A 72,089-nucleotide genomic window follows, 5' to 3' on the forward strand; every position below is an offset into this window, starting at 1 on the left:
GGCTGATATATAACAGTAACGTTTGGCTCGGTGTGGAAAGCAACGGGAAACTACTTCACTCCTCATTTCCCTAGTACGCCTCCTCACTTATGCCCAGGCCATCTATGACAGCTAGTGGTGTATCCGTTGAGGATCCAACGAGCCTTCACGCTGACGACTGAACACACATACATACAAATTCATATAATCTAAGCTGATATACACACAAAGCTTCAACCTACGCATTCACTCCTTTTACAACCTTTACCTCTTTAACACGAAACCACGCTTGCAATTGTTCTTACCGAGATTTACCATCAATAATTAACCTAGTATCTTCTTTCTTGTTGCTTACAGAACATTTAAAACGTATGCATAGTCTACAAGTTTTAGCACCTGTGCAAAGAAGCTGGCCTGAAAACTAAACGATATCTCACTCTTCACTAAGACAGTCTGATGGATGTTTTACTGTTAAAACTGCTATAGCATTACCTAACGCGTTAAGACTCTTACGTTATTAAATTTCTTAACAGGGAAGAGTATCCCTTTATAACTTTTCTATTTATAATATGACAAACGGAGAGAGAACTGGAGGAAGCCGTTCATAATGCAGAACTATATTAGGTGGAAGCCATGGAATTATGTAATTCAACTAGCGGTTACCCACGGCTTCGATCGCGTGGATTTCGTAATTTGAAAAAAGTAATCCTTCCTCGGTATTGTACTAACACATTATCTGAAAATCACTGAAGTATAAAATATAACCAGAAATTGAGTTTCATTTTCCCCAGAAACTCGTTGTAAACAACGTTTGTGGTATTGCCTTTTGGGGCTAAGGTGACCAGGCAACATAGAACTGCAGATGTGAGAAAAAGTCTTGGCACAAGTCGGAAAAAGCAAAAAAAAAAAGTTTCTTTATTTTTAAAGGAGATTCCAAATACCTATTTCGACGTCTGTACCATCATCAGTCCATGAGATACAAGTATCTCTATAAAATGAATTCAACCCATTTATCAGTCATTCACTCACCGCCAACCCCACTTAAGTGTGTTTTCCGAAAACAAAAAAATACATGTTTCTTTATTTTTAACAGAGATTAAAAATACCAATTTTCACTGTGTAACATATTAAGTTCTTGAGATACTGTAGATATGCTAATTTTAAAATTTCACGCTGTTTAGTTCTTCTCAACTGGATTTGTCGAAAAAAATGCTCTATGCTTCTTTACATTCACAGGAGATTCCCAATATCAGTTTTTACATCTGTAACATGTTACGATTCTGAGATATTCTGTAGATACAGTCTTTCTAAAAATTCATTCAATTTGTCACTCCAGTTTACCCCCCCCCCCATCAAGTGGATTTTCCCAAAACAAAAAAGTATGTGTTTCTTTATTTTGAAAAGAGATTCAAAATAAATTCTTTCGTGACTGTTACATATTTATTTCTTGAAATATATGTATCCTCATAAACGTCATTCAACCGCCTTTACATTCCTTTTAAACCCTCCTAATGGGATTTTTCAAAGGCAAGAAAATACGTGTTTCTTTATTTTAAAAGGAGATTCCAATACAAATTTTTACATCTGTAAACTTTCAAGTTTTTGAGATATAGTTACACTCATTTTAAAAATTCACACCTATTTTCGCACCCTTATCGAAGGATTATCCAAAAATTCTGCCTTAGTGAGCACCTACATAGCAAGATCAATGTATCTCCAAAATTTTATTCCTTTCTGTCCAGTAGTTTTGGCTTGGCGATGATGAGTCAGTCAGTCAGTCAGTCAGTCAGTCAGGACATGTTGTTTTATATACCGTATACCGTACATATACATATACACTAGCATGGATTTCGTAACTTGATAAAATTAATCGTTCCTCGGTACTGTACTAGGACATTATCCGAAAATCCATAAAGTATAAAAACTCACCGAAAAATTGAGTTTCATTTAACCCAGAAACTCTTTGTAAAAAACGTTTGAGGTATTCCCTTTTGCGGCTAATATTACCATGCCAGCAGTACAAGTGAGAAACAGTCTTCTCACAAGTCGAAAAATAAAAAGAACGCATGTTTCAATATTTTTGAAGGAGATTCCTAATACCTATTTCTTGTTTGTAACATCTTCACTTTTAAAGATATAGCTATCCCCATAAGATCAATTCTACCACCTTATCAGTCTTCCCACAACCCCACTTCCACCTAACTCGATTTTACGAAAGCAAAAAATGCATGGTTGTGTTTCTTTACTTTGAATGAAATTCCAAATAAAAAATGTTCATGCTTGTAACATCTTCAGTTTTTGAGATATAAGTATCCTCGTAAAATAATTCATTTCCTTTTTCACCTCACACCCGTTGACTACCCCTGCCCCCAAATGCGTGATCATTTATAAAGGAGATTTCTAATACCAGTTTTCACGTCTGTAACTTTTAGTTCTTGCGATATAGGTAACCGCATAATAAGAATTCAATTTTTTCACTTCTATTCTCCCTCCCTCCCTCCCTCCTTTGTGTGAATTTCTTGAAAACAAAAAAATACGTGTATAGTTATTTATAAAGGAGATTCCAGATATCAGTTATCACGACCACAACATCTTAAAATTTTTTAGATATATGTGTCCTCATAAAAGGAATTCAACTCCTTTTCAACCCCGCTCTCCAAGTTGATTCCCCACCTCCAAAATGCGTGTTTCTTTATTATTAGAGATTTCAAATACAACTGTTCAAGTCTGTAACAAATTCAGTTCTTAATAGATGTAAGCATCCTCATACAAATAATTCTAATAATTTTTCAATTCTTTCACCTCACTTAGTTGGATTTGCTGTATTGTAAGTAATTTATGGTACTTCACTTTTAAAGGAGATTCCAAATATCAATTTTCACGGCTGCAACATCTTTAGTTTTTGAGATATATGTATCCTCATACAAATAATTCAACTAATTTTTCAATTCTTTCAAACGCCCTTAAGCGGATTTCCCGAAAACAAAAATATACGTATATTTGTAAAGGAGGTTCCAAATACCAATTTTCACGTATCTTCAGTTTTTGAGATATAAGTTTCCTAATAGAGTAATTCAACCCTCCTTTCAGTCATTTTTACCTCCCCAGTTGATTTCCCGAAAATGAAACATTACAGGTTTCTTTTACTTTTAAAAGAAGTTAAAAACCAGTTTTCACTTCGGTATCATGTTAAACTTTGAAATATACTGTAGATATGCTCATTCAAAAAATTCACGCTCCTTTTAGTTCCCCTTAATTGGATTTTCCGAAAACAAATTATCTATGTTTCTCTACTTTTACAGGAGATCCCTAATACCAATTTGTAAGTCTGTAACTTGTTATATTTCTGAAATATACTGCAGATATAGTTTTCCTAAAAATTCACCCCATTTCTCACTCCTGTTTACACCCATTAACTGATTTTTCAAAAACTCAAAAATAAGTTTCTTTATTTTTACCGGAGATTCTAACTACCAATTTTCATGTCTGTAACATCTACAATACTTGTGAGATACTGTACGTATCCTCATAAAAGTTATTCTACACGGTTAACAACTTTTTTCCCACCTCTTAACGGGATTTTCCGAAAACAAAATAATAACTGTTTCTTTATTTTTAAAGGAGATCCCAAATACCTATTCTTACGTCCGTAAACTTTTAAGTTTTTGAGATATAAATACACTCATTCAAACAATTAACCCCCCCAGTTTTCACCCCTTTAGTGATGGAATAACGGAAAATCCCCCTTTTTGAGCACCTAAACTCTAATAATACTCTATAACCGAAATTCCATTTCTTTATGTCTAGTAGTTTTGGCTCGGCGATGATGAATCTGTCTGTCTGTGAGAGTCCTTCAGAGTGGCCCGGCCCATGAGCTGCTTTGGCTAAAGGCTGCAATGGGTTGTGAAAAGCTCGAATATACGAATCCCGTGACGTCATCGCACGGGCCGGTTTGGGCAGCGCTATGTCATTCGTATGCGGTGAGCCAAGGACAACGCTGTGGTAGTTCCATGGGCTGACTGCTTCAGTGTGTAAAGTGTACTGCGTGTCAGCAGACTGCGTTGCATTACGGTCGAGTGGAGACGATCAAGTTTGCTGTGGTGTTCAGTTTGACTTCTCCGTCTATCCTGTTATCGGAAACAAATGTGGAAACCGTGGCAAAAAGTGAAGTAAGAAAAGAAGAAACAAACGAACTAAAAACCGCACAACACAAGACTTCTGAACCGGATCCTAAACTTAAAAGTTGTATTTGGTTGTTATTCAAGCCTGCAGTTGACTGTGATGTGCAGTACGATCTGCGGTAACTTGATTTATTCACTAGCAGATACCCCGGGCTTCTCGCGTGGATTTCGCAATTTGATCAAAATAATCGTTCCTCGGTACTGTAATTAGACATTTTCTGAAAATCCCTAAAGTATAAAACCTCACTGGAAACTTGAGATTCATTTACACCAGACACTCTTTGTAAACTACGTTTTTTACATTGCCTTTTGAGGCTAAGATAATAATATTGGCGTATGGCCTCCGGGGAGGCCTGGTGCAGGTCTTTTTCTAGTAGATGGCCTATTAGGCGACCTGCATGTCTGTGAAAATGAGGGCTCTACATAGGATGTTTTCTAATGCTGAATACGCCACACACATACCAGGCCCCCGAGCCATTGGAATTAACCAATTAAGGTTAAAGTCCCCGACCCTGCCGGGAATCGAACCCGGGACCCTCTTAATCGAAGGCCAGTACGCTGACCATTCAGCCAACGTGTCGGACTGGGGCTAAGATGATCGTGCGACATAGAACTGTACACATAAGAACGTCTTCTCTCAAATAAGGAAAGAAAAAATTATTTTTTAAAGGAGATTCCACATAAATATTTCCACATCTGTAACATCTTCATGTTTTGAAATATAAGTATCCGCATAAAAAGAATTCAACCCCTTTATCAGCCCTTCCTCCATCCCCACGTAAGTAGATTTTCCGAAAAAAGACAAGTTTCTTTATTTTTAAAGGACATTCCAAGTACCAAGTTCCACATCGGTAACACGTAAAGTGGTTGACATACACAGTAGATAGATGTTCCGGTACTCATTTTAAAAATTCGCCTGCTTCTTTAATTCTTTTTAGTCCCTTACGTGATTTTCCGAAAATAAAAATATCGTGTTTATTGATAAAGAAGCTGCCAAATACCAATTATCACGACTGTAACATCTTCAGTTTTTGAGATAATTTTATCCTCATGCAATGAATTCAACACCTATTTCAACATTCCCCTCCAGAATTGATTTTACTCCCCCAAAATGAGTGTTCTTTATTTTTAAAGGTGATTTCAAGTACCCATTTTCACGCCTGCAACATCTTTAGGTTTATAGATATAAGTATCGTCATTCAAATAATTCAACTAATATTTCAGTCTTTTCATCCCCCCTTAAGTGGATTTTCCGAAACCAAAAGAATTTATGTTTAAAGGAAACTCTAAATGCCAATTTTTACGTCTGTAACAACTTCAGTTTTTGAGATACCAGTACCCTAATAAAAGTAATTCAAATCCCTTTTTAGTCACTTTTACCCCCCCTCCCCCCACGTTAAGTGGATTTTAGAAAAGCAACATAATGCCTGTTTTTATTATTAAAATATTAAAATTATCAATTTCCACGTATGTGACATATTAAGTGTTTTGGAGATATACTGTAGATATGCTCATGTTAAAAATTCACGCCAACCCACATTTCAGTCCTTCCCCCCCCCCAAGTGACTTTTCCGAAAACAAAATAATACATGTCTCTTTGTTTTTAAAATAGATTTTAAATACCACTTCACGTCTGTAACATGTTAAGTTTTTGAGATATATTGGAGATATGCTCAGGGATTATATGTTGAATTTTGGTTGGCAGCTATGCCCAAACGTACACGCATAATCTCGTTGCTGTTGAATCCTGGAGCTGACGTTTCCATGGTTACGGCAGTTATTTTCTTTATCCGATTCCGAGTGCAGGGGTGTTATGGTGCCAGTATCTCCATAACGGTTGGTTGTAGGGCCTTAAAACATGGTTTTTGGGCACATAGGGCTTACCAAATTTTGTTCTTTGCATCAAGGGGCTTAAAATGAGCTTTGCCTCGTCCTTGCATGACAAAATTCGCTATTTTTCCTATATTAGCCTATTATTTTTATATCATGCGTATCGCCCTCACCTCGAATTGTTTTGGAAATAAAATACAGCCCATGTCCCTCAGGTATAATGTATATTTACATTAGTAAACGGATCATTATAATCGGTCCAGTAGTTTCTGAGATACTAACAAAATGCGCACTCGTATTATGTACGCAAGCATCAAGTTCATCTTCAGAGATAAATTTCAATTCATCGGGCTTCATTCTGAACGCACAGTGGTCTCTTCTACATCCAGACAATATTTATGGTATTCATTTCATTCACAGTAATTCCATTCCACCACCATTATCAATGATTAATAAACTACGCACACTAAGTAAAAGCTATGTTCAGGTTTGTTTTTGTTGTTGGCATATTGCACGTCATTTCAGCTGTATTTTATTTTCAGGTAAACGCGAATGAAGTCCTATGAATATGCTTCGTGTTATTTAGATTCATTTTCAGTTAACTTGATGTCAATTGCAGACGAATGTTAGTGTATAATAAGGTTTCTGTTTGTTTTCATTTATATTATTATTATTATTATTATTATTATTATTATTATTATTACTAATAATACTATTAGAGCGCAGGAGAAATATCTACCGTTTAATTTCAAAATGCGATTAGCCTACTTTGAAATATATTATTAGCGTACGGGAATTCGTAGAGTGAGTGATCCGAATAGTAGTGTGACGTGAACATTTTGTTGTGTACGGCGCACATGTTATTGCGGTGAAGTATTCAAGGTTATTCTACTGAGCCCGCCCAGTGCGGTGGACTGCGGTGGGCTGTATGAGACCAGTGCTGTGGGCCAATACGCGGCCGCGGCCCGTGGGTTTAAAGTGCTGCGCGGTGGGCCTGGCTGCAGGACTCTGCTGTCTGTCAGACAGTCAGTCCGTCAGTCAGTCAGGACAAGTTATTTTATACATATAAATTGGCAGCTACTACCACAAGTATTTTTATGGCTGCCACAGTTATTGGATAAAATTGATGAATGTCCCCTGAATCTTGTTAATTGTAAGATGTCAACCAACATTACATATTATAAAGCCAGTATTCGAGTCTCCAAACCTGATGTTGCAAATTATTGGGTTCAAAGCCTTGGAATGTGTACATTGAAGTCTGATGGGTTCTTGTTGTTTTACTTCATGCCGTTTTTTCCAGTTTATTGGATTTAGGTCTTCATGTGGATGTCACCCAGTTTTACGATCGGATGACCTTACTGACTAATACACTATGTGAATGGGTGTTTTCACTATTGGGTGAGGGTTTATGTGGTGGATGGTACGTGAAGAGAAATTTGCTAAGATGAACACAAACCCAAACCCCAGCGCCCAGTACCAGAGCCAGACGAATTACCCGTGTAAGTTAAAATCCTCGCCCGTGTCGAAGTGCAGTCTGTTCGCTTGTGATCCAAAGGGCAGTAGGCTGTCAATTCAGCTAAAGAGCTGGATTGATAATCTCTTGTTGTTTAGGTTAGGAATATAATTTTGATACCCTGATGACCTGCAGATACCGAAATATCATGTGATGACCTCCTCAGCCATAGCTTTCTGCTCCCTTTGCCAGGACCGCTACGTCTCATATTAGAAAGCTCCGCAGTTGACATGTGATTGAATTTATAGCTGTTAGGTTCTTCAGTCTGCATATAATATTTTTGAATAAATAAATCTGAAAACTGAATGGTAACTGAATTAAATCTAAAAAATAAAATACTTCATTATAATAGGATGATATATTTTGTTCTTGAAAGAACATCATCAGATTCTAGCAAATCACACTCAACATATTTCGAAATAAAATATTTTTGTTTACTTCTCTTTAAATCCTTAAAAAAAATTAAAATTGGAATTCATCTTAATGAAGTCCTCTCCACACTCTCATGGAATACGAGTTGTTCCAAAACCGTTGCTCCGTCATTGGCGTGGAGTCCACCTGTATTGTCAGTCCGCTGAATTTCCACCATGCTACGCCCCCCGCTCTGCCTGGGTCAGTGACACGCAGTACTTTTATTTTAGGTCTTTTACTTACTTATGTGCTGCCTTTATTATTATTATTATTATTATTATTATTATTATTATTATTATTATTATTATTATTATTGTCCTCGTGTTAAAATTGTTTGCAAACCATGCAGGGGTTCTTAATGAGCATCTAATGGGCTACCTACTGTATACCAGGCGTACTCCATTATCCCATTTTCGCTTACATGAAATCTTTTAGAACTCTACCGGTACTTGTTTAGTTATTATTATGTTTGCAAAATATTTTGGTGTTTTAATCTTGTGTAGAAATTTTGTTTTGCTTGGCCTATATAGGTGTCTCTGGAATTTGTTACTTGACATTTGAGTTCATTCAAATTAAGTTATCATTTTATTATTATTATTATTATTATTATTATTATTATTATACTATTATTATCGTAATTTAGTTTGTTCTTTTCAAACTACTTTTAGGAGCCTTTCCCGAGGACAGTCGAGATTTTCTTCTGATGACGCAGAGCATAGTTCTCTGCGAAACGTGAAGAATTTCACCTTATTTTCTTGGCACGGCATAATCCCAATGGCCCATATCATGTCTATAAGTACGGGTGGTGAGAGCATCACGGACTATATTTATGGGATGTCTAATGAACATTTAATGGGCTGGATAGTTTTCCGTTTTCGATTTCTTACCTTCGTTTATTCGAAAACCTTTCTGCGGAACTATATTCTAGTTTAATTATCGTTGTTATAATTTCATTATTATTATTGTTGTTATGTACAGTATTTGGGCTTAATAAATTTTCATGATTTGTTTGAGGGAAGTATGAACTGAATTAAATTTGATGTTGTAATACATATGTCTAATTGCGTTTTATTAATCAATTATATACTTATAAAACGTCTGGAATGGCTAACACGCTGGGAAAATTCAGAGAATTTAGTACAGACAAGAATATCCTAACACACATTCGAGGCCTTTAATTCAGAATAACGTACTTTGTGATTCCTTAAGCGCTTATGCAAAAAATCTCCTATGTTTTTCAGAAAATAAATCGTGTGAATAGGGGTGCTATTTTTAAATGTATGTGGTCATTGGGGTTTGCTGTGTTAATTTCTTTTGCGTTGTAAATTTTGATACATCCCTTAACATTCCATGATTTTCTTTTCGACGTCAAAAACTTTTAGATCTGCATTGATATCTGAGAAGTGATGTGCTTTGTCATTAATGTATTTGCCGAATGCTGAGTGTGTGTTATATCTAATTGCGTTTCTGTGATTCGTCTGACCGATGCAAGTGGCATTACAGTTTGGTCCTTGGCATTTGAGTTCATATATAAGCCACATGTAGCCACACATATAGGTCAAGCAAAACAAAATGTCAATACCATATTAACAAAAGAAAATGAATATTTATAATAGTAAAACTGCACGTACAGATCCTAAAGGTTTGGCGTAAGCGAAAATGACATCACAGAAAATGATCGGTATAATAGTCAACCCATTAGACGTTCGCTAACAACCCCTACATGGTTTACAAGACAATTTTAATCCGAGGATAGTAATAGGAAGGAGAAGAATAAAGGTCTATTCACAGATATCCGTGACGTGTAAGTGCCGTGACGTATCAGTTCCGTGATATACGTGACGTCTCAGTGATGGCTATCCACAACTATCAGTATTGTTTCAGTTTTAGTTCAGTGATTGCCGAGATGTCAAAGTTTACGGATGTGGAATTGGCGGCTATTGCTATACTTCTAGATGAAAACGAAGAGGAGCTGCGTCAGTTTAAAAAACAGAAGTGGGTACATGAGGCATGGCAGAATACCCTGTACAAGGAACTAATTGACGATGAAATTACATTTTTGAATATTTCAGAATGTCTGAAAATTAACATATTGCTGAGTAAACTGGAAGTTTATTTAAAACGACAAGACACCCGCTGGAGAAAGGGGATAACGCCGAGAGACCCGTTAGCAGTGTGTCTGAGGTAAGGGAATAATACAGTACAAATACAATGAAACAATTATTTACTTAACCACACATATGGAAATTACGTACAATGATTTTTAGTACATAAGTTTATGGAAAATCTTGAAATAATTAGTCAATGAGGAATTGTCTGTGCTGTTTGAAATTGCCATACATGGAGATGAGTTTTGTGATGATCTTGAAATGATAATGCATTTTCGTGGCGTAGAAGTTCACGAGGAGGACGAATCTTTCGAATGAGATGTATTTTCATAGGAATGTTGCTCCATAAGCATCTTCATCTCATACTTCTGTATCGAAGTAAATACACTGACTGACAGAGCAAATGCAACACCAAGGAGGAGTGGTTCGAAAGGGATGAAAGTTGGGGAAAAAACAGAGTCGGCACGGATGAATAATTGATGTTTATTTCAAACCGATATGCAGGTTACACAATGCGCACGGCATCGACTCAGTAGGATGTAGGACCACCGCGTGCGGCGATGCACGCAGAAACACGTCGAGGTACAGAGTCAATAAGAGTGCGGATGGTGTCCTGAGGGATGGTTCTCCATTCTCTGTCAACCATTTGCCACAGTTGGTCGTCCGTACGAGGCAGGGGCAGAGTTTTCAAACGGCGTCCAATGAGATCCCACACGTGTTCGATTGGTGAGAGATCCGGAGAGTACGCTGGCCACGGAAGCATCTGTACACCTCGTAGAGCCTGTTGGGAGATGCGAGTAGTGTGTGGGCGGGCATTATCCTGCTGAAACAGAGCATTGGGCAGCCCCTGAAGGTACGGGAGTGCCACCGGCCGCAGCACATGCTGCACGTAGCGGTGGGCATTGAACGTGCCTTTAATACGCACTAGAGGTGACGTGGAATCATACGCAATAGCGCCCCAAACCATGATGCCGCGTTGTCTAGCGGTAGGGCGCTCCACAGTTACTGCCGGATTTGACCTTTCTCCACGCCGACGCCACACTCGTCTGCGGTGACTATCACTGACAGAACAGAAGCGTGACTCATCGGAGAACACGACGTTCCGCCATTCCTTCATCCAAGTCGCTCTAGCCCGGCACCATGCCAGGCGTGCACGTCTATGCTGTGGAGTCAATGGTAGTCTTCTGAGCGGACGCCGGGAGTGCAGGCCTCCTTCAACCAATCGACGGGAAATTGTTCTGGTCGATATTGGAACAGCCAGGGTGTCTTGCACATGCTGAAGAATGGCGGTTGACGTGGCGTGCTGGGCTGCCACCGCTTAGCGGCGGATGCGCCGATCCTCGCGTGCTGACGTCACTCGGGCTGCGCCTGGACCCCTCGCACGTGTCACATGTCCCTGCGCCAACCATCTTCGCCACAGGCGCTGCACCGTGGACACATCCCTATGGGTATCGGCTGCGATTTGACGAAGCGACCAACCTGCCCTTCTCAGCCCGATCACCATACCCCTCGTAAAGTCGTCTGTCTGCTGGAAATGCCTCCGTTGACGGCGGCCTGGCATTCTTAGCTATACACGTGTCCTGTGGCACACGACAACACGTTCTACAATGACTGTCGGCTGAGAAATCACGGTACGAAGTGGGCCATTCGCCAACGCCGTGTCCCATTTATCGTTCGCTACGTGCGCAGCACAGCGGCGCATTTCACATCATGAGCATACCTCAGTGACGTCAGTCTACCCTGCAATTGGCATAAAGTTCTGACCACTCCTTCTTGGTGTTGCATTTGCTCTGTCAGTCAGTGTATTTCAGATTACGCTAAATTTAAGTAATACGGGCTTAGAGTTTTGAAAGTTGGAGTGACACTAGCTAAAATGCGTCAACAGGATGTGGTGTTGATGAGGTAGTGGCTGTGTTTTGTTCTTTACTATTTAAGTATTCCAGTAATTTTGCAGAACCACATTTTTGGAGAGCCACTTTCTTTCCTGACGATTTTCGCGGAACTTCAGAATTACTTTTACGCTTTGTGGAAAGTGGCGGGGTTTGCAAGTCCTGATTCAAAACCGAATCGGTGGGTTCCTCTTTGTCGTCCTATCTGGTCTCCTGTATGCCTTCGTGTTGTTGTGTATCGGCATCGCCTTCTTCTTCCTCTTCTTCGCCGTGTTAACTGTTAAGGTTTCCTTTAGTTACCCTCTCCTCGAAATATCTCTCCAAGAAGCTCAACTCTTCAGAATACTTATAAAGTTTTATGTTTTGCTCTTTGTCCAGTTTTCGTTAGAGTTCTTTTCGTAGATTTCCTCTAATTGTCTCTTATGTTATTCCACGTGACTTTGCAAAATATACCTAAAATAGATTATGTATGTTATATAACATATATATATCAATAAACTGTAACGAAGTGTTCCTTTTTTAAGTACCTAGCTACTGGAGATTCCCTACAAAAAAATTCGTTCTGTTACCGCTTGGGGCATAGCACAGCGCACACTATTTTCACGGATACTTGCCACATCATTTTTTGCTAATGACTTTCCTTCACTCTGGAATTTCCCGAATTGTTTGGGAGCCTTGTATGGCAAGCATATTACCATCCAAGCTCCTTGAAATAGTGGATCTCCGTACTTTAACTACAAGAAGACATATTCAATTGTTCTGTTGGTACTTGTTGACGCGCAGTACAATTTCATTGCTTTCGATGTCGGCCCAATGGAAAAAGAGTGATGGTGGAATTTTTGGAAATAGTAATCTAGGGAAAGCACTTCAACAAGGCACATAAAAGTATATATACAAGGAAATGCTGCATTGCCAGGCATATCTATTGAGACTACGCATGTCATAGTGGGTGACGAAGAATTTCCTATAAAAACATATTTTATGCGACAATACCCGCAGCAAGACTTGATTCATTCTATACGTTTCATCAATTACCGCCTATGTCGTGTCAGAAGGATCGTTGAGTATACATTCGGAATTTTGGCCCAAAAATTTGGAATTTATAGCAGGCGATTTGAGACCAAACCAGAAAACGTAGATTACATAGTACTTTGAAACTTTTCAACCTGTATTCTACGTAATATCATCAACAAATATAATCCAAATACGTTCACAAGCGAACGAACAACTGCAAATATATGTACAGAAGACACAAGACTTAAAAATTTGCCTATGCAGGGTGGAAATGTCACAAAAGACGCATTTCATGTACGTGAGTTGTTCAAGGATGAGTTCACTTCAGAGACTGGATCTGTTCCATGGCAAGAAAAGGGAATCAGTACATGATGGAAATTTACCTAAGGCGGTGATATAGGCTTACTGGGAGCCATACGTGTAAAAATATTGTGTGTACGCTATTTTTAAGAATTGATTGGTCAAGAAAATGAACAGAAATGTGGGAAACTCCAGGTAATGAATATTGATCAAATTGGATTTTGATATAGATTGTACTTTCTATGCATGACCTACTCAATATATTATTTAATTGCTTCACTCAGTATGTCAAATTGAAAATATGAATAACTTATGCGTATAACAATACTTAAATACAATAGGTACTTACCATCTTGCGCTCATTTCCTTTGCTATTTTATTCCAACTATCATATTTGAAACCGCCGTGCATATTTCGGTTAAGAACAGGATGATTGCGAACCAATTCACTAAGTTGTTTGTCGTCCATTTTATATTCACAAGCGCGTACAAACTTCACAGGAGTACACGTCCATAAAACAGAAAAAGTATCGTTGGCGACAATACTCAATACCACGGAGCGGATACTGCACTGATACTGACGTAGAAAATGCGGCACTGCGCGGGACAAGTGTGGACACGACAGTCAGATTCAAAGAAACGATATGAATCATCACTGTCACTGATGCAATTTCACGGAACTGACAAGTCTCGGTACTGACACGTCACGGATATGTGTGAATAGACCTTAAGTGCAGCGCTGGAAAGAACTAAAATTAAAATACAGAGTGTCATTAACCTAACCGGGGCGGGGGCCATGGCATGGCGGAAGGTTAACGGACCGACAAACCAGATGGACTCGAGCCAATGAGAGAGCAACGAGTTTGGAACAACTCGCATTCTATGCTAGTGTGGAGAGTGGAGAGAACGTCATTGAGATAAGTTACACATTTGTACATTTTAAGCATTTAAACGAAAATAAGCATGAACGTTTAGATAACTCTAAATATTTTGAGTGCGATTTTATAGAATATGATGATTTTCTTTAAGAATGAAGCATGTCATTGTATTTTTAAGTTTCTCCTTTTGAGATGAAATTTTTACCACATGTTTTTCTCAGGTAATTTTTTAATGTATGCATACACAAATAGTTTTGGAAGGCTGAAGAAGCTAACAGTTATATACAGACTAAGTCGAGACCAAAAAGAGATAGCTTCAGATATTAAAATTTATGTGAATGAGTCAACGTCTCTTTGGTCCTGAGAAATCCTTGGATGAACCAGAGCCTTCGGGTAACGGAAATACTGTACATGGTTAAATGTAAGAATGTGTCCAGAGCTCTAACTTCGCCACCAATCAAGATGCTATCTAATCTAAAATGTCTATTTATAAACCAAGAAAATGACCTTGTTCATATTTAAGGAGTCATAAACTATAACTCTGACAGGAAATGATCTCTCATACCTAGGTATGGATAGTAAGGATTTAACCAACTCCAGCAGATGGCAAACCGTATTATTCAGTCTTGCTATGAACAGTACCAAGATAAAGAAAAAAGGTAACTTTTTAATTCTAAATGACTGTAGAAATCGTAATCACAGCCACGGAATCTCTGGTGTTATGTGGTAACAGAAATGTAGGAATATGGTGTTTCATTTCAGTAATTCTAGACGCATTGTCTGAAATTCGCACTCGTCCATTTTGGTGGTAAGGCAATCTCGATACCACAGGGTTTTCACGCCCCCAACAATATGATACACATACGTTACATACGTCACATACTAGTGTAATTCCTTTCTTTTTATACCAGCGCTTTAACGTTAGTTTCGAACCCGCTATCTCTTGAATGCGAACTTACAGCTAGGTGCCCATAAAGCACAGCAGTTTGGTTTGTTTCATTCGAATACCAGTTACATTGCTGCGCACACTACACAAGAAAGTACATGGGGATGAGGGTGAAAATATCTCTAGATTCTCAATAAAACGCATTTCTATGACAGCAGGAAAGGTTGAAGGTACAATTGTTCCGGTGTAATGTTCAACATTGTAAGTTTATGACAGATTTTCTGCATGATTATGACTGCACTCATCCCGTTAGCATTTCATTATACGCCCGAGTGCCACCGTGACGAGGGACACATCGCTTGCAGTGTTGTGTTCATGAATGCGAGTCTCCTATAAATTCCTTTACGTAGGAGCAACAACACAAAGATTACCTCGATGGACGCCAAGTGATGCCCCCTTAGTCAATTTTACACATCCGAATTGTACATTCAATGTTGACTCTTCATTCAACGTTTTCGTAACAAAATAATAAATTAATCAGGGTAGGTGATGAAATTAAACGCACAAGCACTAGTTTAAATAGAGATGAAAATAATAATTTAATTAATTTATGTATTCAAGACAGGATGTAACCTAAATATTTGAACATGAATATATATTAAAATTAACTAGATAATAAAATACATGGAACAGAACGACAGTGGTACATACAACAAGAATGTGCAATTAACTATGTCGCGAAGGCCACAATTCAGCAGTCCGGAGAGCCTTGTAAGTTCCTATAAATAGGTAATCCATTGTAAAGGTTTCTTCTAGCTCTCCGCAAATTGTGTTCTGGATACTGCATGCCTTCGGAAACACGAAGCTCATGTCTTGTTACAAACCCCCACCTTCTAATGTTGGTTTTACAAAAGTCCTGAATCTGTTCAGCGCCTTCCACGTTGTATATGTTGGGCTATAACCAGGAACAGGTTCCATGTACGCCCTCGTTTACGGAACTGCGCCACAGTTTACTCAATGAACTCTAAGTGACGATGGAATTAGCTGCGTCATCCGCAGGAACCACTTACCTGAAGACAATCTCGAGACTTCAGGTTCATATCCGAACATGGGGTGACGAAGATCGTTTTTCTGCCTCATCGCCTCAAGTTCTGGTGCCGTTCATCGTCCAGCATTGGGAGGGGCTATGCCCAGCAGATAGTAATATTTATTTACAGGGGTTAGTCTCTTTGCAGACTGTTATAATGTGTTTCATTTCGAGCAATACCGACTTTTCTTGCGTGAACGGGATTTTGCTAAACTGGTGTACAATGTTCAGCAGCCGAAAAGCACTAAGCAAGAGCAGATGTGGAGAGAACACTTGGCTGTGCCCTGCAGTAAGTTTCCCTATGATTTTCTTCCAGGCACATACTCTTTGTTTGTGTAACTTATCTCAATGACGTTCTCTCCACTCTCCACACTAGCATAGAATGCGAGTTGTTCCAAACTCGTTGCTCTCTCATTGGCTCGAGTCCATCTGGTTTGTCGGTCCGTTAACCTTCCGCCATGCCATGGCCCCCGCCCCGGTTAGGTTAATGACACTCTGTATTTTAATTTTAGTTCTTTCCAGCGCTGCACTTAAGGTCTATTCACACATATCCGTGACGTGTCAGTACCGAGACTTGTCAGTTCCGTGAAATTGCATCAGTGACAGTGATGATTCATATCGTTTCTTTGAATCTGACTGTCGTGTCCACACTTGTCCGGCGCAGTGCCGCATTTTCTACGTCAGTATCAGTGCAGTATCCGCTCCGTGGTATTGAGTATTGTCGCCAACGATACTTTTTCTGTTTTATGGACGTGTACTCCTGTGAAGTTTGTACGCGCTTGTGAATATAAAATGGACGACAAACAACTTAGTGAATTGGTTCGCAATCATCCTGTTCTTAACCGAAATATGCACGGCGGTTTCAAATATGATAGTTGGAATAAAATAGCAAAGGAAATGAGCGCAAGATGGTAAGTACCTATTGTATTTAAGTATTGTTATACGCATAAGTTATTCATATTTTCAATTTGACATACTGAGTGAAGCAATTAAATAATATATTGAGTAGGTCATGCATAGAAAGTACAATCTATATCAAAATCCAATTTGATCAATATTCATTACCTGGAGTTTCCCACATTTCTGTTCATTTTCTTAACCAATCAATTCTTAAAAATAGCGTACACACAATATTTTTACACGTATGGCTCCCAGTAAGCCTATATCACCGCCTTAGGTAACTTTCCATCATGTACTGATTCTCTTTTCTTGCCATGGAACAGATCCAGTCTCTGAAGTGAACTCATCCTTGAGCAACTCACGTACATGAAATGCGTCTTTTGTGACATTTCCACCCTGCATAGGCAAATTTTTAAGTCTTGTGTCTTCTGTACATATATTTGCAGTTGTTCGTTCGCTTGTGTCTTTCCATTGGGCATTGAATGAGAGGGTGCGGTCTAAGTTTACATCCAGTTATTTCGGAGTATTGCACTGGGACTGATGTTGGGCTCTCCCGGTTATACTCAGCCTTCTTCATGCTCCTCTGTGTCTTAGATGAAGCGTATAGAGTTGTGTTTCCCCATGGTTAGACTTCAGATAGTTTGTATCACAATACATAACTAGTTATTCAAGCTGTACTGAAATTTCACTTCTTCCACCTCAGCTATTTGGGCTTGGACATCAGTGGCTGTATCGTTAGCGTAAATAAACTCGTTTGTACCGGAGCTCATGGGCTGGTCGTTTGTATAGATGTTATACAACAATGAAACTCACTGCTTTAAAGGATAGTTCGATCGAATTCAAGCTGGGACCTCTGGATGTCCACCCTCTTCATTTCACGTGGTGCTCCTGTAGGAATCCCAGAAACATGTTGGCATTATGCACTCTAACATTACCGTGCATGATAACTCCATTTCCTCCAATTTACCTCAGGTGAGGAATCACACGAGGCGCTAATATCTCGTCAATGTACCATACTGCACTGAAGCATTCACTGCAAATGTTCCGGAGTTCGGTTTTCATATCATGTTTTCTTATCATACGCCGTTTGGCTAAGTGGTAATTAATAGGCTTCATAAGACCATAACAAATCCACCTTCACAAGCAACGGTAGATTGTTCAGCTGTCGGTTGAAATCATTCCTTCCATATTCTTCAGACTCACTGACGACCACTTGAATGGTGTAACGCTGAACGGGATATCCCCTAGAAGAGCACGGGACGCCAGTGTACATGTTCTCTAGCAAAGTGCAATCTGATGACACGACATCGTATGTATGGTGCAGGTACTTCAGCGGTTCGTCGGGATCTTAACGTCGCCTTTCGAATCCTGTTTCTTACTGTTTGGTCACTAACTCGTACTTCAGAAACCTGTTTTAGGTACGCCTGTAGTGCTAGTGCTGTAACTTGGCAGTTTTCAAGAGCTTGTGGACATACAAAACGATCCTTCCCTGGGTTTCATCATTTGGCGGCCCATGATAGGTCGCATGGCATCAATTCTAGACTCCTGGAAATTTTAATCAGATACTACATGGTATTATGAGCGACCAAGTAGCATTCTGGCAACGTATCTGAGCGGATAGCCTTCTTGAAGCAGTGTAAGTGCACGAGTGCCTTTATTCGATGAAAACTGCTTGACCCGTTGTCTACCTCAGTCCATACGCTCAGCTGTGACTTGTAGTCACTACATTGCGCGCATATCAAACTTCGCACACACTTTGAAGTGAGGCATTATTTGCTTTCAACGGGCATATTTCCAAAATGCGGTTGAAACCTGAGCCCTCTGTTATGTAAACATGACATGCGAAGTCCAATGTACATCATATTATATATTCATAAAATGTAGTTATGAACCTCTATAAACGTTACCGGATTTCTTCTCTTAGTAATCCAGTTGTGGGTAGTAATTTAACAAGAAATTTAACATTTAATATTAAAATAATCTTCCATTGCAATGAATATGATGGCTTAAGAAGCGAAGCATACCTTTCCCTCTTAATTATGTTTATAGTGTGAATTCTATAGTGTACAATGGATCCTTCCTTTCAAGGTGCTTACGATTTTGTGTCATTTATTTTATCCCTTATACTCTTTAGTAATCACTCTGTTAGATCTCTTTTCATTTACTTTAAAATCACATTCATTAATTTTAATTTTTGGCCAGATCACAGCTGTATAATTTATTGACATTAATGCAGACTATCACACTGTTAAACATACGAAGTTGATTAGAATGTTATACACCATCCCGAAATATTTCCGCTTAATGCGCTCATCCAATGTTCACTGCAGAATAATCGGTTATTTGTCATCTTGGGTTAACACAATTTTTCGAGGATTGTGTTTGCCAGTCCACTCGTTATCTTTAATGTCAGGCACTTAAAAGATCTAACTTTTAAATGAACTGTAAGAAATGGCAATTCTTGTACATTTAGCTGCTAAAATGCGTATTCAGGCTGCTGAGATAACGGGTAAACAAGAGGTGCAATCAATCCCTTGTGAAATCATTAGAACTGCGTAATCATGATTGTTTCGTCCTACCAAAGGGAGATAGATGAAAGACGGGAAGTCGTTCACGTGTTGCGAATTGTAACGTAAATTATATCAGTCTGCTATATTATTCGTCTCCGCAGTTCACTTAACATACATTCCGTTTACATAACTTGAGAATGTAAGCAAGTAAGTAAAGGAGGAATTTTAAGACGATCTTTCCGTGCTTTTTCTAAGCATACATTTATAAATTTGTTCATTAATAGTATTCTGTTAATTTATAATTAGTTCAGTATGAAGGAACCTCTGCATAAAGTTGAAAAGTCATCCATTTAAATATAGTTTAAAGGATAATTCTATACTCAGTACCACTTGATGCCATTTCATGGTGGATATCTTAAGCCTTCGTTTGTTCTCACGCCATTTTCAGACATCCTATTTAAAAATTCATGAACAATAATCGTTTTAGAAATTGTGTAAAACGTGTAAAATCATATCGAGCAGTTGACATTAAGCCGTAAGGTGCTTCATGTGAAATGACAGGTCGGTGCTCTCTCTACTAGATATATTCGAAGGTGAATATAATGGAAATATTTCTGGGAGTTTTTGTGAGAATAATGACGTTCAAATACTGAAGTTTAAAGACATAGACACCTCCAGTCAATCAAGCCCATTCGTCACCATTGTATCTACTTGTACATACAGTGTACTTCATATTAATATCTGGCTCAATAGCGAAATCTTTAGCGTTCTTGTCTTTGGTCCAAGGGTTCCCGGGCTCGACTCCCGGCAAGATCGGGGATTTTAACCTTAATTAGTTAACTCCCATGTCTCGTGGTCCGGGTATGTACCGTCTTCAAATCAGAATTCAACATAGGTAGAGCCCCAGCCTCACAGAAACGGAGGTCATCCAAATTGTCTGTTAGAGGAAGGATATCATATCTATACATATTCGTCCATGTTAGTGTGCTGAATTGAAACACCCAGTTTGGCGGTATTCTATTAGCTACGCAGTTTTGTTTCCCATTTGATGGCATACTCAGGGGCAAGGCCGCATGCGTGCCTCTAATTCTAACACATGAGCATTAGGAACATAAAAACTATTGTAGAGATAATTTGTGTATGTAATGCAGTAAGATTTCCTAACAGGGGTAAGTAAACGAAATCCACTACTAGACTAAAATTGTAAGAACATTCGAAAAACGATTCCATGGTATGTTACGGTCACATTGACTATGGTCTCCGCTACAGGTGATGCGTCTTTGATGTTCTGAGCAAACACATTCGGATTGATGAGCAATATGAGCAATATATCCGTACTCCTGGCTATTTGTGCTGTGCTTGTGATGAGAAGTGGAAATAGATACTGTAAACAGCGAGACAACTTCCCACTAATTGCGAAACTTCACTGTCATCCCAATCGAAACCGCTCCTATTTGTAGTCGCACTCATCTCAGCCTTCCTGTAGGATAAGTGAGCGAATATTAAGAGATTTCTGCGAGTAATATAAAGCAAGGGAAGAATATTTTGGCATCATTATATACTGTAATGTGAGACAAGATCACAGTATAACACCTCTCAACATAATATTATTACTCTATTACTAATGAATACTGCAGTTTATGCGAGCCTCTGCGTATCAGGCGGCAGCACGTCGGCCTCTCACCGCTTGATTCCATGGTTCAAATCCCGGTCGCTCAATGTGAGATTTGAGCTGGACAAATCGGAGGCGAACCAGATTTCTCCCCGGGTACTCCGGTTTTCCCTGTCATATTTCATTCCAGCAACACTCTCCAATATCGTTTCTTTCCATCTGTCATTCGTTAATCACTGGCCCAGACGAGTGCGACGGGTTTCGGCAGCCGGCACAGTTTCTATGCTCGCCGCTAGATAGGGCTTCGTTAATTGCATTCCTGACCCGGTCGAATGACCGGAAGGAGGCTGTAGATTTTCATTTTCATACTGTAGTTTATACACAGTGCTTATTTTATGGGAATGGATGAGTACACCATCAAACACGCTACTATCCATCAAAAACTATTCGCATCAACCTCGCGTGTCCTCTTACAGTAGTTCATTTCCGTACTGTTAATTTCTAGTGACACGAGGGTGGCATACTTTAGAAATTCCAAATACTACTTCACTGACGTGGGATCGAATCAACGTACACGAGGATAATAGTTTGGAGAGAGCGAGAAAGAATTCAGGAGATACAGATTTTTTCAATTTCAAGTTCCTCAAACACATTTGATTTCGGGATTGTTGGAGGATAATTTCTTTGCGTCATGATAGGTCGTATTGTAATTACATCACGATTTGAGACTACACTTCCAAGACGGGTGACTGATGGGGGCCTTGTGGCACCTAGGCATCTCCAAGAACCGTGTAAATACCAGTATTATTATTATTATTATTATTATTATTATTATTATTATTATTATTATTATTATTATTATTATTATTATTATTATTATTATTATTATTATTATTATTATTATTATTATTATTATTATTATTATTATTATTATTATTATTATTATTATTATACCAGGATGTACACCTCAACGCCGAACATTCAAAATTAGCTCCTAAAGAAACTCCTCCATGGAACTGAATTGGAAACTTCTACAACAGGAACTTAGAACTTTAATCAGGAAGATGTCACCACTGAAATATTATGTAATTTCGTTATGGTGCAGTTTCCTATTCATCAAGAAGTTTGGACATTTTTCTACAGATGACACCGCTAAAAAAGTTATGATCATGCCCTCAGGTGCAAAGTGAATGAACTTGTAATTTAATAGGTTTTTGTAACTGATTGATGTTCATTTATTTTGAACCATGTGACCTTGCCGCGGTGGGGAGGCTTGCGTGTCCCAATGATGCAGATAGCCGAGCCGCAGGTGCAACCATATCGGATGGGTATCTGTTGAGAGACCAGACTAACGAATGGTTCATCGAAAGGGGGGTAGCAGCCTTTCGGTTGTTGCAAGGGCGGCAGTCTAGATGATTGACTGATACGGCCTTGTAATAATACTCAACATGGCTTAGCTGTGTTGATACTGCTACACGGCTGAAAGCAACGGGAAACTACAGCCGTAACCACCTCCCGAGGACATGCAGCTCTCTCTGTATGAAAGATGTACTGATGATGGCTTCCTCCCGGGTAAAATATTCCGGAGGTAAACTAGTCCCCCATTCGGATCTCCGGGTGGGGACTACACGAGAGGGGGCGATCATCAGGAAGATGGATACTGACATTCTGCGAGTCGGAGCGTGGAATGTTAGGAGTTTGAATCGTTCTGGTAGGTTAGAGAATCTGAAAAGGGAGATGGATAGGCTAAAGTTAGATGTAGTTGGTATAAGTGAAGTACGTTGGCAGGAAGAACAGGATTTTTGGGCAGGCGACTACCGAATTATCAACACGAAATCAAACAGGGGTAATGCAGGAGTTGGTTTAATAATGAATAAGAAAATAGGGCAGCGGATAAGCTACTACGACCAGCATAGTGAAAGAATTATTGTCGCCAAGATAGACACCAAACCAATGCCCACCACAATAGTGCAGGTCTATATGCCTACTAGTTCAGCGGATGATGAAGAAATTGAAAGAATATATGAGGAGATAGAAGATTTAATACAATATGTCAAAGGTGACGAGAATCTAATTGTGATGGGAGACTGGAACGCAGTGGTAGGCCAAGGAAGAGAAGGTAGCACAGTAGGAGAATTTGGATTGGGACAAAGGAACGAAAGAGGAAGTCGGCTGGTTGAATTCTGCACTGACCATAATTTAGTCCTCGCCAATACTTGGTTCAAACACCACAAACGACGGCTGTATACGTGGACGAGACCTGGAGACACTGGAAGGTATCAAATAGACTTCATTATGATTAGGCAGAGATTCAGAAACCAGGTGTTGGATTGCAAAACTTTCCCAGGAGCAGACGTGGACTCTGACCACAACTTGTTGGTCATGAAATGCCATCTGAAGTTGAAGAAATTGAAGAAAGGAAAGAATGCAAAAAGATGGGATCTAGACAAGTTGAAAGAAAAGAGCGTGATGGATCGTTTCAAGGAACATGTTGCACAAGGACTAAATGAAAAGGCTGAAAGAAACACAGTAGAGGAAGAGTGGAGAGTCATGAAAAATGAAGTCAGTAGGGCTGCTGAAGAAATGTTAGGAAGGAAGAAAAGATCAACTAAGAATCAGTGGATAACTCAGGAGATACTAGACCTGATTGATGAACGACGAAAATACAAGAATGCTAGAAATGAAGAGGGCAGAAAAGAATACAGGCGATTAAAGAATCAAGTGGATAGAAAGTGCAAGGTAGCTAAGGAAGAATGGCTGAAGGAGAAGTGCAAGGATGTCGAAGGCTGTATGGTCCTGGGAAAGGTAGATGCTGCATACAGGAAAATCAAGGAAACCTTTGGAGAAAGGAAATCTAGGTGCATGAATATTAAGAGCTCAGATGGAAAGCCACTTCTAGGGAAAGAAGACAAAGCAGAAAGATGGCAGGAGCATATCCAACAGTTGTATCAAGGTAACGATGTAGATAATTTCGTTCTGGAACATGAAGAGGCTGTTGATGCTGATGAAATGGGAGACCCAATTTTGAGGTCAGAGTTTGACAGAGCTGTGAGTGACCTAAATAGGAACAAGGCACCTGGAATTGATGATATTCCCTCTGAATTACTGACTGCCTTAGGAGAAACCAGCATGGTAAGTTTATTTCATTTAGTGTGCAAGATGTATGAGACAGGAGAAGTCCATCCGATTTTCGGCAGAATGTTGTTATACCTATTCCCAAGAAAGCCGGTGCTGACAGGTGTGAAAACTACCGCACTATTAGTTTAGTATCTCATGCCTGCAAAATTTTAACACGTATTATTTACAGAAGAATGGAAAAACAAGTTGAAGCTGAGTTGGGGGAAGATCAATTTGGCTTCAGAAGAAATGTAGGAACACGTGAAGCAATCCTGACTTTACGTCTGATCTTAGAGGATCGAATCAAGAAGGACAAGCCCACGTACATGGCATTCGTAGATCTAGAAAAGGCATTCGATAATGTTGATTGGACCAGGCTATTTATGATTCTGAAGATGATAGGGATCAGATACCGAGAACGAAGAATTATCTACAACCTGTATAAAAATCAGTCTGCAGTGATAAGAATCGAGGGCTTTGAAAAAGAAGCAGCAATCCAGAAAGGAGTGAGGCAAGGCTGCAGTTTGTCCCCTCTCCTTTTCAATGTTTACATAGAACAGGCAGTAAAGGAAATCAAAGAGAAATTTGGAAATGGAATCACAGTCAAAGGAGAGGAAATCAAAACCTTGAGATTTGCCGATGATATTGTTATTTTATCTGAGACTGCAGAAGATCTCGAGAAGTTGCTGAATGGTATGGATGAAGTCTTAGGTAAGGAGTACAAGATGAAAATAAATAAGTCCAAAACAAAAGTAATGGAGTGCAGTCGAACGAAGGCAGGTGATATAGGAAATATTAGATTAGGAAACGAAGTCTTAAAGGAAGTAGATGAATATTGTTACTTGGGTCGTAAAATAACCAACGATGGCAGAAGTAAGGAGGACATAAAATGCAGACTAGCACAAGCAAGGAAGAGCTTTCTTAAGAAAAGAAATTTGCTCACTTCAAACATTGATATCGGAATTAGAAAGATGTTTTTGAAGACTTTTGTGTGGAGCGTGGCATTGTATGGAAGTGAAACATGGACGATAACTAGCTCAGAAAGAAAGAGAATAGAAGCTTTTGAAATGTGGTGTTATAGAAGAATGCTGAAGGTGAGATGGATAGATCGAATCACGAATGAAGAGATACTGAATCGAATTGGTGAGAGGAGATCGATTTGGCTAAATTTGACGAGAAGAAGAGATAGAATGATAGGACACATCTTAAGACACCCAGGACTTGTTCAGTTGGTTTTTGAAGGAAGTGTAGGTGGCAAGAACGGTAGGGGTAGACCAAGGTATGAATATGACAAACAGATTAGAGCAGATGTAGGATGCAATAGTTACGTAGAAATGAAAAGGTTAGCACAGGATAGGGTGGCATGGAGGGCTGCATCAAACAAGTCTATGGACTGATGACTCAAACAACAACAAGTATTACATTTTTTCTTTCCGCCAGTTTTGAATCTGGCTAATGAAAAATGTATGTAATTAGTTTTCAACCTATCACAGGCTTCTTGTTCGATTCTGTGCGTAACTTTGAGATTAACCAATTAAATTGAGAGGGTGTGGCTGGTTTAGTATTGAATGATCTCGAACCTTCCCTGAGGGTTTATAAACTGTGGCTTTTCACGTTTCTTGGCCAATTGATAGTTGTCTATCTGAGTGTGTGTGTTAAGCAGGAGGCGGGCGGCCAATTTCGTCCGCAGCAGAACATCTATAACATAATGGCCACATAAATCCTATTTTTCTTGTTGTAGCTACCTCCGCAGCTTAATCCGAGCGGAAATATCTGAATCTTTAGTTACGTAACCTACTTATCTAAAATGTAACTTCTTCCGGTTAATGTAAAAATTTCATAAAGCTGTAACTGTAAACCGGGGTTAGAGAGTGAATTACCCTCTCGAGCTCCCCTCAACTTGGTTCGAGGTGACTACGCTTTGTAACTGTTTTTCCTTCTGTAATGTGTTAAAGTAATTTCTATACGAGTCACCTAAGTAGTTTGTGAAAAGCCCCTGTTTCATCGGCCTAGAGCCCTGTAAGTTTTTAAGTTTTCATTATCTTGGAGCGCAGTGTACGCCTCAAATCATTTTGTGTTTGGGCCAGTTATTTAACCCGTTCCTTTTTCATGAAGGCCCCGTAGGTTGGGTATTAAATAGCCCTGTATAAATAATTTTCAATTTGTAAGTTGTGCCTTGAGAGGCCAGTGATTGGAAGTTGGTGTTGCCTTGAGTACGCTTCGAGACCTGAGAGCCTGTTAGCTCTTTATCAAGTTTTGTAACTGTAATGTGCGCCTCTGGGAGGCTTGATATTGTGATTTAATGAGCAAGTGCTCTTTAATTAGGGGATTTCTGCCCCTCATTAAATAATAACTCTTCCTTTTGTAAAATTGTAAAACTAGGGGCTTGAAGCCCAGAATTTGCAAAAAACACTAATCTTGGACTTTCCTTGTCCTGTTTCTTTTTTTCTACTTGCTTTACGTCGCACCGACACAGATAGGTCTTTTGGCGACGATGGGACAGGGAAGGGCTAGGAGTCGGATGGAAGCGGCCGTGGCCTTAATTAAGGTACAGCCCCAGCATTTGCCTGGTGTAAAAATGGGAAACTACGGAAAACCATCTTCAGGGCTTGGATTCTGGCTGCACTTAAGCGAATGCAACTATCGAACTCGGTGTTGGGCGTGTGCTCTGATCGTGCCATTTTCAAGTGTGGATTTTAATGACACATAAGTGTGTATTACGTAAAGAAGATTTATTGTACTGCGCTATTGTGGTTTTCTTTAAATTCTTAATATAGTTCATCTTCATGTTTTGATTATTTCCTGTCATTAAATTTTGGTGATATATATTGGTGGTTCAATACTGATTGCGGACGAACTTCCAGCTTCACAGCATCTCGGGTTAAAACTGACAATTGAGGACTTTTTTTTCAAAACTTGCTGTGTGAAAAAATTAAATTCTTCAGGAGGAAAAAAGTATTTTCCAAGAAGGGCTTTACAATTACAGACTGGGTTTTTATATGATTAATTTTACGATTAGGGATTATTAAAAGGTTTATTAGCTTTATCAAAACTTGCTTTCTACATAAAATATTAGTGAAAAAATTGTTAGTAAAACAGGAGTTCTCTTGGTTTTTCCATCAATTAAACATATTTATTTACAATGTAATATTATAGTACACCATTACTGCTACAATTTATGAATATGAATTAATACAGAAAATGAAAAATAGTTACACATGCTCTATGAAATGTATTTCCACAAACACTCTATTCACCCTCCACTCAAACTACTTCTACATCAGAGTCTTCAAAATAACGTAAACATTTTCTTTGACATGTACACGCATTACGAATGTAAAAGTCAGAAAAAGAAAAGAGAGGATAATAAGATTATTTACCTTTCATCTACACCAACACTTTGCCCATTTTGCATTCTACCTCTCCAGTATCAGAGACTTCAAGAAAATCTGAAACATTCTTTATGTCACTTACTTCAGTGCTCTTCATCACATCCTCATAGAAGGATTTGGCATCTTCCGAAACCTCAACAAATCGCATCTGTTTTACAATGTCTTCCTTTTCTCTTCATTCACTTTATTTGATTTCTTCTGAACAGTGGCACCGTCCATTAGTTTAAAGTTTTTCTTACCTGTCTTCGTTATATCTACCTCCGTTTCTAGTTCTGAGAATGTACTTTCACTGTAACTGACACTGGTCCTCTCCCATACATTTTGTTATATTTTATGATTCGAAACTTTGAAATTTGGAATGGTAACTTACTTTTCAAAACTTTGCTTGATTTTTCTTTCAGATTTTAGACTTTCCAGTAATCTCCCAATAGTTTCATAACACCGTAGTGTCTCATTATCTCACGGTACTCGTATGGATCTAAGATTTCTTCTTTCATTCTGTATTTCTTTTCTAAGTTACCAAATATCCCTTCCGAGGCCATAAAACTGTGTCCTCGAATAGGAAAGTAGTGCTAAACCTCGAGGAATACATTGGATTTCTCCAAATATCTCGATAGAGTTGCCTGAAGTATACTATTTTTGTTCTGTGCCATAAGGAATTCGAAAATAATCTAAGAACAAAAGTTGTCTCACCTTCCTTTAAGAATTTTCTCTCAAGAGCTGATCTAGAGGTAATCTAGGTGGTACCTCATTAGCACCTCGACCAGATTGTGTTTCTAACCGAGTGTAGGAATTCACTTCAGACTTATCTATGGGTGTTTTATTTCTCACAATACAAAGGTTGTACAGCCAAGCCTGTGTAGAGTAGAACACTTCTCCAACAGTTAGCTATGGGAGGGGTTGGTTCTGTTGCATGTCAAAACACCACGTCTACACGAGGCTCAGTGGTTTCCTTCATAAATCTGTAAAAATATATTTGCTCCTAATTTATGTAAACAATACTGAATTTGAGCATTTTTCTTGCTTTCTAAGTCGCTGTATGATTTTGGTTTTTAGTAATAATGATTTACAGGCCTAAAAAATATCGGAATGCGGTTTGCCAAAGCCTAGGTTGAAGTTTCTATAAAAACACTTTTGAATTATGATAATGAATCTTTTCTTCCCCCCTTTTCTTGCTGTCTGATGAAATTACTGTGCATGGTGTTGATGTTTGGTTCAGGTGGTAAATATGATCCCTTTCATTTATTTCGACTGTAGTGGACTTCCCGGAAGTTGTACTGTTTAATGTGTGTTATTATATCTTCCATGAGTTGCTCTTTTTCCTTCGTTATGCGACATCCCGCACGATTTTTTTAAGGGGGCACCGGTAGTTAGAAAATGTCCCGCAATAAGACGAAGTTTACTGCGAGATAAACCCGTTATTTCTATTTAGGAAACCTTCACACACACACACACACACACACGGATCCTTATATAATACCTCCTTTGGGATTTATAGTAGCACCAGGGTCTCCAGTTTGTCTTCTTGGCTGACGAATCTCGATATGTTTAAGTAAAATAGCATCTTGTTAACATATTGCTGTATTGAGATAAAGAAGTTTCCTAATTGTATCCATATCTTCAAAAGAAATATCAGAAGCGTAGCAACCATGACGACCTCGCTTAGTCACATATTCTTGAGAACAATGATTACAAGTAACATTGAGTTCTCCTGCGCTTTCCTCTGAATATTTTATACTTTTCTTCCTTCTTGAAACACTTCCTCTCCTTCTTTTCCTACCTCGTTCAACTGTTGACAAAGTACATGAATATTCCTCAGCCATGTTAAATTTCATGACTGCACAACTTCTATAGCACAAAAATAACACAGCCTCTTTCACTGACCTGAGAAGACTATCAATAATGAATATAATCAGGCGGGAAGTAACAATCAACCATCAATATTGTTGCATACACGATAGCCCCCTTGTCTTATTAAATTTAAACAAAATCCATGCAATTATAATGAGTAACAGTTTCAGTGACTTCAAAATAAAAATTATTCCCGCTGAAAGCAAATTTTTATTTAACTCTTGAGTTGCAGAAAGCAAGTTTTGGAAAACTCTCAAATTTTACAGATTATTTTAGCAGCAAAATCCAAGATCTGCAAATACAGGTTGCACCATCATATAGAGAACTTTAATATATACATACATATTGCACCAGTAAAATATAGCCCGGATTTAGTATTTAATTTATAATCGCACGAATTATTTCTCAGGGCAGTCCACGTAATTTATAGCTGGGGCTTGGTACAGGAGGAAGTATCCGATCTACAAAAAACGTGAAAGTTTCTTAAAGAGTGAAGTTTATTCAAATAATTACATGTTGAATTGGATATCACCTCGGTGTAGATTGCTGTCGTCTTCAACATCGCCTATCAAGTACCCCGTACTCCCAGGTCACCATGCTGACCTGGACTGGAACTCGTTCTGCAGGCCTCGTTCTTCATCATAGAATAGAGTTGGAACACCTAGGTTGGTGCGACAGGAATCGAACTCGTACCTCTGAAGTTCTAGACGGTCTCCGACGTTCTCCGACGATCTTGAGGGATCACTCGTTTTATTACTCACACGAGTGCCCACAATTGCACAGTCACCCCACACTTATTTGACACAAATGCTTAATTTAATATTGAAGTGAAATGACGCCGATCTTCACTTGTCCCTTGTAGATAGAATTTAAATGTTACTTAAACATGGAGATGCTGATAACATCGAATTAATAAAAGTAATAGATCACAGGTCATTAACATAAGCTTTAGAAATAACGAAACTGATGATTGTTCACATATTATGCACAGTTCGTGGTTGCTTTCCACAGAAATATAGTCGCATTTGACACTACAATAAGTATACGGCTGTACAAGAATTTATCCAACGGACACAGCTGTCAGTAACGCATTAATAAATTATTAATCACTTTGAGGAAGAAATGACACTATCAATTGTTATGCACAGTTCATAATTCGACTCAGTTTGAATTTTGTATCGCTCTCTTCAACCCGAAATTTGAAGAAATAGTAAAGTTAGCAATTATTATACACAGTTGTAAATTCACTTCAGTATGAACTGAGTATCGTTCACTTCTACCCAGAGTTAATCACTTGTGTCGAAGCACACGAGTATAAATTGTTTAATAGGTAATCATTTGCATTTAGGGTAGTGAAAATGTTTGAACACTTTCATGATAATTTTTACTTAATAAATGAAAGAAAATAAACTGACTGAGTTAATGACAGTTAATAATGTAATGCAGTAGTGTGTCACTTTGAAATTCACAATACTTGTTGGTAAGAAACTAAGTTCCACAATTGTAAAGTGGTAAGAAAGTACGTTCCACAATTATAACGGCTTGTCGTACGTCGAAATTTCTACACGCGCACAATTTCTAAGTTTCAATCAAATGACAGAATTTAAGTCCACTGTAAGACTTGTTATATGTCGGAGTTTCCACTCGCGTACAGATTCTAATTTCCAATTAACTGACAGACTTGTAGAATTCGAAGATAAATTTGGACAGCACTTTGTCTCGACTAACAGAGTAATGGTGCAGCGTAGTGAGTCAGACTGGACTCCCTGCTATGACTGACTGACTTGGTTGGGTTGAGCTCGCCTTATATACAATTTGTGCTTCTACGTCATCAGATATCATGATTTATATGATGTGGAATAACTCGAGAATTCCTCGCTTTGTTGTCTTGCAGAAGGGATATTTCGCCAAAATATTGTCGGTATGGTTCAACAATGGACCTTAGGATTCTGTTCCGGTCCTGTGTACCAGTCATTTTGCCCTCTACGACGAACCGCCTCCCAAATGGGAATGTCTGATGGCATATAAGACATGTCTGGCTTCACCTCGCTCTCTACAAACCCTCTTGCGATTATTATTCGACGTCAGACACATTCTGCCCTCATCAGTGAAGAGGACCCGCCACCATTCTTCCAGAATCCAGTCCTAATGCTCCCGCACCCACCTGCACCTGGCGCCATGGTGTTGGGATGTACCTGCAGGTGCTCACCAAGTAAATAGGTAGTATATGTGGTCACTATGGAGACAATTTCTGATTGTTTGCTTAGACACAGTCCTACCAGTTGCCTGCCGCAAGGCATTACGCACTTCTGTTGCGATGACTGCCTGGTTCCTTTGAGCCAGGATTCACACGTAATGGTCATCAGATGCTGTTTTTGATCGCGGAAGGCCAATGCGGGGACGATCTTCAGCATTCTGTGTCACATGATAGCAGCTATATGTCCTGAAAACGCCGCTATGGTGTACCCCAACCAGCCGGCAATTACCCTTACAGAGAGATCTTGCTGACGCAATGTCACTATGCGCGTACGGTGGAAAGTGGTAATGACTCGTCGAGGCAGGTTTTCGCACAGTAAAAGTCTCAAATGTGCTCTTGTCGTATTGTGTTTACAAGCGACAATAACAGCGCACAAATCTGAACTGTCCTTAGAGAGCGTGTAATACCTCGACGTCCACTAACAGGTAGCGTTCCACGTCATTCAGATGTCTGCTTATAATGCAACGATTCTTATAGCGAACATCCGTCACGAACAAAAAGAACTGGTGGCGCAAATTTCTCCAAAGGGTGTATTCGTATTTTATAGCAAATTTGTTTTTCTCCATTTGAAAAGTGTTTGATTGATGCTTAAATAGTTTTCAGAAGTTTGATTGTCCTCATGATATAATATTTTTGTCCTCATCTCGTTGTCTTACGGAATGGTTTTCTCCGACTTCCTCTCTCCATGGGCTATTCTAGAAAGGGTGATTTCAAGGTAAGTGTTCTATAAAAAAATGCTCGTGTTTTTATTTTATTCATGAGGTACAATATTTCATTTGTTTCGTATTTTCGGTAATTTATTTGCCCTCCCTTCTCCTGCCCAATATTGTATTGCTGCTGCCAAAACAGCACTAAACGGAAAGCGTAAACATACGTATGTACAGCGCACTTATCGGTCGAATTTTTCTACTTGCTGCTACCACATGATTTAGTGCGACAGAAACCTACACGGGGGCAGATCGTAAAATATCGAGACGGGAGTAAAAGCAGAGGACGTTTGAATACGAAGTGCGATCTAGTGTATCTTCTCTGTATCAAATAAAAACAGTGTTTTTGTGTATGAGTTTTAAATTTGAATGAATGGTATTAAAATGACAAGTGTAAGAATGGTCGGTATGTGTGCCACTCTGTCTTGCTGAGATCTGAGGTTTCTCGACGGCATGATGGATGACGAGGATCTGCTAAGTAAAGGTTCGTACAAAATTGAAAATATGTACTTTTAAAAGTATATACACTGACTGACAGAGCAAATGCAACACCAAGAAGGAGTGGTCAGAACTTTATGCCAATTGCAGGGTAGACTGACGTCACTGAGGTATGCTCATGATGTGAAATGCGCCGCTGTGCTGCGCACGTAGCGAACGATAAATGGGACACGGCGTTGGCGAATGGCCCACTTCGTACCGTGATTTCTCAGCCGACAGTCATTGTAGAACGTGTTGTCCTGTGCCACAAGGCACGTGTATAGCTAAGAATGCCAGGCCGCCGTCAACGGAGGCACTTCCAGCAGACAGACGGCTTTACGAGGGGTATGGTGATCGGGCTGAGAAGGGCAGGTTGGTCGCTTCGTCAAATCGCAGCCGATACCCATAGGGATGTGTCCACGGTGCAGCGCCTGTGGTGAAGATGGTTGGCGCAGGGACATGTGGCACGTGCGAGGGGTCCAGGCGCAGCCCGAGTGACGTCAGCACGCGAGGATCGGCGCATCCGCCGCCAAGCGGTGGCAGCCCCGCACGCCACGTCAACCGCCATTCTTCAGCACGTGCAAGACACCCTGGCTGTTCCAATATCGACCAGAACAATTTCCCGTCGATTGGTTGAAGGAGGCCTGCACTCCCGGCGTCCACTCAGAAGACTACCATTGACTCCACAGCATAGACGTGCACGCCTGGCATGGTGCCGGGCTAGAGCGACTTGGATGAGGGAATGGCGGAACGTCGTGTTCTCCGATGAGTCACGCTTCTGTTCTGTCACTGATAGTCACCGCAGACGAGTGTGGCGTCGGCGTGGAGAAAGGTCAAATCCGGCAGTAACTGTGGAGCGCCCTACCGCTAGACAACGCGGCATCATGGTTTGGGGCGCTATTGCGTATGATTCCACGTCACCTCTAGTGCGTATTCAAGGCACGTTAAATGCCCACCGCTACGTGCAGCATGTGCTGCGGCCGGTGGCACTCCCGTACCTTCAGGGGCTGCCCAATGCTCTGTTTCAGCAGGATAATGCCCGCCCACACACTGCTCGCATCTCCCAACAGGCTCTATGAGGTGTACAGATGCTTCCGTGGCCAGCGTACTCTCCGGATCTCTCACCAATCGAACACGTGTGGGATCTCATTGGACGTCGTTTGCAAACTCTGCCCCAGCCTCGTACGGACGACCAACTGTGGCAAATGGTTGACAGAGAATGGAGAACCTTCCCTCAGGAAACCATCCGCACTCTTATTGACTCTGTACCTCGACGTGTTTCTGCGTGCATCGCCGCTCGCGGTGTTCCTACATCCTACTGAGTCGATGCCGTGCGCATTGTGTAACCTGCATATCGGTTTGAAATAAACATCAATTATTCATCCGTGCCGTCTCTGTTTTTCCCCTACTTTCATCCCTTTCGAACCACTCCTCCTTGGTGTTGCATTGTCACTGTCAGTCAGTGTATATAGATCTTCGGCTGAGTTATGGATTAGGTGAGATAGTGGATGGATGATGGTGACAATTTGTATTCTATGGCGGCGTAGAGAAGCTTGCATTGTTGCGTGGGGAGTATAAAACAACGTACTCTCCGTCATTGAGGGTACTGGTCTGGTTTAATGTGATGGTTAGAGGGAGGTTGAAATTTGTATATGGGCCACAGCTACTCAATCCACCAGGGTTGTCCATATTGCGGGGTGGGCGTTTGGTCATGGTGTGAGTGAGGGGGAGATGCTTGGTGGGATTAGAAATATAGGACGAAAAGTTAAAACTCCGAAGAGGACCAGTGTCTAATAAGGCACACTCAGAGGGTACCAGTCGTGTCAGGTGTAGTTTCATCGGATCGCTCCGAGACAAGACACGAACAGATAACCACACTGAGTGCTGGACAAATTTGCTTCTTCTGAGCCCTGGCGGACTCGCATTGACTTGGCTGGAGATGTGGCCGGGTGGACTTCGCATAAGTGAATTCGAAGACCGCAGACAGTCCATTCAGAGTTTATCGGAGTGGTCGGGCCACACAGGGAACGGTGCTGGCTGGGCCGGTGGCTCGACTTCGCTGGAGAGAATGGCGAAGACCACAATTCTCATCGGTCACGCAGGACCGGTGAGGAGTTCTAGCCCATCGACCTCTTTCAGACCTTGAGTGCTATTTCAGAATTCATGGTATGTGTGACAGAATGGATATAGGTAGTGTTTTGAACTGTTGTTTGTGGGATCGAGTTGACCTGGATATGGCCTGCGCCCCTTGCGGGGCGGATGGTGCCACTTGCGGGGCGAATGTTGTGGGGGGGGGGGGGACGTTGGCACTCTGATACCAGAGGCCAACGGGGTTGGGGTGAAGCGATATCAGGTGAGGGTCACCCATCCATTGGTGACCACGCCCGATGTTGCTGTCATAACTTATCATTGTTAGATGTGAGCATAACGGTTGGGAGTAGAGATAAGGGTGTCGTCTTTGCTTGCTGGTGCTAGTTGGGGGGGGGGTACTGATAGGGCGTGATGAGGTGTTAAATCTTCGTGGTGCAGGGCGGTGTTCGAACAGGGGGGATTAGCTAATGATTAGCTGTCTGCTTGGTAGTGAAGGCGGGTTAAGGGTCGAAAGTAGCTGGATAAGGAGCAGGTTTAACAGGGTGGAGTTGTCAAAGCTTGGCGGGGCGGTATGCAGGGTAGGTGGTGGGACTGGGTTCGACTGGGGAGTTACTTGGTGTCAGGGTAAAGGGGGAGGATTGGAGTGTGTGTTCAAGTGTTGGGAGTGCCTGTAGTGTACGCTTATTGCCTTCTTTAAAAAGGGGCAGCCAGGGAAGGAGGCAGCGTGACTACCTTCGCAGTTCGCGCAACTTGCCTGGGCCCTCGGTACCTTGAAAACAGCTTGACGGTGGGGACCACCGCATCTGTTGCAGCGGGTATCTTCTGGGCACGAGGCCGCAGAGTGGTTTAATTTGAGGCAGTTGTAGCACTGTATAACCAGGGAGGAGGGGCGGGAGAGTGTATTTGTGCTGGAGGTGTTGGGTGTTGGTGTAGGTTTTCACAGGGGTGCAGGTTTGCTACACCTGCTCCCAGTTTGAGTGTGTTTGGACTGTATGTCTTTGCTCGGTTGTGAGATTAAAGGGGTCTCACCTCCGGGCAGGGAGTCGGTGTGAAGGGGTGGAGAGATTGTGAGTGGTGTTGTCTGATTATCAGGTGGGAGTGTGATGCCTAATTGTGTGGGCCTGGAGATTAAGGGGGGAGGCGGGAGAAGAGAGTTTGACTGCGTTTGTGGTTGGAGGGTGTTGCTTGGTGGGTGGTCGGGAGTGAGGTTGAGGGAAGAGGGATGGATGTGCCAGGTAGAGGCGTGAAATCGGTTTGAGAAGCCATGTCATCAATTTCAACTAGTTCTCTGCATACGTAATAGAGAACTTTATGGTGTTCCAGATGGATGGAGATGTCATAAAAGCTGTTTTCGTCGTATGGGAAGATGATGACATAGCCACTTTTGAGTTCTTGGAGGAGTTGGACATGATGTAGTATGGAAGCAGTGTTTGTGTTTATGAGTTGACGGTGGTTTTGTTTTAAGAGATTGTCATTGGGGTCTACATTAGATGGTAATTGGATTATGATGGGGAAAATAAATTCTGAAATACCTTGGCAAGGTGAAACAAGCGGGGGGGAGGGGGGACTTGGGCGGCGGTGGTTTAGAGACTGGGGACGGATTCATGGCTGGATTTGTCGGGGTCCCAGCTACTCAATCCACCGGGATTGGCCCGACAGGGGGGTCAGAGGGAAGGTAGTGGTGGAGGATGGAGCACAAAAGGGTCAAACTCCGAAGAGGACCAGAATAAAGCGCACTCAGTGAGCACCAGTCGTGTCAGGTGTAGTGTTAACGGATCGCGTCGGGACACGACACGAGCAGATGACCCACTGAGTACTAGATAAATTTGCTTTTGTTGTAGGGTAGCCCTACGACTTTGGGCGGGCTGGGTGGCTTGGCTGGATGTGTGGCTGGTCGAAGAGCTGGTGCGAATATGGCAGACCGCAGAACGAATGATTCCACTGAAAGGTCGGACCGCGCAGAGAACGTGGCTGATCTTCGATGATTGGCTGGCTGGGCTGGGGCGAGCGGGAGTTCGCGGTGGCTGCTGAACTGGTGGCTGGCGAGAGCGAGTGGGCAGTGCATTCACTTGGCGGACGGCGATGGCTGGGCTGGCGGACGGCGATGGCGAGCTGGCAGGTTAGCAGGGTGCAAGCTCGGACTTGGCTTACGACGTCTGTTCAGGTCAGGTGCTGGCTCTCGAATGGCGAAGACCGCAGACAGTCCACTCAGAGTATATCGGAGTGGTCGGACAGCACAGGGAACCGTGCTGGCTGGCTGGCTGGCTGGCTCTCCAGTAGGCAGCGGCGGATGGAGCGACTGTATCGGCCACTAGGCGCTGGGCGAGCAGTGAGCTGGCGATCTTGGGGCTAGCTGCGTGCTGGGCTCTCCGTGATGTGCTCTGCAAGAGCGTTTGGCTGAGAGTGAGTGGTTGAAAGTTAATGGCTGGCTGAATGGCCCATTGACGAAATTATTGCTAGGGCTATATAATATTTGCAGGAAGCATTTCAGAAACATGAGAACACCTCAGCCAATATGTTATAAGTGTATATGACCTGGTAAGGAAAGGAAAACTGCACAGCATATTGATTCTATACTAATTGAAATTATTAGTGAAATAGGTGCGGAGAGGTTTGTGGCAGTGGTCACTGACAATGAGCGAAATATGCGTGCTGCATGAAAAATAGTAGAGGAGCAATATACTGTAAACACATATCCTGTATAGGCTGTGCAATATATATTTTTAATCTACTAATTTTCTTCACAATTTCTTTTACGTCGCACCAACGGAGATGGGAGAGGAAAGGCCTAGGAGTGGGAAGGAAGCGGGCGTGGTGTCTTTCATTAATGCAGTCCCAGCATTTGCCTGGCATCAAAATGGGAAGCCACGGAAAACGATCTTCTGGGCTGCCGGTAGTGAGGCTCGAACCCACTATCCCTCGGATGCAAGCTTACATCTGCGCGCCCATAACCAAACGGCCTACTCGCCTGGTTTTTAGTCTACTAACAAAGGACGTGTCACTGAGAACGCTGCAAGAGTGCTTCCATCTAGCGAAGAAAATAGTAGTAGGGGGTCTGTTATCTGTAATGTCGTTTATTTCGCCTTATCATGACATATTTATCCGCTTTTGTTGTACTCCAGATCGTATCAGTAGTTCTTAGCTTTAGTGTCTGTTTGTTTGTTGTTCCTCCGTCACGGGTAAACTGCTGAATAAATCTCGACTAAACATCATGTTTAGGGTCTACTCATCTAGGAGCAGGTTTCGATATACATATAATTGAAAAATAACTGAATAAACTGGGGTGTTATAGGAAGTCCAGAAGATTTCTTTTCCTATTTTCTCTTACAGTATTGATTGTATCGCGACCAAACTCAGAGTCTATTCATAGAGGAGCAGGCTTCGGTATGCATATTATTTAAAAATCACTGAACAGACTGGGGTTTATTGGAAGTCCAGAATAGTTTTTAGTCTAAATCCATTGGGACATGTCGTGCATATCTCTTCAAGGTGAGTAATCCGAAAAATTTAAGAGCCATTTTCTCTCTTCTATAGGGCACATATTAAGGGAGGTATCATCGACGTCAGAGCATTACGCCAGTGGTCAAATATACAATATGCAGCCCGAGAACAACGGAGAATTTCGCACAACTTCGGACCAGGAACTGTACCGTACAATAAATTCGGAAATCGTCTTCATTCTCTCTGGAATTTGTTCATCTTCATCACATTTCACGTTACTACCACGCGCCTTCGTAAGAAAATATCATTTTAACATGTCGTAATGAACATGTGGATAGAGCCATGTTACTTCGCATGAATTCCTGAAGAAAACATGTAACCCACTGAATAATCTCCTGCGAAGAACGGGTTCAAATGCTAGCACACAATATTTATGATTTCGAAAAATGAGAGTAATATTCTTTTACACATTAACAGTACGGTCTCTGATTTTGTCAATCATTTACCAGACCCATAGTTATTTACTAACGATGGTTGGTTTCAGTCCCTTCGGTCATTTCTGTAAATAGGAGTGTTGCGTTTTGATACACTCCGTATAGTGCCCAGAAATCTTTTCCGATATCTCTGAACTTAAGGAGTTTCAAGGGATTCTGTAGACCCGTTTGCTAATGACTGTCAAACATACAAACAGACAGGCAGACGGACAAACATTTAACTGAAAAAAAAATCGTATTTTGTACACCAGATCCGAGATAAATGGGGTAAAGTTTGAAAAGTGGGAAAATTACTGTAATTTTATGCATGCATATTATTATTATTATTATTATTATTATTATTATTATTATTATTATTATTATTATTATTATTATTGTGCCGTGGGAAGTCACCCCTGGCCGTTGGTATTTTATTCAGCTTGGCCAGGCTCTAATGTTATGAGAACTTTATATTTGTAACTGTTTTCTTGTATATGTTTATGTATTCATTTCCAGTCTGCCTTCCTTCCCTTAATAAAGTGTAATTCCTCGATTATTAGGTATGGCTCCAGAGGAAGTGGATATTTCTCACTCTCACTCTGGAAGCGTGTCTCCTCTTCTCATGCCTCCATATCTTTGGGCTACTTCCCCTGCCCCTCTCGGGGGATACAATAGTTGTTGGCTCGCCTCTTGGGCAAGGTCACGGTTGACCGAACTGAGAGAGAACATTCTGCTTCTTGTGCTTGAAGGCGACGCACATACGAGCCGGTGCCGTGTGGATATCGAACTAGGTTCCACTGACATGGAGGTAGGAGCTGAAATTTCTATTGTTCCCCGATGTCTTACCAAGTAAGAATGGGTATGAGCTGGTTGGACTCCTTTTAGTAATTAAATGAAATTAAAGTGTTAGGTTTGCACAAAGCCCATTTGTAACTTTCATTTGTAAAACTCTAGTTGGTGCTTTTCTGTAGAGCCAATGATCGTGATTTCTTGTACTGCTTTTTATTTCCGCCGTGGCAGTTTGTTTGATGAAGCATGTCTTACCCCTTGCATGGGGATGTTCAAATTGTAAAGTCTTTCATTATGAGTTGTAAAGCCACGGGTAATGTTATTTGAGGTTCCTTATGATGAAGTTTCAAGGTTTTACGCACCTTCGTGTATCGCCAAGTAAAGTGTGTATTTAGTCGCATCGTTACCAAACCAGTAGAGTTTCTTCGAAGTTCAAAGAGCTGTTTAGACGTTGTTATTGTAATCTCGTCTTTCACCTGAAGTGTAATAGTTTTAGATTGTTAGCCACATTATTTTCTAGAATTACTTGTTGGTATTTGGCAACTATATGAAGTGGGATACCCTTATCTTTAAGCTTGTATTAACTGTTCTTTTAAATTACCTGGGCTGGTTACCTAGGTTACCTTGTGTGGCATTTGTAAATTATATATTATGCGAGAGCGTTCTTACTATGTATTGGATAAAGATTCTAACAGATTTTATGATTAAGGTGCGAAGCAAATGTTGTTATCAAGGTAAGGTAAGGGTTATTCTGCCCGCAGGCAGGTCCGAACATCCGCAGAGGTGTTCCTGAGCCGGAGTTTACGTGCGGTAGGGTGGCCAGTTCCTTTCCGCTCCTCCATCCCCTTACCCCCCACCTACAGCGCGTGGCAACCCATCCAACTCCTGACCTCGCCCAATGTTGCTTAACTTCGGAAATCTCTCGGGATCCGGTGTTTCAAAACGGCTACGGCCGTTGGCTTGTTATCAAAAGAAGGCAAATTTAAATATGTTATATATTAAAGTTTTGGCACTGTGATTCGAGTGCTTATCTGTCCAGCCCCATAGGCCCACCACTTCCTTCTCATTCGCTACGCTTGGCATATGTTGATTCAGATCTGGTAGCAGAGCGGTTGTGTTTGAATGGGGCTGGCCTAGGATCAACCGCTGTATAAGCTTGGGAGAGACGTGTGCCCTGAGGATGTTTCCGTCAGTGGGATCCCTGAATTTCTTTATTTTTGCCGTAAAATGGCCACTCGAGGTATAGCCTATCCTGCGGCTCTCCGGAAGCAGGAACTTTTGTACGAATTAGCTATTCGCGGCTTGGAATCTGGAGGCACTGTTAAGAGTGACGAGGTATTGTTAAGAGCTAATTTAGATAAAGTAATCTCTGTGCCCATCCTAACTGACGGCGACGTTGGTGGAGCAGCCTCGTTGATTGAAGCAAACCTATCTGACATTTTGTCAGTAATGGAGTTTCTAGAGAGTGATTATAGCATCGAACCATGAACTTAGAAGTGTTCAAGTTCGCATTACTCATTACCTTCACCGTATCGAAGACCTTCTCTCGTTAAACTTGAAGGAGGAAACTAGGTACCAAATTAAGAATTTAAAAGATAAGGCCGGTAGCCTTTTAGAGAAGGTTGACTCGTGGCTTAGTAAATTGACTGTTAAGATCAAATCTTCCCCGCATGGTGTAGTTGTACGTGAAGACGTTTTGGGTATACATAGAGAGAATTTGGAATCGGGAGAGCAGAAACCTGTACAGTCAACCTTATCGTCATATGTCTCGCCGTTTTCTAGTATTCCCCATCCGTTCACCTTGATGTTAAAAGAGGATCCATATTATAATGTAAATTCGGCTAGCGATTCTGTTTCCTTCCTGCGTTTTCTCGTGGAGTTCCAAGACCATGCCTCGGTCTTTGGATTATCACACGCTCATATGTTACAGATTATTTATCCGCTTGCTCTTGGTGTTTTGTCGCAAAAGAGAGTTAATGCAATTGCTGAGCATATGTCCATTCAACAGTTTCATTGATATTTATTAACACATTTCTTTCCGGCACTTAATTCCTTTATTCAAAGTTACTATTTTAGAGTGCAGCTTGTTGACGAATCCTTACCGGACTTTATTTCTGACATCAAATTTTATGCGGGAGTCTTTGAGTTAAACTATTCGGAAGAGGAAATTGTCTCTACCATAGTAGAGGGGATTTCTCCTGTTTGCCGCTCCTGTTTGTGTTTTGCGGCCCATCCTCGCGATTTTGCGGAGTTGGAGGCGATGGTAGTATCCGCCGAAGGAGTCCGTCATGCGGACTCTCTGCGTACCCCGAATGATCCCTCTGTTCCTAAGGTCCTTATTACTCCTTCGTCACGTAAGTCAGGGAATATAAGGAAATGCAATGCCTGCGGCTCGTCAGAGCATCTGCGATACCGCTGCCCGGTTAAACTTTCGGATGCGCGATCTTCTGGAGTCAGCGCAGGCGCAAATGGGCAATCAAGGAGCAGTAGGTCGGTTTGCTTTAGGTGTGGTCTAGCTGGTAATATGGCGAGAAATTGTCCGGGAACTTTGTGTTCCAGTTGACTATGTAGGGGGGCAGTCGTGGATATTTCCACTGATGAATCCCCGTGTGTCAATGGTGATAAAGGTCTGCCTATTGATCATCCTGCTGGTAAGTGTCCGGTAGAGTGTTTAATCATCTCGTCCAATTTTAAAGGTCCTATTCCCTTTATTAAGTTTGAGGTTGGTAACGAACCCGTGTCTGTACTTTTAGACTCCGCCGGTGTGGCTTCCCTCATAAGTGAGAAGTGGTATGCCGCCGTAAGTCTATTTATAAGTTTTCGGACTTGGATCCTGTTTCATTTTCGTGCGTATCGGCCAACTCTTCTAACGTAGAGATTAGGGGCTTGCTTAGGGCGAAAATTCGTATCTCTAACTTCTCTTGGAAATTTCCACTTTCCCTAGCTGTAAATTTGTCGTGCCCCATCATCTTAGGAACAAACTTTTTTCTTATTCCGAATTAATTTTAGACTTCCATAATCAAACTTGTTGCTCTAAATTTTGTAATTGTGTAAAAATCCAGCTAAGTTTTGTAATTCTGCTTCTATTCTTTCGGTACGCCCCCTCAGAGCGAGATGGTGTCCGACCTGAGCCATCTGCCTGAGGATCAAGCGCAGTGTATGAGGGAATTGAGTGACGTATTTTCCGATGTTTTTTCCAAAAAAATGGGTATGACTAGTGTGTTGGACTATAAAATCGAAGTCTCGGATCCTACTCTTGTAAGAATTCCTCCTTATCGATTATCTCCTCATAAGGTCAAGGTCTTGAAGGATATCATCGATAAAATGCTCGATCAGGGAACCATTCGGCCTTCCATCTCGTTCTACTCGTCACCCATTCTTCTAGTTCCTAAACTTCATGGCGGTTTCAAGCCGGTTCTTGACTATAGGGTCCTAAATAAAAAAAAGTGTTACAGTCGGTTCCTCTCCCTTATTTACACTCGTGCTCTTCATAGTTTAGCAAGGCCGGCTATTTTACGGTTTTAGATCTAAATCAAGCTTATTATCAGATTCCCCTGGCCGAAGAATCTCGCCATTTAACCGCAATCGCTAACGACCTGAATATATACGAGTTCTGTCGGCTCGCTTTTGGCATCCCTTCAGGCGCCGCGGTGCTATCGAGTCTATTGGATAACATATATTCTGATCTTATGTTCAATTACCTCTACCATTATTTGGACGATTTAGTCGTCCATTCAGAAAGTTTTGAGGAGCACCTGGTACACCTCAAGGAGGTAGTGACCCGTCTCCGTAAAGCTTGGCTCACCGCTAAGCTCTCGAAAGTCTCCTTTGCGAAGTTCCAAATATCATTCCTTGGGTATATAGTTTCTCCTAGAGGTGTCTCTGTTGATTTGCCCCGAACTCAGACTATCCGCGAGTCCCCCCCCCCCCAAAGGACGTGAAAATGGTTGCTCGTTTTGTTGGCATGATAAATTTTTCCGGAAGTTTATCCCTGATTTTGCTAAGCGTGCTGCCCCCCTGAACGCTCTCCGTCGGAAAGGTGTTAATTTGTGTGGGGTCCCTCCCAGCAAGCAGCCTTTGAAGACCTTAAGCTAGATATCTCTAATGCTCCTGTCTTAGCCATGCCTGATATTTCGAAAACGTTTGTGGTTCATACTGATGCTTCTTCCTCTGCAGTCGCTGCTGTTTTAATGCAGGAATCCGAGTTAAGGAGACGTCCCATCGCGTACGCATCCAGAACCCTATCTCCCCATGAATGTAAGTACTCCATATATTAGTTGGAGGGACTCGCCGTGCTATTTGCCCTAGAGAATTTTTGAACGTATTTGGAACACGTAAAGTTTGCACTTGAGACGGACAAGCAGGCGTTGAGCTGGGTCTTGGGTAGGCCCAGAAGAACTGGGCGTTTAGCTCGTTGGGCAATTAGGATTTCAGCTTTCAAGTTTGATGTCCGTCATATTCGGGGCACGGAAAATTTAGTAGGCGATTCTCTGAGTCGAATGATTTATCTCAGCGTTGAACAGGAAGAAGACTTAGACCCGGATCCTATAACATCGTTGTAAATTTCTGGGACAATTTTTTTCCGATGCTCCCCTTGTATATCATGATATAGCTAAGCTTCAAGCTGACGATTCTGAGTTAAGGCCAGTTATTCAGGAGTTAAAGAAAGGGAACCCGGTCGCTTCTTATATTCTCAGAAATGGAGTTCTTTGTTGTCCTACTCGCGACGATGAGAAGATGAAGGTGGTGGTGCGCACGGTCTTGATATTCAATATTCAAATATTATCATGAAACTCCTCTTGATGGGCATCAAGGAGTATTTAAAGTAGGGATAAATAGTATTTTATTTGGAAAGGGACGAATGGAGAATTTCGACAACTTTTCAAGGCCTGTGAGATCTGCAGGATCAGTAAGCTGGCGATTAGTACCAAGGAAGGACTACTGTCATCTACTCAGGCGACGCGCCCCATGGAGCGTATCTTTATCGACTACGTCGGACCTCTCCCCAAGTCGATAGGAGAAGGGAACCGTTTCATCCTAGTTTGTGTGGACGGTTATTCTCGCTTTACGTGGTTGTTTCCGGCTAAGTGGGCTACTGAAGGTGCCACCATAAAATGCTTGAAGAGCATTTTTTCGACCTTTGGGCCCTGTCAGTTTTTAGTCTCTGACAATGCAAAAGCTTTCGCGTCTAACCTGTTCTGGAAGATTTGCTTTGGCCAGTCCATCTCGCATCTTACGACATCTGCGTACTACCCCTAACCCTGGTACGCAGAGCGGTGAATCGAAATTTACGTTCCGCTCTCATTGCCTTTCATCGCCAGGATGTTTCGCGGTGGGACGCATGTATCTCATGTTTAGCCTTTGCTTTCAACACTGCTATCCATGAGGCGCATAAAATGTCTCCCTTTTCGCTTAAGTTTTCATTCGTCCCTAATTACCCCCTATAGAGCATGAATGACTTATTGCCCGAGAATATTCACCCTGCTGATATTAGGGCTACTTGGAAACGTGCTACGCAAAATTTGCAGTTTCAAATTTGAGGAAGCAGCAACGCTACAATCAAGGGCGTAAGCCTACCAGCCTGGCCATCGGCGATAAGGTTTTTTGTAAAAAGATTTGTTCCATCTGGTAAACTTATCCCCGTTTCTGGGGACCTTGTACTATTCTGGAGTGTCTTACTCCTGTTTCGCTGCTACTTAAGGACCCGCTCGGGGAGAGAATTTTTAAGGTCCACCTCCCCCAGGTGAAACCGGCGTAGTCGCTCGTTTGAACTGAGGTTCATTATCCTCCATTTGCCTTCTTTCGAAGTACTTAAGGAGGGCTTCCTCATGTTATATTGGCACTGTAGTAGTTAGCCTATGTTTGGGCTCATTTATGTGTTGTCTATTGCATCTGTGTAAGTTTGCACCTTCCACCTCACGCCTTCATCCCTACATCTCGTTTACTATCTTGTTCGCTCGTTACCTACATGTCAGGTGCCTAGTCACCTCCGGTAGCCTGACTCCATGCCTTCCCGTCGGTTCTTCCTTTACACCGCAACACGTTGAAAACATACTGTCGGCTCTGTATTGATTGTTCCAGCTTCTTGGAGAAACCATCTTGCCTAAGTTCGCCGGGAGGGACCCCCATGCTACCGGCTGGTGTGTACCTCGTCTCCCGGAGCCGATCTTACGTGCTTATTATGTACTTCAATTATTTACACCGACCTGTCTTCTTTCGAGTTGGACCTGCCCTGGTGCTCAGCAAATCGTTATATGGAAGATTGCTTCGTTCTACTGTGCTCTGTGGAAGGACTGTTCGGAAATTCTGTATGTATAATCTTCCAACAGTTGTGTCGAATTCGCGTCTGTTGACCTTATTGCCTACTTTTCGGCGGGTTACTATTGGACCTGTACTCAGGCACGTGTTCCCTGCTGCGCCGAGCAAGTTTCTTGCTTTGAAATATGTCCCATCTTTATTGCTACTGAAAATATGGTGCGCTCAAGGTACTTTAATGATGAGTGAACATGGTTTCTCATTCAAGAGGCTATTTCCTCCCCGTGGTTTTGCCTAAGGCCTAAGGGAAGTCTGCCCCGGTCCTTGGTATTTTATTCAGCCTGGCCAGGCACTAGTGTTATGAGAACTTTATATTTGTAACTGTTTTCTTGTACATGTATATACTAGCAAGATACCCGTGCTTCGCTACGGTTTTACAATGAAATCTATAATTGAGTGCTTAACGTTTTATTTATAGTCCGCCAAAATTCGCGTTCTGACTCGTTTTCTGAGAGAATCAGCCAAAATTCGTGATCTGACTCGTTTTCTGAGAGATTACGGCAATGTTCATCCCATTTTTCAATCTTTCTTTCCAGCAATCGATTTCGTACTTCCCGGGCTAGGTTCAGATATTCCACCCGGTCAGTTGGGTCCCTAAATCATTGCCATCTTTTCCTATAAACATTTTTAATATGGATCAAATAGTTGTTGAGATCCGGCGTGGTATCGTCATGGGTGCCTTGGCGGTACAGAACCCGCGGCCGGACTGCAATCGTAGTCATTACGTGGCCAGGACTCGTTTCCACCACGGTCCGCACGTTTTGACGCTCCAGCACCACGAGATGCAAGACAAACCTACAGAAATGGGGCCTTCCTGTGGAGACAGTTTACTGCAAGTGTGGTACTAAGCAGACTAACGAGCATCTTCTACTGTGTCCATCTTCTCCAGCCACTTGTACCATTAAAGATCTAATGAGGGCAACTCCAAATGCGCTTGTCGTGGCCAATTTTTGGTCAACCAATGTTTAAAATTTCCTTGTTTAATTTTTGTCTCTCTTACTTTGTACTTCTGACACGATAAATAAATAAATACATATAAATTATTATTATTATTATTATTATTATTATTATTATTATTATTATTATTATTATTATTATTATTAGGGTGGGTGATATTAGTTGAATATAGATTATTATTATTATTATTATTATTATTATTATTATTATTATTATTATTATTATTATTATTATTATTATTATTATTTTGGTTGTTGTCGTTGTTGATGTTCTGGACCCCACAGCAAGATGCAAGGTCACTACTTGGCGGTAAATTACATCTGATGCCATTGTCATTGCTGACAATGTGACAAGCACCATCGTCGCGCGTAGGCAAGTGTGCGGGATTTCTGGCGATACGAATGACATACTTCCGTGCGTTATTGACCTTATTATAGAGGTGAACCATTGCACGGTGAGTTTCATTCCTATCGTTTATTTTAAATGTGTTTAAACTTTTATTTAAATGCCAGGAGCAACTACTGTAATCTAATTTTATGTTCTTCAAAGGAAAAGATGCCTCTTGAAAACGAAACCAGGAAAGATTAAAAATGATATTTTTATGATCAGAATAAGTACATTGATAACAATGAAATCAATTGCTCTCAACTCCTTTCTCGCCCCACCGCCGTTAATTTGATTTAACACCCCCCAAAAAGAAGGCGTGTTTCTTTATTTCTAAACGATAAAGGAGATTCCAAATAGCAATGTTCATCTCTGTTACCTTCAATCCTGAGATATAAGAATCCCAATAAAAAGAATTCACTTTTATTACTTACTTTCACACCCCCCCCCCCTCAAAGTGAATTTTCCGGCAAAAAATACTTGTTCCTTTAATAGTAAAGGGTCTTCTAAATATCAGTTATCACGACTGTAACATCTTCAGTTTTTGAGATATGTGTCTTCATAAAAGGAATTCAACTCCATTTCACCCCAACGCCCTACATGATTTTCCCCCCCAAAACGCGTTTTTCTTTGTTTTTAAAGGTGACCCAAATAGCAATTTTCACGTCTGTAACGACTTTAGTTTTTATTAGATGTAAGTATCCTCATGCAGTTAATTCAATTAATATTTCTATTCTTTCACCTCCCCCCCCCCCGAATATTGGATTTTCAGAGAATACCTGTTTCTTTACTTTTAAAGCAGATTCCAAATACCAATTTTACGTCTGCAAAATCTTCCGTTTTTGAGATATTACAATCTTCATACAAATAATTCGACTAATTTTTCAATTCTCCCCCCCCCCGCACTTTAAGTGGATTTAAAGAAAATCGTATTTCTTAATTTTAAAAGGAGATTTCAAATACCAAATTTCACGTCTGTAACCTCTTCAGTTTTGAGATATCAGTATCCTAATTAAAATAATTCAACCCCATTTTCAATCACGCTTACCCCTCCACCAAAGTGGTATTTCAGAAAAAAACATGTTTCTTTATTTTTAATAGAGATAAAAATACTATTTTTCACTTCGGTAACACGTTAAGTTTTTGAGATATACTGTAGAAATGCTCATTTTAAAATTTTACCCCCTTTAGTTCTCCTTATGCGGAGTTTCCAGAAATAAATCATCTATGATTTTTTACTTTTACAGGAGATCCCAAATACCAAATTTCAGGTCTGTAATATGTTCAGTTCCTGAGATATAAGTAACCTCATTAAAGGCATTCAACCCCTTTTTCACCCTTTTTCACCCCTCCTATTCGGATTTTCCGAAAACAAAAAATACGTGTTTCTTTATTCTTAAAGGAGATAAAATTACTATTTCTTACTTCGGTATCATGTTACGTTTTTGTGATATACTGTAGAAATGCTCATTCTAAAATTTCACTCCCTTTTTAGTTCTCCGTATGTGGAGTTTCCAAAAACAAATCACCTATGTTTCTTTACTTTTGGAGGAGATCCCAAATACCAGTTTTCAGGTCTGTAATATCTTCAGTTTGTGAGATACAAGTAACCTCATTAAAGATATTCAACCCCATTTTCACCCCTTTTCACCCTTTCTATTTGGATTATCAGAAAACAAAAACATGTGTTTTTATTTATTCTTAAAGGAGATTCTAAATATCTATTTTTACATCTGTAAACTTTAAATGTTTTGAGATATAGATACACTCATTTTAAAAATTAACCGCCCTTTTCACCCCCATTAATAGGATTTCCCACAAACAAAAAATACGTGTTCCCTTGTTTTTAAAGGAGATCACAAATATCAATTTTCAGGTCTGTAATATCTTCAGTTTCTGAGATATAAGTATCCTCATTAAAGGGATTCAACCCACTTTTCAACCTTTTTCACCCTTCCTATTGGGATTTTCTGAAAACATAAATGCGTGTTTCTTTATATTTATAGGAGATTCTTAATACCTAATTTTACATCTGTCAACTTAAAAAGTTTTGAGATATACAGTAGATACACTCATTTTAAAAATTCACCCCCATTTTCACCCCTACCCCCAATAATTGGATTTTCCAAAAACAAAAATCGCATTTCTTTGTGTTGATAGGAGATCCCAAATACCAAATTTTATGTCTGTAATATCTTCAGTTTCTGACATATAAGTATTCTCATTAAAGGCATTCAACCATTTTTCACCCATTTTCACCAATCCTGTTGGGATTTTCCGAGAACGAAAAAATACATGTTTCGTTATTTTTGAAGGAGAGTCCAAAATACTTATTTTTACATCTGAAAAGTTTTAAAGTTTTGAGATATAGATACACTCATTTTAAAAATTCCCCCCTTTTCACCCTCCCATTAATTTGATTTCCTAAAATCAAAAATACGTGTTTCTTTATTTTTAAAGGAGATTTCAAATACCAAATTTCACGTGTGTAACATCTTCAGTTTTTGAGATGTCAGTATCCTAATTAAAATAATTCAACTCAATTTTCAAACACTCTTACCTCTCGGCCCAAGTGGTATTTCAAAAAGAAATGTTTCTTTACTTTTAATAGAGATAAAAATACTACTTTTCGCTTCGGTAACGTGTTAAGTTTTTGAGATATACTGTAGAAATGCTCATTTTAAAATTTCACCCTTTTTTAGTTCTCCTTAGGTGGAGTTTCCACAAACAAATCATCTATGTTTCTTTACTTTTACAGGAGATCCCGAATATCAATTTTCAGGTCTGTAATATCTTCCGTTTCTCAGATATAGGTATCCTCATTAAAGGCATTCAACCCATTTCTCACCCTTTTTCACCCCTCCTATTCGGATTTTCTGAAAACAAAAAATACGTGTTCCTTTATTTTAAACGAGATTCTAAATACCAATTTTTACATCTGTAAACTTTTAAAGTTTTGATATACAGATATACTCATATCAAACATTCACCCCCCCCCTTTTTCACCCTCCCATTAATTGTATTTTCCGAAAACAAAAACATATGCGTTTCTTTATTTTTAAAGGAGATTCCAAATACCAATTTTCAGGTCTCTAATATCTTCAGTTTCTGAGATATACGTATCCTCATTAAAGGCATTCAACACACTTTTCATCCTTTTTCACCCTTCCTATTGGGATTTTCTGAAAACATAAATACGTGTTTCTTTATATTTAGAGGAGATTCTAAATACCTAATTTTACATTTGTAAACTTAAAAAGTTTTGAGATATACAGTAGATTCACTCATTTTAAAAATTCACCCCCTTTCTACCCCACCCCCCATTAATTGGATTTTCCAAAACCAAAAAAACGCATTTTTTTATGTTGATAGGAGATCCCAAATACCAATTTTTATGTCAGTAATATCTTTAGTTTCTGAGATATAAGTATCCTCATTAAAGGGATTCAAACCATTTTTCACACATTTTAAGTTTTGAGATTTAGATACACACATTTTAAAAATGGACCCCCCTTTTCACCCTCCCATTAATTTGAATTTCCAAAAACAAAAAATACGTCTTTCTTTATTTTAAAAGGAGATCCAAATACCAATTTTCTGTTCTGAAATGTCTTCAATTTCTGAGATAAAAGTATCCTCATTAAAGGTATTCAGCCAATTTTTCACCCGTTTTCACCCCCCCCCCCCTATTGGGATTTTCAGAAAAAAATATTCGTGTTTCCTTACTTTTAAAGGAGATTCTAAATACCAAACTTGACATATGTAAACTTTTAAAGTTCTGAGATATAGATATACTCATTTTAAAAATTCACTCCACTTTTCACCCCCTTAGCGATGGAATATCCAAAAATCCTCCCTTATTGAGCACCTTCATTGTATTATAATTGAATCCTAAAATTTTATTTCTTTATATCTAGTAGTTTTGGCTCGGTGACGATGAATCAGTCAGTCAGTAAGTCAATCAGTCTGGACAAGTTATTTTATATATACAATATATGGATGGTTATGTATTCATTTCCAGTCTGCCTTCCTTCCCTTAATAAAGTGTAATTCCTCGATTATTAGGTATGGCTCCAGAGGAAGTGGATATTTCTCACTCTCACTCTGGAAGCGTGTCTCCTCTTCTCATGCCTTCATGTCTTTGGGCTACTTCCCCTGCCCCTCTCGGGGGATCCAATCGTTGTTGGCTCGCCTCTTGGGCAAGGTCACGGTTGACCGAACTGAGAGAGAACATTCTGCTTCTTGTGCTTGAAGGCGACGCACATACGAGCCGGTGCCGTGTGGATATAGAACTAGGTTCCACTGACATGGAGGTAGGAGCTGAAATTTCTATTGTTCCCCGATGTCTTACCAAGTAAGAATGGGTATGAGCTGGTTGGACTCCTTTTAGTAATTAAATGAAATTAAAGTGTTCGGTTTGCGCAAAACCCATTTGTAACTTTCATTTGTAAAACTCTAGTTGGTGCTTTTCTGTAGAGCCAATGCTCGTGATTTCTTGTACTGCTTTTTATTTCCGCCGTGGCAGTTTGTTTGATGAGGCATGTCGTACCCCTTGCATGGGGATGTTCAAATTGTAAAGTCTTTCATTATGAGTTGTAAAACCACGGGTAATGTTATTTGAGGTTCCTTATGATGAAGTTTCAAGGTTTTACGCACCTTCGTGTATCGCCAAGTAAAGTGTGTATTTAGTCGCATCGTTACCAAACCAGTAGAGTTTCTTCGAAGTTCAAGGAGCTGTTTGGACGTTGTTATTGTAATCTCGTCTTTCACCTGAAGTGTAATAGTTTTAGATTGTTAGCCACGTTATTTTCTAGAATTACTTGTTGGTACTTGGCAATTATATGAAGTGGGATACCCTTATCTTTAAGCTTGTATTAACTGTTCTTTTAAATTACCTGGGCTGGTTACCTAGGTTACCTTGTGTGACATTTGTAAATTATATATTATACGAGAATGTTCTTACTATATATAGGATAAAGAGTCCGACAGAAGTAATGATTAAGTTGCGAAGCAAATGTTATCAAAACAAGGCAAATTTAAATCTGTTATATAATAAAGTTTTGGCACTGAGATTCGAGTGCTTATCTGTCCAGCCCCATAGGCCCACCACTTCCTTCTCATTCGCTACGCTTGACATATATTGACCCAATTATTATTATTATTATTATTATTATTATTATTATTATTATTATTATTATTATTATTATTATTATTATTATTATTATAGCAGGAATAACAGAGCAACGCAAGAGGATTTTGTGTGAAACTCTAATTCCCGTGGTGAACGACCGAAACGAGGATGTATTATAAAGTCCATTTTTCAAAATAGCAATATTACAGCAAGCTCCTGATTATGCGTGCCGGGTTAATCGAGCGACCGAAAGAAGGAAACAAGGAATATGAACATATTTTTGTATACATTATATTTGCGATTTTGGTCTCAGTTTATTTTTAAGATGAGCTGCTAAGAAGTGTAGCTTTTATGACATAATTGAACACCACACTGCGAGGCAATAAGAGTACCGTATCAATTGTTATCACTCTTTCTGATAATGAATTCAAGCACTCTTTTATGCTATTAATCAGTCTGTAATATCTTAAAAATGAAATGGCGTATGGCTTTTAGTTCCGGGAGTGTCCGAGGACAAGTTCGGCTCGCCAAATGCAGGTCTTCCAATGTGACGCCCGTAGGCGTCCTTCGCGTCGGGGTGAGAATGAAATGATGATGAAGACGACACATACACCCAGCCCCCGAGGCAGCGGAATTAACCAATTACGGTTAAAATTCCCGACCCTGCCGGGAATCGAACCCTGGACCCCTGTGACCAAAGACCAGCACGTTAACCATTTAGCTATGGAGCCGGACTTTAATATCTTAAGTTTTTTGTCATGACAGGAAAAGTACGGAAACTGGTGTGATAATAATACGATGACTGGAAGTTAGAGAAAAAATAAAGAACGCGTAGTCGGCTGCTGTTTTTGCTGACTATGAATTATGGATTGGGAGTGCAAACTGCCCGCGATTCAAAGGACAGCAGACTAATCTGCAGGATTCTGGTGAGGGACGAGTACGTAGAAGCTTACAAAAATTCTGTTTTTTCGGTAAAATATTTCCAGCCATGTAATTAAGCAACCGATTATGTTACCAATATTAGTTTACTCAATTTTATTATCCATGGTTATCAATTTTTCATGCACCTTCTCCTCTTCATTAGCCCGAATAACATGGCGTTTAACACATTATTTTACTCTTTTCACTATTCTTGTATGGCTGCACAAGTTATCTCTTGCGTCGCAAAATTTGAGTAGGCCTATCGCATTGTACTTAAATTACGTTTCAGTCAGTCATGAGGGTGTTAACGAACAGGGAATTTTAAGTGTTCCTGAACCGAGTCTCAGATTCTGGTGATGGAAGTTTTGAAGGCAGGTAGGTATCAAAAGGGACAACGTGTGTAAATATGTCTGTACAATATTTCGTTTGCAGTTATCATTATAACGCAAAAGGAAGAAAACAGATATTACAAACTACAACGCAGAGCGTGTGGTTGATTTCTAACAAAAAGGAACTACGCAAAGAAGCCCTCCATTCTCAGTGGCCATTCAGGAAAGTCAATAAATTCAATTAATTTCATACCCTCTCTCTTTCTTTCCCTCTCTCTCGTCCTCTTAATCTCTTTCTTCCAATTTCCAGAACTTTTCCTTCCAAGTTTATGAATGGTGGTTCAAGGAGTCTTGCTATAACAACGAAATATGTATAGCTTCAAGGATGTACCACAATGGCTGCTGATTAACAGGTCCTGTGTATTTCAGCCCTGTTACCATGTGCAATATGAACGTTGCATAGTAGAAATCGTATACGGATGCAAAAACGTGAACAGGGCGAATATCCCAATAAATCGACGTCACTGCGAATAAATATGTTTTCTTTAAAAAATATATTTTTAACAATGCCTTCTTACCTTATAGCCTACTATTCAGCCATCTCGAAATTTTAAATAATGTACGGGATGATAAAATGACAACAGAAATATGTACACTGTAGGAAACAAGAGTTGGCCCTAGGGAAATGTTCGAATTCCAGAGACAGTAATGGCCAAAAAATACGCCACTAATGATAATCGTTGTGAAGCACGAGATAATATTTTAAGATAATTAATGATAATGCATATGCACGAGGCTTAGGTTATGGGGGAACCTTGGCATAATTAGCGGCAGACCACAGCTGCGTATCTTTTCCGACAGACATATTCCTTGTCTGGAGTGAAGAGTGGAGGACTATAGGGCCTTGTAGAATACCACAGCCGTACCAATTACTTCCCGACTTTAATTGCAGGAGAATTTTGACATACCGGGACTGCAGATTATCCTTCGGATTCAATAGTACTACCGGACAAAAGTAATGTAACCACAATGATGTGAATGTGCAGTCGATAGCTCGAAGTGACACGAACTCTCATCGTCAAGGATCTCAATGTCAGCATTGCACTACTGAACGTGAGGACAATTAGTTTGTGTACGTGGCTATAAGGAATTATTCAGTATCATCACGAACACTCGTCCAAGCATCTGGAAATGTTGCACAGCATCCAGTTTCCTCGCACACAGTTCGACATCATCCGCACCCAATTGTGCAAATTGTTGTAGCGTAAACATTCTTTCAACGAACATATCGAAGAATATGTGTGAAATGTTAGCACAAGATCAAATTATGGAAAGTCAACAAAAAAGTGTAATTTTATTGAGTATATTTCCAGCGAAATGGAAAACGAAATAATGATATACAGTGGCAAAATAAAAATGCAAAACTAATTTATTTTCACCATAAATAGTTTAGCAGATTTTCAAATGAATTATTGGACGGGATGTATAGAAATAAATGTTTTGGAAACTATGCTACACTGATTGTGTACGGTACATTTTCAATATTTTTCAGTGAACGAAAATATATCTCGCTTTCGTATTTATTTTGTTATAATTCTCCCTTCCAAGTCCATTCCTTTCAGCTTACTCGGTGAACACAAATACAATAGATTTGATATAAGTTACAATCTTGCGATAGCGTATCTGTTAGTCACAAAATCATTTAATTTTCATCAGCCATTTTAATTATGATAAGTAGTTAAGTATATTTTTTTAAAGGAAGGCCTTTCTAGAAGAGGAAAGTTATGAGCTATAGAAAATATTAAGGTGCTCACAATGGATTTGAACTTATTTCAGATGTCCAATTGGTTAGAAAAATACTTCTCACGTATTTCCATTCCATGGTTTCAAGATAAACAATAAAAGTGCAGGATGATGCGCATTGATACTGATTATAGTAATTTCTAAAAGAATTCTAACCACGCTGGGAGTTATACATTGACAAAACAAGCTTCTGATTTCACAAATAGAGTAACATTAGCACAGAAGATATACTCATATACGGTATAGTATGAGCAGCAGTACAGCTCATTTACAATAATCACAGTTACTTTGACAATATGGTACAAAACAAAAGTGTAGTACTTGAAATTCGTGGAAGCTTAAATCGGTAATTAGTTGTCGAAAGTCAAGGGCCCATGAAAAGCTTAGTACCGTCCAGCATGAGCAGATGACGCTTGAGATTAATTGAAAGAGTTTGGCCCAGTGTAGGACACAATTAATTGAAATTTCATAAACAGAGTAAAATACTTTTCAGTTGTTATTCCTATTGAGAAAAAAACTGCGAAAAGGCAGGTATTAATGAAATTATTCATAATAATTAAAGCCAATATTAATTCATTATAAAAGCCGAAATCTCACACAGTATTTGGAAATTAGAAATGAGCATGTTGAAGTACTTTATGGATAAAATTCACACAATAATGACAGTTATAATTACTTAATACACTTGCTACTTGCACCACAATAATAATAATATTACTTCCTTGAGTGAGATACATTATATTGAGAAAGAATCAATCATTCCGGAATTCCACTTCCAATGAATCATATCTCTTACATTTCAATGCCTACAACGGATCATTCAAGATCAACATGTCTCCGATGTCACTCCTCGAACTCGGCGGTAAGAGTTAAGTATGAAGGTAAAAAAAAAAGGAAATGGCGTATGGCTTTCAGTGCCGGGAGTGTCCGAGGACAAGTTCGACTCGCCAGATGCAGGTCTTTCGATTTGACACCTGTAGGTGACCTGCGCGTCGTGATGAGGATGAAATGATGATGAAGACGACACATACACCCAGCCCCCTTGTCAGCGAAATTAACCAATTATGGTTAAAATTCCCGACCCCACCGGGAATCGAACCCGGGACTCCTGTGGCCAAAGGCCAGCACGCTAACCATTTAGCCATGGAGCCGGACCGTATGAAGGTAATGTCGCTACATACGCCAGAATAGTGTAGATGATTCATTCAATACAGTGACAGAAGGTAAATGTCACTACATAAAATTTCATGAAGATCTTTTACTCGTTCTTCTAACCCATATATGGTGTCAGTTCCAGCTCATTTACTTGTTCCTCTAACATATATCTGGTGTCAGTTCCATATTTATAAATGTTCCGTTACCTTAATATCGCTGTGGAAGGCGTACACCTCATGGAAGTACTTAGTTCAAACGTCGTTTGCTGATAGGTGGATTAATGCGCGTTAACATGGCGCAGAAGGTACAATCACATCAGTGAAATTAACCTATTTTTTAGAAAGTTCTAAATTTTTGGCCGTGACAGGTTCATTGTATTTTTACTAGAATGTGTGATGGCAACGCGTATCTGGTGCCAATTTCAACAGTTAAAATATAGCAGGTTTCTCAATATCTCTGTGAAAGACCAGAATGGGTATTGTATGTATAATAGATATTGAGAAGTATTGTGTACATTAGCTTTTATATATTTATGCAGAAGCGTGATAACATTGCTTACACACAATCCCAGCGGGATTTTTTTCAGTCTAATGATTTAGGGATCGCCGGTGAACGGGATAGTCCTAGCTGCCAGAACACAAGGAGGACCACAATGTTCGGAATATATCCGAGAAGGATATTTCGGGTCCAAAACTATTGGTGTCTCGACTTTCAAGACCACTTACTAGGCTCCCAGCTGCTCCCTATATTCTCCGAGGATCGACGCATAGTGATGTAAATGAAATGGAAACATGTAGAAAATATAAATAGAGGGTGTTAGCAGTTGCAGTGAACGGTATTCTGCAAGGAGAAAGTGAGCTCCCACTTGAAATAATTAACATATTGCTCTGTTTTAAGCTGACGTTTGCCACACGGGTGTGAAAGCTGTGTGGGCTCAGAATATCGTATTCATGAATTATAAGTAACGGACTTAAAAGTGGTGAGAATGAATGATGATGCGAACAAGAAGGAACAACTGTAGGAGGGTATTTGCAATGAGAAGTAAAGCCCAAGTTCGGAATCAACTCGATCGTTGAAGCTGTTCGAATGATCCAGATTTGGTGGTGGGGTCGTAAGAGTAGAATAAAAGACGATAGCTCACCTAGAAGAATGTGCTGCTCCTTAGCGTAACGTGTAGCACTAATAGCTGCCATCCTTGGAGGTCCGAGTTCGATTCCCGGTAGTTCCAGAAAACAAAGGATGGCAGGATGGCTGGTATGCGGTTGAAATGTTACATGCAGCTCACCTCAATTGAGGGTGTGCCCGAAAAGAGCTGCACCACCTCGGAATAAGGACATGTGTTTACTTTACCTAGAAGAATAATGGGCTCTATCATGGAAGGTAAGAGAAACCAAAGATGACGGCGAAAATTAGATTCATACTTAATGATTTTCGAAATAAGGAATAGAAATAGACCAGGCCATTATGCTACTTGAAAATAAAGGTTTGTAAAGGCGCTTGTTTTATTAATAGTGGCTCTCGGACTGAACGCTGAAAAAGGCTGCAATGGAGACGAATGTGTGTGTGTAATGAATATTGAAAACAAAATGTATGGGTTAGATTAATATTGGAAGGCACCCATTCTTCTATGGGTGGTTTTCGTTGTAATCTACACAGTCAAGATCAGATGAGATACACAGTTAACACACGAGGCAACAAAATGTAGATCTAGACGTATATGTAGATGTAAACGTAAATCCCATGTAACCAATTTCCATATTCGTGATTCGAGGACCTGTTTCGTTCTGTAAGATTTCAACAAATAATTTGTTGTTTTCCATAAGAATTAAACTTGCTATTAATATGTTAGTTTATTGGATTCTTACCTACGGAGAAGTTCATCGTAATTTCAAGACTGCAGTCAAGTTATACGGAGGAATATTGCATAATAATCGGACACTTAGCGAGTGAACATCCGTTGTTGGACTGCGATGATGATCATCAGAATACAATTGCCATCCGCAATGCAACAGAACTATATTACTTCCTCAGTTTACGCTCTGACTGTCCAAGCTTGAGATTTATTTCCTGGTATTGCTGTTTTTGAGCCTTCAGTCCTAAGGTTGGATGGATCCTCAACAGCTCTGCCATCAGCTATCATAGATGGCCTAGGAATCACTGAAGAGGCGTACTAGGGAAATCAGGAGTGAAGTATTTCCCCGTTGCTTTCCTCACTGTGCCAGAGTTGCTATTACTTATCAGTCTGCCAAGCCCACTGAATGCATGCACCAACCGACCCTATGAGCAACATTTTCATATCATATATAGCAGCGATTTGCTGCATAAGGAATGGCATTACTAGCAACACTCATACCTCAGTCACTTCCATATTGTCAAAGCCAAAGATAAGACAGAGACATATCTAGGAAAGTAACAAAATTGCTCTAGCCTATGCCAGAAGGCATAGTGCACTGTAAACACTAAGTTCTGCCAAAAAAGGCATTTCCTGATATAACCGAATATTATTTAAGTCAAAGGCCTTCGGCTTTTAAGAAGTTTTAGAGGACAAATACTTTTTCTGATATGACCGTAGGACACCATACGATTTCATAGAGATATTTCTTAATCTTTCGTCAACATGGGCCCGTAATTCGAAAATATTGTCTTATCTGTTTTTTATGAATGATTCGACACATTTCTCAAGGCTCTGGTTATATAATGTGCTGTTGATGGCAGAATAAATTCCACCGAAGAAAAATTAACATCACAAGTTCGTGGACATAAAATTGTTACATTTATGGGATAATAAAATGGCATCATAAACAAGTTATAAAATGAAATCTGTGCACTTTTTTCAGCAGGAAGTCAACTCTCCAGCGTCATATATTGTACGAACCGAAGAATACAAATATATCTTACTTGAATATGTGCACATGCTTATTCCAGTCACGATATACTGTAGATATGGAGCATGTTTCTACCTTAAATTTGCAAGGACTTCTTGCTATGGTACCTCCTTGATAACACCAATAAAGAATAACCTCAATGAACAAGTTATTGTATTTTAAATATTTATAATACGGTAAGTTAAAAACTTAATATTTTATCCGTATTGACATATAATCTTGTGAACAGGTATTAGGTTATCCACCTTTCAATACACTATGAATAAATAGACAAAGAGACTTTACAACATTTTACTTTTTTTTTTTTTTTGCTATTTTGTTTTACGTCGCACCGACACAGATATGTTTTATGGCGACGATGGGACAGGAAAGGCCTAGGAATAGGAAGGAAGCGGCCGTGGCCTTAATTAAGACACAGCCATAGCATTTGCCTGGTGTGAAAATGAGAAACAACGGAAAACCATCTTCAGGGCTGCCGACAGTGGGGTTCAAACCTACTATCTCCCGATTACTGGATACTGGCCGCACTTAAGCGACTGCAGCTACCGAGCTCGGTTTTCACTATTTAAGGGACCGGTTTCAACCCAACCAGGGGTCATCTTCAGCCCTATAATTCCAAACAGTGGCAAGTTGTACAGTACACAATGAATTTTTTAATACAATATGCTTTACATCGCACCGACACAGATAGGTCTTATGGCGACGATGGGACAGGGAAGCCCTAGGAGTGGGAAGGAAGCGGCCGTGGCCTTAATCGTAATTAAGCTACGGCCCCAGCATTTGGCTGGTGTAAAATTGCAATCCATGGAAAATCATCTTCAGGGCTTCCGACAGTGGGATTTGAACCCACTATCTCCCGGATGCCAGCCCACAGCTGCGCGCCCCCTACCGCACGGCAAACTCGCCCGGTAATACACATTTAAGTAATAATTAAAATACCTTATCGTATACACTATCACAAGACATAATGAACAAACATTAAAGTATATGAAGACAAAATACAGGACACTTAAAACACCAGATGTGAAATTCAAATTATCATTTTACTTATAGTGTATTGAAAGGTGGATAACCTCATACCTATTCCCCTTTTAAATGTATTGTATACTTGGAATCTGGTGAAAGATCGGGGAAAAACCTTATTAGGCAGAACTCAATTCACAAGTAGAAGTTGAAGACAGCATTTTACCTTTTATTATACTGCTCACTGGAAGATTAATTGTCACATTTAAATAAAACACTCACTCGAAAGATAACCGCAACATGCGACTAGTCCCTATATATCTGGTGATATTAGTGAATTGGTCATCCACTTGGGTTCCAGTTTCCCTGCCTTCTGGTAAAGTGATAAACGAAACTTTGAAACTGTCACGTTTGAATGTAAATGACTTCTGAATAATTGTTATTAATTGTTATTTTTATTATTATTATTATTATTATTATTATTATTATTATTATTATTATTATTATTATTATTATTATTATTATTATTATTATTATTATTATTATTATTATTAACCATAAGGACTAAACTCAAGGTATGATGGAGGTAATAGATGTACTGACGTTCGACTATAAGGTGATAAATTACCCTCTATCGTGGCATAAAAGCACACGCAATAACTCTCTTCACATCAAATTTACTAACGTAGTGTATGCAGGGTGAACGTAATCTCTCTGTACAAACTTCAGGCGGGTATTCCTGGCTGGAAAAGAAACAAAGAACTGCCGTCAACAATGACCGGAAACGCATATTTCCCATAATAGATGACACTACTGCTATTCACATCATTCCCTCATAACAACACACGGTGCTTTGTTGTATTGCAGATGACGGAATGCTTGCACAGTTGTACGGTATTCAAATCGGGAACAAGCTTAGATGGTATTCGTCCACAGACAAGCAAATGGAAATGGTCCAAAGGCCACATGGTTTTACCGATGAAAGGTACTACAACAGAAAAGCATCACCCGAATCATCTAACGTTTGCATCAATTTTGCCACGTTCGTGTAACACTGGATAATTTGCTGGACGAGGCGAACAAAGGGCGACCGTGGCATGTTCGTGCACCAAACCTAAATGTAGAGGTTCTACATGATAATGTACACAATTCCGCTGCAAGCACCGAACAAGTGGTCCGCCGCCATACGTAAGCAAAATGGTAGTACTGAGTATCCTACAGTAGTTTCGATGTGCGCAGGGATTATCACCAGTGGATTTTGTTCCACGGGAGAAGGCTTGTCGCTGGTTTTTACAACTGACCACCGCCATTCTCCCATTTCTGTCGCATGTAATTTTTATTTATGAAGCAACATTTGCGAGAGATGGCATCATCAACCTATAAAATCGTCATCTTTGGGCCGCATAAAATCCTCAGGGAATTGTTCAAACGTCTCATGGAAATTATTAGGCCATTTGCGTGTTCCCAATTAAGTTGGAAGATTTAATTTTCATTCCTACAAAACGTAATAAAGTATAATATTTCAATAAAAATACATTCACCACAGTAAGATTTGGAACTGTAATACCTGAACCCGCTGTGTAGGGGTAGTGTGCCTGCCCCAACTACTGTTCCTGTCCAGGTCAGGGATTTTAACCGGTTCTGAGGGCTGGTCCACTCAGCCTACGTGATTACAATTCAAGGGAATTGAGGAGTTATCTGACAGTGAGATAGCGGCCCCGGTTCAGAAATCCAAGAATAACCGCCGAGAATATTCGTCGTCCTGACCACACGACACCTTGTAATATGCAGGCCTTCGGGCTGAACAGCGGTCGCTTAGTAGGCCATGGCCCTTCGGGGCTGTTGTGTCCTGGGTTTCGGTTTTTTAGGAACAGTAGCTAATTAAAGGAGATTAAAAATTTAGACTTCCGAAAATATATTCACTGTTGAGTTGTTTGGTTTTCATGGAAACTTTGCCCTTACCGGGCGAGTTGGCCGTGCGCGTAGAGGAGCGCGGCTGTGAGCTTGCATCCGGGAGATGGTAGGTTCGAATCCCACTATCGGCAGCCCTGAAGATAGTTTTACGTGGTTTCCCATTTTCACACCAGGAAAATGCTGGGGCTGTACCTTAATTAAGGCCACGGCCGCTTCCTTCCAACTCCTAGGCCTTTCCCATCCCATCGTCGCCATAAGACCTATCTGTGTCGGTGCGACGTAAAGCCCCTAGCAAAAAAAAAAATTGCCCTTGACTTTCCGTGGTTCCTTACTTCAGTTAAATGCAAATGCCTTGAAGGTATCAGGCATAAGGCCTCTTACTTTCAATCCCAACCCTAATCAAATGCACACGCTAGTGAGGACATTATATTAGCATAAACTACTTTGAGCTATGGATCGCATTGTCCAAGCATCTAAACTAACTCCTTCAAAAGCGTCTTATTTGACTATCTTCATCTGGCATATGTTCAAACAGAATAACGTAGAATATTTTTACAAATCACGTAATAACTGTGAAATTCATGGGAAACAGTGCCGAAGTACTTCGCATTTCATTGAACCGTACATGTTCTGTTGCAAAGCATGAGTACTCCTGTTATCAGCTTCGAGCAGCCTGGCATTGCCGCCTCACAAGTCACCCGCCGGTGGTTGACGCGCCCTATTATGAGCCTGTCGCTAGCAAACTTTTAATCCACAAGACGTAGCCAGTCACGGTTTGCCAGTAACGAAATTTCTCTACCGAGTTCAGCTGTTCAAGTCCTTCACTGACTCAAAGTTGTTGAATCTCTCCAGCATTCATTGTTGTCATACAGATATATCGTAGTTGTTCATATACTAATTGGGTCCCACGTTTAAACATATCTGATTCCTTTAAATGAAATGTTCAGCTGTACGCTAATTGGAATGCCATAACGTATATCTTACCCATTGAAATGAAACAGTCACCCTCACACAACCTGAGACATACTGGGTGACGTTATTTAAGATTCGTTATACACATATTTTCGTAATACATCGTCGTTGCCGGGACAAAACTTCGTATGTGATAATAATCTTGGAGATATACTGACCCGCAGCACATACATTATGAAGATCGAGAATTCCTTGACAATACTCACACAATGACAGAACTTTACCGGCCAAAGTTCTAAGCTAAAATATTTCACATAGGAGGTTTTGTCCCGGCAGCGACGATATTTTAAATACTGTGGTATTATTCGCGCATAATATGTAAATGTTAAAGAATTTTCCCAATACGTAACGGCCAGAACTCCAACATTACGGGTTCGTCATTGTCTATGTAACATAAAATTTTTAATATTAATTTACATATAACAGGAGAATATACACTCTTCAAGACATTTTTTTACTTAGTAGTATTGCAACGAAACATGTAAAGCACTCTTAAAGTTACAGAAGGAGCGGAATGTAATTCACTGAAGTTACAATACTAAAATATGCGTACTATGTCAATTCCCCTTTTTGCTAAGCTGAAGTACAACATTACATATAAATTATCGTCAAAACACTCCATTGCTCGCCCGTATGACTACTGTCATCCAGGGGTACAATTTTCTTTGTATTGTATACATTTTTAAACAATTCGTTTGGATATTTTTTGTATAATCCTCAAAAAACAATTCCTAAGGATATCTCTGAAGTTTAAGGTTAATTTCTCCATATACATTATTATCATGGCATTTCAAAAGCAAGTGGAAGAAAATAGTCTTCCATGCGAGCACTGACGTTATAATTTATTGTTTAAGTTACCTATAATTGTTATCATCTTCACGAAGTTTTCAGGCTGATTATAACGCTTCTTCCTCACATGGGACAATACCTTAGGAGAGTATGATGTTCTAGAAACTTTCGACGCTGGCCATTGGAAGTTTTACTTACAACTTGTTTTACGTCGCACCGACACAGACAGGTCTTATGGCGACGATGGGATAAGAAAGTGCTAGGAGTGGGAAGTAATCGGCCGTGGCCTTCATAAAGGTACATCCCCAGCATTTGCCTGGTGTGAAAATGGGAAACCGCTGAGATCCATCTTCAGGGCTGCCGACAGTGGGGATCGAACCCACTATCTCCCGGATGCAAGCTCACAGCTGCGCGTCCCCAACAGCACGGCCAACTCGCCCGGTGAAAGTATTTTATTGATCTGATGAACATTGGTGGAATCAATGCATTATTCACTTATAAGAAGAAGCATGGTTTTCCAAATACACTGACTGACAGAGCAAATGCAACACGAAGAAGGAGTGGTCAGAACTTTATGCCAATTGCAGGGTAGACTGACGTCACTGAGGTATGCTCATGATGTGAAATGCGCCGCTGTGCTGCGCACGTAGCGAACGATAAATGGGACACGGCGTTGGCGAATGGCCCACTTCGTACCGTGATTTCTCAGCCGACAGTCATTGTAGAACGTGTTGTCGTGTGCCACAGGACACGTGTATAGCTAAGAATGCCAGGCCGCCGTCAACGGAGGCATTTCCAGCAGACAGACGACTTTACGAGGGGTATGGTGATCGGGCTGAGAAGGGCAGGTTGGTCGCTTCGTCAAATCGCAGCCGATACCAATAGGGATGTGTCCACGGTGCAGCGCCTGTGGCGAAGATGGTTGGCGCAGGGACATGTGGCACGTGCGAGGGGCCCAGGCGCAGCCCGAGTGACGTCAGCACGCGAGGATCGGCGCATCCGCCGCCAAGCGGTGGCAGCCCCGCATGCCACGTCAACCGCCATTCTTCAGCATGTGCAAGACACCCTGGCTGTTCCAATATCGACCAGAACAATTTCCCGTCGATTGGTTGAAGGAGGCCTGCACTGAGCACTCCCGGCGTCCGCTCAGAAGACTACCATTGACTCCACAGCATAGACGTGCACGCCTGGCATGGTGCCGGGCTAGAGCGACTTGGATGAGGGAATGGCGGAACGTCGTGTTCTCCGATGAGTCACGCTTCTGTTCTGTCAGTGATAGTCACCGCAGACGAGTGTGGCGTCGGCGTGGAGAAAGGTCAAATCCGGCAGTAACTGTGGAGCGCCCTACCGCTAGACAACGCGGCATCATGGTTTGGGGCGCTATTGCGTATGATTCCACGTCACCTCTAGTGCGTATTCAAGGCACGTTAAGTGCCCACCGCTACATGTAGCATGTGCTGCGGCCGGTGGCACTCCCGTACCTTCAGGGGCTGCCCAATGCTCTGTTTCAGCAGGATAATGCCCGCCCACACACTGCTCGCATCTCCCAACAGGCTCTACGAGGTGTACAGATGCTTCAGAGCCAGCGTACTCTCTGGATCTCCCACCAATCGAACACGTGTGGGATCTCATTGGACGCCGTTTGCAAACTCTGCCCCAGCCTCGTACGGACGACCAACTGTGGCAAATGGTTGACAGAGAATGGAGAACCATCCCTCAGGACACCATCCGCACTCTTATTGACTCTGTACCTCGACGTGTTTCAGTGTGCATCGCCGCTCGCGGTGGTCCTACATCCTACTGAGTCGATGCCGTGCGCATTGTGTAACCTGCATATCGGTTTGAAATAAACATCAATTATTCATCCGTGCCGTCTCTGTTTTTTCCCCAACTTTCATCCCTTTCGAACCACTCCTCCTTGGTGTTGCATTGTCACTGTCAGTCAGTGTATTTTGAGAAGTAAGTTCCTATATGACCTGTAATGGATGTCATCAAACCCCATATATTTATAAGGAAACAAGAAATAATGATTCCCAAATAACTGAAGAGACTATGTAAGTTATTTGTTGAAATTAAACTTGCTAACCGTCCGCAAGTTGGAGCTCGAGGATGCTGCTACACGTGCGGTAGAAGTCGCAACAAAACCACCCGGAAATGCTACAGTATGTGTTTCAAATGGATTTGCCCTGATCACGCAGATAAAGTCTGCCTGCGCTGTTCGTGTGGAATAAGAGAGGAAGCAACAGGCAACGAAAGTAGTTGAGGACACAGGGAGATGTAAACAGTTGTAAATTTCTGGGAAGTTCTGTCATGCTCCTCAAAGGATTGTTTATAGCACGAGATCATAAGTTTCAAAAATAATAGGTATAATGTTTCGAATAGATAATGCCGTTATTGAATAGATGAAATGACCTGTGTAATACATATATCAATACTTAAGGTATAATAAAGGAATACTTTCACCCGCGCGGGCACTTGCGTTAGAATTTACAGCGCAAGCAGCGCTGTGTTAAATTACCATAAATGATGCAATAAAATTCGCTTATGCCGGCCCAGCGGTGCAAGGGTAGCGAGCCTGCCTGTTACCGGAGGCCCCGGGTTCCATTCCCGGCCAAGTAAGGGATTTTTACCTGGATCTGAGGGCTGGTTCCAGGTCCACTCAACCTACGTGATTATAATCGAGGAGCTATCTGACGGTGAGATGGCGGCCCCGGTCTAGGAAGAAAAGAATAGCGGTCGAGAGGTTTAGTCGTGCTGACTACACGACACCTCATAATCTTCATGCCTTTGGGTTGAGCAGCGGTTGTTTGGTAGGCCATGGCCCTTCGGGGCTGATGCACCATGGGGTTTCGTATAATTCGCATATAACACATCGATATGAGCACTTTAAGGAACATTCTTCTTACTTCATGAACAAAAATGCATCATTACTGACATATGATTGTATAAGAATAGTATAAATATCATTGTATATTTTCCACGTAATAGATTATATGGAAAATATAAAGAACGATCAGACATCAGCAGAAGATTCTCGTCTATTTTCTTAAACCCCTCATATATTCTACCTCTTGGTGTGCACCCTGCTAATTTCATAATCTCAGTCAATGCAACGATTGTAGGGATAGCTGATTTATTTTCATGTATCTGTAAAGCTTTTCAGTCCTTCGAAAAATGTACACAACGGTTAATAGTGTGTTATGTACGTATAACAATATAAGATGGGTCGATAACGTAGATGTTAGGCCGCTTTAACAACAAGCGTCATCATAACACTATAACATACCTGTAAAATATGAACGACGCGTAATAGTGTGCATTTTTACAGGAATGTTATAGTGTTATAATCAGTACTTTTGACAGACTGGAAAGCTTTAAATTTACATTCATTAAGTGCAAAACTAGAGAATATGGCTTCCTCCTTAACAAATGAATCATTTTCCTTTCACTAAATTGGGTAAAATATATTACGAATGCTTCATTAGATTTTGCTTTGTGCCATCGCTTGAGTATGATCTATAGGCTATTGTAATTTAAAGTGGTTGTCTGCGGAAACTGGTATGTTAGGTTCTCTTCTTCTATTCTTAATGTTGTGGAAATGACACCCGGTACAATGGTCCATCAGTGATGACATTCGAGAAACAGTATTGGCAATCGTACTAATCGTACTTGTACGTCATATTATCCTGTACGAAGGAACAATTGTTACATTCAAGCGCCTCCTCTGACTAGAGCACTAGAAATAAAATACTACAACAACAACAAAAACAATAATAGTAATAATAATGATAATAATAATAATAATAATAATAATAATAATAATAATAATAGTGAATTATTATTCATTTACACAGCGCTGTGCATTGGATAGCCAACAACAACAACAACAATCACAACACTTCGCACAATTATAAGTTAAGTGAACCCATCTGAATTATTAATAAATACATTAGAAGTATTTGTACATTCCCCAACCATCACAGAAAAATAAAAAAATAGTACATCAAGGTGTACAACTCGCGCAAAATACGCCTCTGTTTTATTTCTGTCGCCACGAACAATGAACTTGTGACCATAAGTTTCAACTCCGTTGACCAATCAGTAATTTCATTCCTCAGTTACATGACCGTGAATAGAATAAATCAGAATTATATTCCCTTGCAAAACGTGAAGTCTTACTTCGCTGTCTAGCCCCATCGAGTTACACAAATAAAACCAAACAACAGATGTCATTAATACCTGCGACCCTTCTCGCTATCTCTCTGCCCCGGCGTGAAATGGATTCTTCAAATCTACACGACAAATAACCCTTCTAAAACACTTTTCTAAAATCTCAAAAATGAGATCCTTATCTCATTTACTACTAACAAGAAGGAAATCTACTGGATTAAATAATACGTTAAGGGATACGGTTTAAAACTTCACTTGAGAACGTGCTTGAAATTCCAACCAAAATGGCCCACGGTTAATATCGTAAAGATTCCCACATGGCTGATTCATATTTACATAACAATTTAATACACCAAATAAATCCTCGGGTCCTGTTGCAATGGAATTCCGATATTCAAAATACGGCAGGGCTACTATGGCAACATCTCTCATCACCTACTACAGAACTCGACTGCCTGGGCTACATCAAATTTTTAACACGACGATGGAGGGGAATATAACATTTACGAGACCCACCCTACCGTCATGCAACACTTGTACGATGGAGTACTCCCGTTTTCCCACATATTTCTCACCTTGGCAATGTATATCAAAGAACCGAAATTTAGGCTAAGACTCCCTGAAAAAAATATAATAAACACATGACACATTCCACATATTGTTACACCGAATCTTGGACTATAAGTTTTCTCTTTAAAACCATAAGATAAATGACAGTAAATGTAATCACCAGAGACCAGCCGGCTCTCCCCACGGACGAAATAAGACCAGCGCGCTTGAAAACATAAAGATCTACACTCGAACATAAACTCGCTCTGAAGTCTTAAACAGGGGAATAAAGTCGTAAAAATCGCAATCACGGACTAAACATATCACATATGGGTATCAAAACATTTCAAATTGTATATTAGACACAAATAAGCGATGCCTGAATCAAAGAATAGACTTTAACTTTTCTGACATGTATCTCGAAAAACATTACCTTCTAAAAACAGGTTTAAAAATGAACCCAACAGTATTAACACAGTCCCAACTATATAATAATCATTCTACTACAGTTAACTCCATTTTGCGGCACAAAAACGCGTAGTCTCGCTACTCCGCCATCATTACCCAACCGAAATGAATTTCTGCTGGCATTATTGAATAAGGAAAAGGATGACCAAATGTGTCACAGAAACAAATAGAAACAGTGTCATATTGATACAGGCACTAATTAACATTGAAATGGTAAGCAATCGCCAGCTGTTCCTACTTATTTATTTAGCCATTTTAACAGGATTAGTGGCCTGCACAATAATTTCCTCAACATTTTGGTATTGCATCTTTGGAAAAATTTGGTTTTACGTTTCTACCTGAAAATAATAACATTTAAAAAATAACCTCCACACGCAATTCGCTCTTCGAAGGAGACGCACTCGGTTTCTACTTATTTATACGCATACGAGTTACCCTCATGTACAAGACAACTTGCATACAACTGGTTCTCAGAATCGCGATGTTAGTTATTATTAATTTCGTGTGGCTATATCTAGCCGAGTCAGCCCTTGTAAGGCAGACCCTCCGACCTGGCATGTGTGGGTAACTGCGTGTTATTGTGGTGGAGGATAGTGTTATGTGTGGTGTGTGAGTTTCAGGGATGCTGGGGCAGCACAAGCACCCAGTCCCCGGGCCACTAGAATTAACCAATGTGGGTTGAATTCCCCGACCCAGCCGGGAATCGCACCCCGGACCCTATGAACCGAAGGCCAGTATGCTGACCATTCAGCCAACCATTCGCGGTGTTAGTGACTAATTGTATTCTAATTTCCACCCAGAAATATCGGCGATACCTTGACTACGTAACTATCACAGCCCTGTATATAAGGTTTACGGAGGCCAACGAAGTCTTTGGCTCTTGCCAAAATAATTTGAGATGACTGACTCTTCCACTAACCAATAATATTACTGTCACAGAATTACTCTATGTTCATTTTATTATTGTTTGGGACTATGTTCTGTCGGTTCAGCCTGGCCAAAATGAAAGTTCTTTTTCTGAAAATTTAGGATTTCCGAGCTTACAATGAGAAGCGTGGAGCTAGCCCGTACTCTTGAACACAAATGACAAATTATCAAATTGGCGCTGGTTGTTTTTTCATTTTCCGTTGATGTAATCGACCGTGCACATCAACTCATCGTTCTTTAAGTATTACAATTGACACTTGCTTTACGGTGGTAGATAATTACAGCGTATTTCGATCTTCTCGGGAAATAAATTAAGGAAATTTACTTCAATACATACACTCCGAAATAAGTGATTCTCAATGACACTATATTTTTTACGATGTGACAGAACTTTGACGGTGTTTGCGAATCTTATCGGAATCACCCTTGCCTTGCCCTTTTGAGGCCTGAAACCTTCACCGTTAAACACCAATAATTTATACATGCACCCATCTGAAGTTTCTCCCGTCTGCTTACTTGCCAGTTCTTCTCCATGCTTACTCGCGGTTAACGCATCTCCCCGCCAAATTTTGTTTTAGCCCTACACCATTTCTATGTGTCAGTGACGCCACTCACTCCTCGTGGGAACACCAGAACGACCACCTGCTCTCCAAGAAACTCTCATGACGAAAGTAAATAAAATGGAGCTCAACATCTCAAATTTTCCCGCTCGTTTGAATCCATTCAGATTTCATAGGTTTGAGGCTCTGGCTTCTTCTGTCTCATAGGCTATGGCTTCAGTAAGCTGCCAAAAAAAGCGTGCAACATCCTCAACGAAAAGGTCATTTTATTCACAAGCGAGGTGTCATGAAGTTCATCATTGCAGGAGTGTATGATTACAAATTTGGAACAAATGAAACACACATGTCACAGTAAATAGTGCGGGAACATTCGCATCAATACACTGTATGCTCTTTCGCGATACCAGAGTAGCCGTGCTTGGTGGTGTGGTAGTGTCAGTGGTAGTCTGGCCAGAGGCACACGTGATCGTAATCCTGCTGCAAACAGACGGTTCCCAATTATCCCTGGTGACACAGCAGGTGGAACGTGTGACTGGATTCCATTCTTGGAAGATATTTGGTCGGCTGCCGCTGCTCGCACTATGCGTCGATCCTGAAGTACGTCTGTACCACGCGGACGTGCGGAGTCTGACCTACAGGTGTGGGAATGTTCTTCGGAGCACTGTTAAAGCAGCGATACACCACCGTCGATGCGTCCATCCACAGGTCCACCATGCGAACCCGTTCAAAAGGTTTCAGTTGTTTAACAGGAGCACGTAATCTTACGTGGGGCATGGTTGTACCCTATAACGAATGTTGCAAGCACTGGTCACCTCTAACCTCAGCACAGCTACTGCCTGCGGAGTCAAAAGGGAATGCTCACGGACACTCCTTCTGATCGCCATCTGATCACTGATGTCCATGACAAATGAATCACTTACGCAAAGGCCCCTCAGTACGCACATTATATCCTGGTGCCAATGAACACAGCCCTTGGGAATGTTGCATGTTCTTCGTTTCGGCCGGTTGTTTGGTATATGGTGTTTAGACAGCTGTAGTACACTGATGAATTTAAAAAAGTGCGCTCCTACGAGAACAATATCTGTTGTGTCCATTTTCCTCTAGTTTCCTTCTCAAGAATTATAGTATTATCATCATACCGTGTTCATTTTTATGCTATTGTAATATTGTTAGAATCACTACTCAACCGGAACTTTCTTCAGTGA

This window comes from Anabrus simplex, chromosome 2 (assembly GCF_040414725.1).
Source record: "Anabrus simplex isolate iqAnaSimp1 chromosome 2, ASM4041472v1, whole genome shotgun sequence".
NCBI classification, from domain to species: Eukaryota; Metazoa; Arthropoda; class Insecta; order Orthoptera; family Tettigoniidae; genus Anabrus; species Anabrus simplex.